General features: G+C 39.6%; 1 protein-coding gene across 1 annotated transcript; it reads right to left on the reverse strand.

Moving 5' to 3' along the window:
* Window positions 1-14070: 14070 nt before the first annotated feature.
* On the reverse strand, window positions 14071-59769 carry neurl1aa (neuralized E3 ubiquitin protein ligase 1Aa). Its single transcript, XM_086083144.1, has 6 exons — window positions 59478-59769; window positions 52846-53096; window positions 50469-50790; window positions 30879-31601; window positions 18452-18601; window positions 14071-16883 (listed from the first exon to the last, which is right to left on the reverse strand). The coding sequence occupies exons 1-6, from the start codon at window positions 59509-59511 to the stop codon at window positions 16642-16644; spliced, it is 1722 nt and encodes a 573-aa protein (XP_085939270.1). The 5' UTR covers window positions 59512-59769; the 3' UTR covers window positions 14071-16641.
* Between the last annotated feature and the right edge of the window lie 12320 nt (window positions 59770-72089).

Raw genomic sequence — 72089 nt, forward strand, 5'->3', positions numbered from 1 at the left:
CGGACTCTATCGGTAAAGGGAGCTGAGTCGAAAGGCGAACCTCTCAATTTACCGGTCGATCTACATTCCTACCCTCATTATGGAAACAACAAGATCCCGGATGCAAGCGGCCAAAATGAGTTTCCTCGGCAGGGTGTCCAGGTTTTAGGTGATGGTGTAAAAAAATAGATGTCAATATTGTCAACTTTACAATCAACTCTGATTTACAAAGTAGCTCACTGTAAGACGTCAAATGTGTTAAACGCAGCTCCTCTTGTGGCATGAAGTCATTTACTGTCTCACAAGTGTCCCATGAATGGCCGTTAATGCAAGATGTAGTCAAGTCAGTTGGGGTCGGCTCCAGCTTCCTGGTGAAAAGGATCGGGGTAAATGAATGCATAGATGGAGTTGTCAAAGAAGCATTCATGTACTGTCGAACCACAGAATAACTGAACAAATGGTTCTTGGATGTGAACAGCTTTTGTTCTCACATGGAAATAGCATTGCGGGTGTGGACATGATGAGACTGAAATGGATCAAAATTTGTTGGAGTCATTGTTGATGGTATTAGTATGAGGAATGAGTGTCATAGGTACAGTATGCATATGCAGCAGTTAAGACTAGAAAGATAGAACTGTTTGATGATTGACTATTGCATATTTTTGATTGTAGGCAGAGGGGCAAGTAAAGCTTTGGGGGGAAATTATCAAGCATGTGTGGCAGAAAGCCCACCATGTCTTGGAATTAGGCTGGCTGTCAAATTCCACAGTCGTATTCCAACATCAATCATCGTCCTATCACGGATAGTGTGGTGACCTTGTGCCTCTGGTACCATTAATAGCTCAGCTATATTTTGGTGTAAGAAGTGAGCTGTCAAATGTGACTTATATTGAGTGCTAGAAAGTGGAGAGGATTGATGCGTTTGTAGAAAAACTAAACTGCTAAAACGGATGACACATAACGTTTTATAAATTCTCGTCCATCTACCACCTCCCTTTGTGTTGGACTCATTGGTGCCTCTGTATTGTTTTTTTGTATTATTATTTTTTTTTTAGTTTGAAGCATAATTTCACAAGTACTTGGAAACTCCTCAGACTTTGGCTAAAGTCAAAATGTATTTGTCTGCAAATGTCAATAAATCATCCAGTAGTGAGTCATCAGGCGACAAAACAAAAAACTTGATCTGTCTTGTGAAAATCTTCTAACCTTGATCTAATGAGGACAAACATGAAAGGGAAACAAACAGTGGGCCCTTGCTATTAGAAAACGTTCTGCACTTGTGCAATCCTTTGGAAATGCCCTTTTCTTATCTACCATTTCAATTTGATAAGTCATTTGTCTTTTTGTATCTTGTACATGTTTACATTGTATCTTGCATTGCCCAAAAAAGATTAAATGTGTTATCTTGGTTGTTTCGTTCTTTATTTAGTTAGTCCTTGCACCTGCAGCCACATGTTCTAACAGATATGGAGGAACTAGCTTGTCTGCATGGTACATTCACATATTTGTGACAGCTCATTTGCATATTGGGACGACGTTTTTTCTATATTGCAGCGAGCTAGAGTCTATTTGTTATGTAGAAGATCAGATCAATACATACAGTTGTGATCATAAGTTTACATACCCTAGGTGTATGTAAACTTATCATCACAACTGTATATATCACCATGCACCTCTAGTTGACAGGCATACAGTTGTGCTCATGATTCACATAACCCTAGACTAGAGTATGTAAACGTCACAGCCCAACTGTAGTTACAGTCAAGAACCAGAAAATGTTCAGTGTGATGGTGCGTGTATATTCTAGGGGTGTCAGGCAATTAAAATTTTTAGTTGCAATTAATCGCATGACTTCAATAGTTAACCAACGATTAATTGCAACTGTTCTATCTGTTCTGAATGTACAATAAAATATTTTTTCTGTTTTCAAACTCTTCAAAGTGGAAACATTTTAAACTAATAAAAATATGGCTGCATCTTTTAGTCATTGATACAGTAGTTTCATAATAATTCCTAAAATTGAGTTAAAATAATTTTTTTACTGTACTAAATGAGTGATATTGATTTGTGTTGGTCATTTTTCTGCCATTAGATGGCATAGTTGCATTTGTAAAACATTGGTGACAGCTCTTTTTTTGTATTTTTCTTTTTATATTAAAAACTAATCTTTAACATGAAGTAACTTGTGAATTTCTGTAATTTTTTAAAATTGTAATATACCAACTTGACCCCAGTCTCCACAAATACAGGGAGTCTTCGAGTTAAGTTGTATGTGACCTACATCAATTCGACTTTACGGCGCCGGTGCCTCGTCCGTAGCACCTTATTTTCCGTTAAATTCCCACAGTAATTACGCCATTTTAAAGTTATTTAAAGTTGTGTTGTTGTTACCTCCAGCAACAGATGTCCATCATCAGCAGGTCGGCTCGCCATCAGGCGCGTCACATTTCCGTGTTTAAGTTTGAATTAGCTCCGCTCTGCCGTCCGTCAGCAATGAATGTCCGTGCAGAAACACAAAATATTGGTTTCGGGTCGCACAAATATGTTTCTAAAAATACAGTACAAAGTATTTTGATGTAATATCTACTTAAATGGTGAAATCCGACTTAAGTGGAAATTCGCGGTACATCGCCAGCGTAGGAACGTAACTCGGCCATAACTCGAGGACTCCCTGTAGATGCATTATTGTTAAACTTATAACTGCTACATTTTGACGTGGACGTGTCTGCTGCGTTGCGACTGGAATTCCCCCAGTACATGCTTTCCAAGTAAGGGCCGGTCATTAATCGTGCGTAAAAAAAAATTGTGGTGTGAAAGAAACTTTAAATTACCTCAAAATGAATGCACTAATTTTCACACCCATAGAATATTCACATGCTTTATAACCGAGAAATCATTGTTTATCAAACTATCCAGTTGGAAGTTTTCATGAAATAAAATGCACACATAGCCTATCCAGAACCAGAATCCAACACTCAAAATACAAGCAGGATCAAGCAAGTAAAAAAAACAACAATGTTTTGCTGGGCTTAATTTACTAGATAATGCCATTTTATTTGGTGTTGCTTTCACATAGTTATATCTCATGCACTGATTGTGTTAGCTAGTCAGAGTGATCAATTGTCAACGATAGCCAAAACCATTTGGTATACTGTGATTGATGGCTCAGTCATTTAAATCATATCCAAAAAGCACTACAACAAAAATATTTCAGGAAAGTCGCGGATCTAAAAAAAAAATCCCCTAGATGCCGGGTGGCCAGAGAACATGGCCAACGGGTTGCTTCATCCAGTACATACTGTACATGTAGAGCGCTGTGACAAAAGTGTTGCAATGAATGAATGAAGATGAACAATCTCTTGGAGTCCATAATTAAGGAAGTGATGCATGATTGTCACTCTAAACTTAACTTATGCAGGGAGATGTTATCATGTCTTGAAAGATAAGAGGGAAAATATGAAATAATCTACTGCATGTTCTAAAGTGGAAGCACTAATAATGGAGACATTCTATGCTTTTGTTTAAATGTAAAACAGTTGACAGGTGAGTCATAATATGTTTGTGACATGCTTTTGTCAAACAACCTCAAGGCAGACACACGTCCCCCCAACCACCGAGTCATCTACTCCAACCAATCGAGTGACGCTTATCAGAAACTAATTCAACAAAACGCTCCGCAGCTCTGCTTACTTTTTGGCTTTGATGTAGTCTTTTACTCCTGCATCCACACTGCCAAAAGAACCGTGGCTTAAAAAATAGGTAAGTGATCAGAAACATGGGGGACAAACTGCACTGCAGAATGTCAGGTCAAAGGCCTGTGGTGTTTTGTTTTGTTTGTGAGATGAAAAACATGATGTAACAATGGGGTCGCAAAATTTTTAAATGTCCATGCAAAAGTTATAAATCCTAAACATTTACAATACTTGGTAGCTTAGGTGTTAACTTGCAATTTGTATAGTCACTGTCGGTGGAAATTTCCCATGCTCAAATTTGACCGATTCCACATTTAACCCCCACAAATATAGACTATTGGGGACTATATCTAGTCCCCATGTGACTTTGTTATTTAGAAAAATTATTGACAAATATATATAATTACTTTCTTTGACACTAGAATGTTAATGGCTCGAAAAACATGCTGTTTTGGGGAGGCTTCCTGAAAAGTGGTGGTTTTGGAGACCCGAGGTTTCCGCCCGATGGTCAAGATATTCACATTGTTTTGTAGCCGTATTAGTCAAGTTACAAATGGCTATCACAGCACTGAGGCTAGGACAGAGAGCCAAATAAATGAAGCAAATTAAATTCTTAAATGTAATAATAATAATGAAAACTTTACTTTTGATGTCCAATAAATATGCAGTTACTGCATTCCACAAGAGTGCTAAGTCTGTTGTGAGTTTTCTTCTGTTAGATGTTCGATGAAACAATATCTAAATGGTGTTCCAGGCTATAAACTCAGAAGCAGCTTGGAGATGTAAAGCCTCATCAAACTTTGTTGGACTTAACTTTCTAGTCTAAATTTTTGCTTTCAAGCATTTTTCATGCTACCTGATCTGAACTGATATCTGTTAATGTGAATGGCTAATTGTGTATTAATGTAGCAATTGACTTAGTCAAAATTGGCTTCAAAGCTGCATTTGAGGTGCATCTTGACTGTTCTGTTAAACAGTTTCTTTTTAACATAAAAATATAAATGCAACACTTTTATTTCTGCTTCCATTTTTCATGAGCTGAATTCAAACATCTAAGACATTTTTTTACGTACATGTAACCCAGGCGTCTTTTAAAACTGAATCAAGATGGACAACCCACGCAAACGCAGCCAAAATCACGGGCTCTCTAGAGGGACAAAAAAAAAAAAAGGCCCTCGTGATATTAAATTAAACTGTGCACTTACTACCTTACAGCCACATAAAGTCCATTGTTCAAAAAGTTGGCTACATCTGTGCTAGTGAGCACTTCTGCATTGCCAAGATAATCAATCTCCTATCTCACAGGTGTGACATATTGGGATGCTGATTAGACAGCATAATCATTGCACACGTGCCGTGGATTGCTCACAATAAGAGGACACACTAAAATGAGCATCGGGGTGGGGAAATCATTTGTGATGGATGCTCGGGATCAGCATACCCAATAGTGTTCCAGATCTTGACACTGTTCAGCAACTCAATGCAGCACTATTACTACCACTATTTAGAGGAAAACATTTTTTTGTGCACATAGAAAAATATGTTTGACTGCAGCAATGAAAAATGAGAGCAAAAGCAAAGTGTTGCCTTGATATGTTTCGTCCGCGTCATTCAGAAGCAATCTCATTCCAAGTAACCTGCATGTCAACTGTTGTCCTGTAGATGTCTCTCTTGAACCAGTCTTGATTGTACAAACCTCCCGCTGACATGGCCTGAGCTTTTCATAGGAGTACGTCTCTATATCATAAATTTAACGGTTTAAAAATTGAATTTTCCAGGAGTCTTTGAGCACTTTTCTAGATTATTATTTTCACAGGTTTAATATTCATATTACTTAATTCCCGCACATAAGACTGTTGAAAATCGGTTCTTCATATTTAGTGTTAAGTGTTTAAGTCGGTCACTTGTACTTGTGAGCATATCTAATGACCTTCGACATTACAATTAAAATGACATTACTCTGACTTCCTCCTAACTTTGAACACATTCAGCAGAAGATACGTAATGCAATATAACACACAACTGTTATTAGGGCCCGAACAGCGACCACTGTCAAACCATGTTTGATCTCGGCCCTGAACGGGTCTGGGTCATCGAGGCTGAGTGGAGCATGTTCTGTGCCTCCATTGTCATAACCTATATGCAGTGCAAAGCCTCCATAGGGCCCGAAGTAAAATTAGATTTTGGCCCCCCCTATCAGCACCAACAATTGTGATTATTGGTCATTCATACTCCTATATAAACACATTTCATGTTCTACTCTTTCATTATGATTGCCCTTGTAAAGTTATATGTGGGACTTGTTGTTAGATTGCAACCCACATTGATGAATGCCATTAACAGTAGACAACTGGTTTGCAAACGTGCAGGCAAATCTTTGAAGTACGGCAATATTTGGCAAATTCAACAAACCCCACTACTGGCCACACAAAGCCACAGAGAGAAGCCTGTCATGTTTTAATTTCAAATGTTAGCAAATTGAGTAACACAATCTAAGACTGATTTACACTGGTACAGTACTAAGTGGGACCAGAGTTGAGAAATCCAGGTGCAGAAGGCAAAAAATCCTGGCACAGATTGGCTTCGATCACAGGTGCTTCTACTCAACTGGCAGGCAAACAAGGTCATCTCCACCTGCTGAATAGAAGCACCTGTGACTAAAGCCAAATAGTTTCAGGGTTTTGACTTTCTGGGCCTGGATTCCCCAACCCTGAATGGGACACTGAATGTCATCTTCACTCTAAAAACAGTTGGCAAAAGTAACCCAATTATGGATAAAAAATGGACCGATCCAATTTATGGATCAATTTGACCCAACTTTCTGGGTTGTTTTATACAGAACGACCCTTTTTTTTACCCAAGTAAAGGACATGACCAAAATGTATGAGTTGTTTGACGCTGAAAGACCCATTTCTTGACTCAAAGTTGGGTCAAATCGACCCAAGTAGAGGATCGGTCCATCTGACCCATAGTTGGGTTATTTTTTGACCTAACTGTTTTTAGAGTGCAGGCCGACTGTAAGTACCAAAATAATAGAATAAACCAATCAATTACGGTACACACAATTTGCTTCATTATTACTAATATTTTTGTTTTGAATAAAGTGCAACAGCAAATATACAAAAAATACAGTATTAAATAAAATGCATAAATAAATATCAAACACATACTAAAATATTGATGTTAATGAACAGAAATACCTGAAACAAGAAAATAATGTTATATTGACCATTTGCACCGACGTCACATGATCACGTGACTACCCTATGACGGACGGAAATGATTGTTTAATGGAAGTAGACGTGACCCGGAGCGGCTTAGTGACTTAGCGACTGTTATTTTACAAATTAAAAGTTATTATTGCCCATCAAGCCATGGAATCTAATACTTCAACCGAAGGTCGCCTGTCAGTCAAGGTTGCACATTTAGTCGGGACTCATAGAGCGCGATATTTACTTAAGTTGGAGATCGCTAGTTTGAAAACAGCCCCTTACCTTCTGTCGTCTGCTGTTTTTACCAAGTTAATCAAATCGCGGACTTTGCCGGAATTCACAGCGCACGACCTATATCATTATGTAGTCAATGCCCGTGTCGGCTCTCCTCCTTACACCGGATTTGATTTAATCGCTCGTCGCTGGTGGTTTCTGGGACGAGATGCTACGCTCGCACCGGGGGACAATATACCCCGTAATGCAAAGGTAAAACTTGTTGATCATGCTAACTGACTTATTTTGACACATTCCATTCTATATTGAAACGCTGTGATGATGTTATGTTGACCAGCATGGGGAAAAAAAGACTATCATAGTGGCAAGCTATGCAGTCATTTCATGAATATGATTACGGCTGGCTCCAGAGAGAAAAACTCCAAGCACAAAGATGAAATCCCCCATTATTAAACAGTCAAATTCACTTAATAGTTTTGAAGAAGGTGCATTTTAAAACTAAGCTGTGTGTTCGTGCAGTTGGAGTGGACGCTAACTATCTAGCTCAGGGGTGCTCAAGTTCGGTCCTCGAGAGCCCCTATCCAGCCTGATTTCCATGTTTCTCTTCACGTACACACCTGAATAATGATCAGGATCGTTATCAGGCTTCTGCAAAGCTTGCTGATTAGCTGTTCATTAGATTCAGCTGTGCTGCAGGGAGGAAACATGGAAAACAGGCTGGATAGGGGCTCTCGAGGACCGAACTTGAGCACCCCTGATCTAGCTCATTAATGTGATTTGAAACACGCAATTCGACACCTCTGTTGCAATCTTTGTTAGTGTTTGTTTACTAGTAAAATGTATAAACATTTATCTACTAACCTCGCAAAAAATGATCGCTACAAATCTTTGTATACTTTGTGGGCTGCCAGTCCTTTCTGTTGATTGTTGCTATCCATCAACGTCTTTTGTCTTCATTAGTGGGTATGCGATAAAAAAGCAATATTTGGTTTACTCCCTTGTCTATCTGTACAACCGACCGCACAGCAAGATATGACCATTTTATGAGATAATTGATTAGAGGAAGGACTTTACGCTGCACGAAATTCAATGGTTACAATACAGGCAAGTGGTTCTTTTGCCGTCCAGCGTCCTGTAGGGGGTGTTCCCATTAGAGCAGTAACGTCACGTGTGCAAAAGGTCAATACAATACAGGCCGAAAGTTTGGACACACTTTCTTATTCAATGCATTTGCTTTATTCTTACGTCTGGGAACTCCTTAAAAACTGTTGGAAAACCCTTTCAGGTGACTACCTTTTGAAGCTCATTGAGAGAATGTCAAGAATGTGCAAAAAAGTAATCAGATAAAATGGTGGCTATTAACTTATGTATTTATTTTATTATTTTTCACCATTTTCTGTTAATTACATAACTCCAAATGTTTTTGATAGTTGTCATAGTTGTCGTCATAGTTTTGATGCCTTCAGTGAGAATCTACAATGTACATAGTCATGAAAATAAAGCATAGTATTGAATGAGAAGCTGTGTCCAAACTTTTGGTCTGGACTGTAAATAAAATAGTTTTTTTTTTAAGAGTAATTTTGTCAGAAATTAAGTACCGGTCTATGTCAAAATGTGCAAAAGCTTTAATGAAAGTGGGTAGAAAACTCAATCCACAGCAATCCAAATATTTTCTCTATATTCAGGATATTTTTTTTCCTGTACGAGTGGTATGGGATGTCCCTCGACGGGAGTGAAAATCCACTCCTGTGTCTATGGTTGGCCGATGTGATCATACAACACATATCAGCGTTTATTTTGAAAAGCGCAGGATGCCGTGTCACCCTTAGCGAGAGTGAGAGTGAAAGCGCGGCAATAGTAAAGTATACTGTCAATTTTTTTTCTACAGAAACAAACACTTGACAGTTCTCTCTCTCTCTCTCTCTCTCTCTCTCTCTCTCTCTCTCTCTCTCTCTCTCTCTCTCTCTCTCTTCACAGCCGAGTGTAAAGCGGATTGGATGAATATCAGCTCCTCCAAATTTGAGACCACGGTCCTCAGTTGGAAAAGGGTGGAGTGTCCTCTCCAGGTTGGGGGCTAGATCCTGCCCCATGTGCAGGAGTATCTTGGGGTCTTGTTCACAAATAAGTGTAGGCTGGCAGACTTGGCAGATTGGTGAAACTCCTGCAGTGATGTTGGCTCTATAGCGGTCTGTCATGGTGAAGGACCTGAGACGAATTGTTGATTTCATACCTACCCTCTCACATCATTTTAGGGTTATTTACAGCTCACTAGTCCTCTATTTTCCTCTTATGGGCCACTGTGATGCCTCTAGTGAGGGCTGACATGGGCAAACTGTACAGGGGCAAATCCTTGTACCTCCACCTAAAAGTGGCGTACTTAATGAAAGACAGAACATTGTCAGTATGCTCTTGGAGGTCGTGACTGAAGAATAATTTCTACTGAGTTCTTCAGCACACCTGCAGGATATTCTGTCTATTAATGTGATAAGGAGCATATACAAAGATGTTCCGTGAGGTTGAGGGATCCATTGGGATCTATTTCACAAGGCAGGTTCAACAAACTCTGAGACTAACCCTGAACTGTGAGTTGACCTACCCTGAGATAGGAAATTCTGCGTTTTCGGTTCCAGGACAGCCGGTTTGAGTTAGTTTGATCAACGCAGAGTACTTTCACCTGAAGTTAAGCTCGTGCGCCACCGCTCTAAAAAGACTGCATCAATGGAGCCATTCAATAAGTCACCATCGCTTTTTTTTTTGTCCCCCTCTCGAACAGGAAATCTTAATACGATAGTATGGTGAATTTGAACATGTCTTTAGGAAAAAGCACCTGCAAAAGAGAGGGAGGCGGCGTGAGAGAACGTTACTGCTAGGGTCAATGCGTAAATTTAAATGTAGTCCTTACCAATCATAATATTACAGGGAAAACCAGAATTTATTTCATTTAGGTGCAATCCTGCGGGGGACAAGCACACTTGACATCAACTTGAAATATAATTGAATATGATTGTTTATAATATGACTGTTTTTCACCATCCGTCGGTAGCGCTTCACCAGTATGCAGCCACTGATTTCAAACTCTATTTTAATCCACACGGTCCACCACCTCCTGCTCTGCTCCATCACCCGGACATCCTCTACATGCCCCGGGTAAGATGCACTCACCGGGACTCACGCCGAAACTATCAATATGACAACTCCAGCTCCATCAGGTCGTTATGGTCCACCGCTCGCCGCCCTCAGAAGAACACCGGACGCCACACAGATCCCTCCGTGTTGACACGCGTCCCAAGGTCGGCTAGCGTGACTGTCGCTAACAGCTGCACTGCTGTCAACGTTGGCCTGCTGAACATCCGCTCCCTTACAAGTAAGGGCCAGTTCGTTCAAGATCTCCTGACAGACCGTGAGTTTGATATTTTGTGTCTAACTGAGATCTGGCAGCAATCTAACGACTATGGTACTCCCAATGAAGCTACTCCACCAGGCTTTGTTTACCATGCTGTACCTCACATAACTGGTAGAGGAGGTGGTCTTGTGATGATAATGTGCGAGGACTGGAAATTGGCGCCCGTAAATGTGCCTGCTTTTTTAGCATTTGAAGCTACAGTTCTACAGCTCTCTGGATCAATTCCCACACTGATTGTCACCATCTACCAACCAACAAAAGCAAACAAGGACTTTATCACGGACATTACTACATTCCTCTCATCTGTGTACACTCTCACCAAATGTGATTCTGCTGGGAGATTTTAATATCCACATGAACAATATCAATAACTCCCTCACCAAAGACTTTACCTCCTGGTTTGGTTTTCAAGAGTTTGTCAACTTTCCCCCACAGAATAAAGGACATATTTTGGACTTAATCTGCTGCAGAGGATTATCACCATCAAATTGCAAAACCGATTTCCTCCCATACACAGATCATCTACTGCTTTCATTCAGTGTTAACCTTTTTTTTTTTCAAATCCAGCCCACAACGCATTATACATTTTCGTAAAATCAAGAATATTAACCCAGACAATCTAGTATTACTTATCAACAACCTCCGCAGTACTGATAGTCTTTCTACAGCAGATACATTTCTGACACACAATTCAAACCTCCATAACATTCTCAATACCCTGGCACCAGGTAAAAATGCACGAACCTCCTCTCGCTGTTCATATTCAACAAGGAAACGGTGAGTAATTCTGAGAGAACATAATTAATTGCAGCATCCATTCTTCTATTAGGTTTGTTTGTTTCTCCCCGCCTTCGGCGCTTATTGGTTTCGTCCTGCCTAAACAACTGATTGGTTTGATCGAAAAAAGATCGGCTGCAAATGTATCAGTGGGAGCGGTACAAGATGTATTTTCCGGAGTTTGTGAACTCACAAATACCGCGACAATTCATCTTGCTGGCAAGGTTATCCGTTCCCTCCATAACTGCCCTCCTCAAAATATCCAATGACCTTCATCTCTCTGCTGACTCTGGTTCACTCGCCATCCTCCTCCTGCATGACCTCAGTGCAGCCTTTGACACCATCTCTCACTCCATCCTCCTGGAGACTCTCCTCCATCTGTATCACCAGCAGCCCCCTCTCCTGGTTCCGCTCCTATCTTTCTGACCGTACCTAGTTCATTCAGCTCAAATATTATTGATCTCGGCCCTTTCCCCTCACTTCAGGTGTTCCTCAGGGTTCTGTCCTTAGCCCCTTGCTGTTCCTAATCTACCTTCTCCCTCTTGGTCGCATCTTTAGGAAGCATCACATTCACTTTCACAGCTACGCGGATGACACCCAGCTCTACAGCTTCAGCAAACCAAACTCCACACTCCCACCATCCTCCTTAACCAACTGCCTCGAGGAATTAAAATCATGGTTCACCTCAAACTTCCTCAAACTAAACAGCAATAAAACTGAACTCCTCCTCATCGGCACCAAATCCACCCTAAATAAAATACAAAATGTCTCTATTTCCTTTGATGGCTCCTCCATCTCCCCCCTCCCCTCAGGTCAAGAGTCTGGTGTCATCCTTGATAGCACCCTCTCCTTCACCTCACACATCAACCACATCACTCGATCAGCCTACTTCCATCTCAGAAACATCCACTGGCTCTGCTCTTCTCTCACTCCACTGCCATCTTCGTCAAAAAACTCTCCATAAACTTCAACTGGTCCAAAACTCAGCCGCTCGCATCATCACACACACGCCCTCCATAAACCACATCACACCTGTCCTCCAACAGCTCCACTGGCTCCCCATCACACACCGTATCCAATATAAAATCCTGCTCCTCACATTCAAAGCCATCCACGACCTCGCCCCTGCATACCTGACCAACCTTATCCACATTAGCCACACCTGCCCGCTCTCTCCGTTCCTTCTCCTCTCTTCTCTTCTCACCCCCGCAACCGCTTCGTAACCATGGGGAGCAGAGCCTTTAGTTGCTCTGCTCCCCAGCTCTGGAACATTCTCCCCGCTGACCTCTGTAATATAGACTCACTAACACATTTCAAATCCAGCCTCAAAACTAATCTGCTTAGACAAGCCTACTCATAACTGCATCGTCTTTTTTATGTTTTATTTTATGTTGTTCCTAATATTGTATGTGTATGTTTTTAACTGTTGTTGTAAGGTGACCTTGAGTGTCCAGAAAGGCGCTTATAAATAAAATGTATTATTATTATTATTATAAAAACATTGTTCAAACAGGTAAGAAAAAATGGAGCGCAACACACAATATATGACTACGGCTGCCAGCTGGTAATGTTGCAAATGTAAGGACAGATTAATTTTGAATTAATTTAATTCAAGTTAATATATTAAGTTTTATGAATTTACACTTAATATATTCACTTTGGATTCATTTTTGGATGAACTTAATTCACGTGAATATATTAAGCTTTATGAACTCATAATTAATTAAACTTAATATATTCACTTTGGTTGAACTTAATTTAATTGTGTTACCAATTGAAGTAATTTTATCAAGTTGGTTAACAATTAAATTTGTAATCTTAATTTGGTGTGAGAGTTCGCCTTCATCAACGGGATCATTTGTCAAAAGGACATGCCATGTTTGCGGGAAAAAAAGTGGACTTTTAATATAGGCTATTGACTGATTTGTAATTATTATTTTTTAAATAACAGACGGCAGATATGTTACGCCAAAACTCGCCAGCTGAATGAATGAGCAAATCAAATGTGGTGTGTGGCTGGAAGGAGGCGGAGACAGAGAGAAACTCAAGGTTCATTATGATAAACCTGATACCAAGCAGGTTAGGTTCATAGAGTCTGTTACTACGGTAACTGACCGAGAGTTTAAATTACCTCTTTTTATTAAACAGGCTAGTTACCTCACTATCTGAAACGGAAAAAGCAGTGTTTCCCGCATTTCAGGGTTAACAGACTCAGGGTTCTCACTAAACCTGCCTTGTGAAATAGGACTCTGTGCAGGGAAGTCCAGTTCATCTCACATCCATGTCTTTAAGGACCTTTCACAGTTCCTTTCATCACTCCTTAGTGCAGTTCTCATTCAATGATTGAATGTAAGTGAGAATGATTGTTTATGTGCCTTGCAATGGAGTTTTTAGGCCAAAGTCAACTGGGATAGGCTCCTGCTGACCCATGACTCCGAAAGTTAACTTTTAAAATCAAATGATAATCACCAAAGAGCTGTTTAAAACATTTGCCCTTACATAATAAAGCTCAATTTTGAATGACAAGTTACTAATTTAACACTTATCGTTTGCATTGTTCTAGAACTGTTGTATGGTTGTTGTAGTATCAAATATTATGAACTCTATATGTGCTCCGTTTATATACCCCAATTTATGAGCACAACTGTATATGTACAAAAGCTAAACCTCTGAAAATATCACTTTAGTATTTTGGATTTTATGGGCATTACGCCTTTTTCTCATCATATTGAAATTCAACACCACATGAACAACTCTCCGGCAAACATTTTTCACAAACATATGTAAAGTTTATTGAACACAATCATCTGACTCACTGAATAGAGCTTACACGTGTGAAATGGAAAACAGTTTTAGCAAATACTTCAGCTCAACTATGGCAAAACTGAGGAATAAAGATGCACACACTCACGGGTGCTTGTCTACACTTGGTCCTGAACTTACATGAGGTAAACAGATCAGTGACACAAACTCTATATTGACAATCTATTCTGGTGTTGTAATGTACACACATACAAGTATAAACACACATATATTACTTATACAATAGCAATGAAAAATACTGCACACAAAACTAAATTAAGAAAAGCAAGTTCAGAGGATTCAGCCCGCCCATCAATGATGGGTAGTAACCACATTACAGGGTCAGCAACATTCAAGGAGCCATTTGAACATTTTAAATGCAAACGTAGTCAGCTAAAATGGTACCAAAAAGTTTCAATGTGATGATTTGAAAAATGACTGCAATGCAAGTGGGTGAAGTGTATATTTGGTCAGAGTGCGCAATATAAAACATGCCTTGACTGAACACAGGCCTGAACATTTCCAAATGTACAATCAATTGCTTAATAAAGTGACATTTATCACCACCATACAAAGTGATACACAGTGATGGCTTTCATACGATATTGTAAGAGCTCTATGTGGGATGGATGTAATATGAGTTTACACACTATCTGATCAATAAATCACAAGAGGAAAAACAAACTTCAATTCATGGATTGCAATGAGCCTAATAGTTTATGTCCTGCAACTCTGTGTACTACAATGCTGCAATGTACCACAAATCATTTGTACTATTACAAAACTAGAATACATTTAATTTTCATTTGAGATTAAGAAAACAAAGACTCTTATTGTAACTATTTATCCACACAATGACAGGAAAACAAAATTAATCCAAACAGTCCTACAAACAATGTTCTAAAATTCAACCACAACAATAAAAAATATTTAAATACATAAATTAACATTCAAATGTGATTCAACAATTCAAGCAGTAGCATAATGTTAATTATGGAGGGATGTGTGGACCATGCTAACTATTGTCTGCATTTATGAATATAGGACAGCTGGCAAATGCAATAGCAGCAAAGCTTTGAGCCCCATTTAAATTTGACGTGGAAATTGGAATGAAATTGTCATCACTCATATATTTGAATTGAGCATTTACACCCATGTGAGAGAACTTAATTTCTATAAAGGCTCTTTACTGCTGGTGAAAAAAGATTAGAAAACATGTTATTATAATATGGGAATTTTTGTGGATTTATAAAAATAATTATCATTGTGTGCTTCCCCCCCCCCCCTCCACTGAGTGAAAAATGTGAGAGCTTTGTGTCACACAAAGTATTTTTGGTTAATTTTCCTTCATGTAGATACATCATCTACTTGGAACAAATGCTGGTTAAGGCAGCTGTGTCATAACTGTACTGCCTTCAGATACCATGGCAACAAGCCCCCGACTTCACATGTTCTTACAGAGCTATTTCTGAGGAGCTGTGAATGTCAGGATTACTCATAGTGCACAAAGCATGGTTATGACCAGTTTGGGAAAATAGTCTTTACATCTTCAAAATAAAACTAAACAAAAATACTGGCCCTGAGAATCCATATATAATATATGAATATTTTTCATGAATTGGGAGCTGTTGATTGTTTAAACCCACGAGTGTCTAATGGTCTCATGGTTTTGGGGCATTTCCATGAAGATGCCGATTTCAGTGCAACATACCACATTGTAGAGCAAGCAGCTAGCTAGCTAGCTAGCACAACAACACACAGTACCTACCACTGACATTTGAAGTAGAATTACCATAAAAATACAGTAGATTAAACGCAAAGGTGGCAAATTCAGGTTCATAAAGTAAAAACCCTGCCACAGTTTGGCTTTAGCCATTGATGCTAGCTCCCTAGCAGATAAACGAGCACCATGGGAGCTAGATTGCTAGCACCTGGGGCTAAAGCCAAACTGTGGCAGGGTTTTTACTTTGACCTGGATTTACCACCTCTGTTAAACGAGTACAAGAGGTGTTACACCCTACTTAGTCAGCACCGTTTCTTAACATGACACTCACTGAATACCAGCACGATGGCATCACTCATTTCATCAGTACGTTGCTGGACTCGTCTTGTTTCCCAGTAGAGCGCAATCCATAAGAACGAGTTGTGACAGTGAGATGACTTACAATACATGTGAGTGTGCTTGTTTTCACTGGCATACTGTACATCTGGTTGACTGAGTTCTGTGCCACATCCTGTGAGAATTGTCGAAACATTCAGCCTCGGGGACGCTGTTTCCGCACAGTCCCTGAAACATGGCTCAACAAATGAAATATTTGATGAAATTCTTTTGGTGCTTCCCCTCTATTATGAAGTCTTCTGAGTGCTGAGGAAACACTTTCACTTCGCTGCCTCTGCATGAGACCATGTATGAGCAGCACTGTACCTGATTTAGTTAAGATGCAGATTCAACCAACACAAAATCTTGTACATTATCAAAGTATCAAGAATTTCCCTTAACACATCCCTCATCACTGGGAGTTTGCTGTCTCATCATATGCTTTTATGTACTTCTGTAGGTTTTGATAATGTCTTTAATCTGCCTTCTGCAGATGGGACAGCAGGCGTTGGACATTTTCTTGAGCTTCAGGCCACAGGTATAGCAAAGACACATGTGTCCACAGGCATAGATGACCGTGTCCACAGTGTTCTCATAACAGATCGAACACTCATCAGAGCGAGGCCCTCGGTCTGATGGGAATGTAGGCGACTTAGGCAGGCGGACCGGAGAATTCGGGGTTGTTCCTGAACAAAGGTAGAAATATGTTAAGATGCACACTGAACTTAATTCCAGTATACAAGTAATCCTCAAGTTGTCAAACTTATTTAGTAGGGGTGTCAAAATAAGTGTGTTAATTTTGAGTTAATTTAAAGTTCCTATAACGCCACTATTTATTTATATTTTTTTAACGCACGATGATGATAATGACCGCCCCTTACTTGGAAAGCCTGTACTGGGGGAATTCTACAATTTAAAATTTTAGCAGTAATTAATTTAATAATAATGCATATATTTGTGAAGACTGGGATCAAGTTGTATTTTACAATTAAATAATATGCTGAATTTTACAAATTACTTCATGTTAAAGATTAGATAGCTCTCAATATGAAAAGAAAAATGCAGAGCTGTCATCGTCTTACAAATTATTAAATAATTATGCCATCTAGTGGCAGAAAAATGACCTTAACACAAATCAAAATCCAACTCGTTTTTTTACAGTACAATACATATTTTTTTTAATTTTTAATCAATTTTATCAATTATTATGAAATAATAATATCAATGACTAAAAGATGCAGCCATATTTCTATTTTCTTTTTTCCACTTTGATGTTAACTCTTTTTGCCACTGACGAGAATTTAGACCACTTGATTGCAACAGTTGCATAAGAAGCATGTGTGCAGATCCTGCAATCTTCCTTTGCACACAGCAGAGTGCTTCACTCTTGTGCTTCACTCTTTACCACACACCCCAAAAAAATATTGGGTTTAAAAAAGACGTGCACACACACAAACACATTCCTGATAATTTGTCAAATGTTTTGTAATTAATTTACCAAATGTGAACATGTTTGTTGACACACATTTTCTGTAAATTGTTATGTTGCCATCAAAAACACATTCTCATCGTTTTGATTCTTGTTCAATGAAGGGAAGGACTGTTGAGATGTTTTGAGATGTCACAAAAGCAAAAAAATATTTGTGTCAAAGTCACTGTGCAGAAAACGCATCTTTTTATAAAAAGCTAATTTTCTCATTTTGTCAGATTGGTGAATTCAGTGAAACCAAGCTATTTTCAAATGGCGATTACTAAAGAACTGAATAAGGTAGAACCAAACTTTTTTTCCCCTTAATGAAATAGTCCAATCTTCCATATGGTACCCACCATGTATATTTAGTCATAACACACAATATTCTAGTCAGCCATGGAAATGAGTGAAAATGCTCGAAATCGGCTGGCACTTTAGGGGTTTTCTTTTAGGAAAACACTTGGCAATGAAAGAGTTACTTAGGAAAAAAAGTATTTTTTTTGTACATTTAGAACAGAATAATCATGCGAATAATTACAATTACACATTTTAATCGCTTGACACCCTAGTATTTTGTATATAACTGGAGTCTGGAGGTTACATATGTGTAAGTATTACGTGAAAGAAGAAAACACGCAACGTATATTGCGACATCAGGCAGCTGATAAAGCAGCAGAGGGTCTGTTAAGTGCATGACTTTGTTACACGACGTCATCCACTCTCACTATTTTCTAATGCATTCTGGTCCCCTCAGGGCCAACGTGGTCGTAAGGGTTGACCTACCCCCTGCTGAGCTGCAGTAAGCGGCCGAGCACATGCCACTGTTGAGGACGGGATCTGAGCTGCCGCTGCCCAGGGCACTTGGAGTGTGCGGTGATGAGGAGGGCGAACTGGGGTTTGACTCGGCCCGTGGATCTCCAAAACTAGTGGAGCCTACAGAAGATAAAAGGAACAGGATAAGACAGTGTCAGTGTTAGTAAAGTGTCCAGTTCCTAGTCGAATTACAAAAAGAAATGTGTCATATCATTTACGTTCCATTTCAGCGTCCGCGCTGACATGTTGCTGTAGGCAAAATGTATGATGTAATACAAAGGAGAGCCTTGGTACTCGGTAGGAGAATTGCTCTCCATTTTCTCCTCCAATGTGTCAAAAATGTCCTTTAGCATGACACTAAACCTTGAGTCAACCCCTAACAGACCATTAGCGCACTCCCGCTCATGTCAATGGATGAATGACAAGCGATATTGTGAGGCGACAAGAGACCAATGAAGGTCAGAAAGCATGCCAGCATTTTGTAATAAAATAGTCGGTTTAGAAAAAGGAAGTTGCCAATAGAAAACTGCTGCCAGATAGTAAAACTCCAGTGTGTTTTGCTGCTATCTTCAAACAGCAGGATAATAAGTGAGGATTTAGTCAGAACAACAGATTTAAATACTGTGTTTTGTTTTTCTTTTGGGGAAGGACATTCAGATCCCAAAAAGGGCAATTCTTCCAGCCCATCCAAGAAACATGAAAGCAAGAATGACAAACAGAGGAAGACAGAATGGTTAGCCTGGCGGGTCGCCAAAAACAAAATAGGAAGGGATGAGAGAAAAGGCTCAAGCTCAAAGGAGGGCACAGTATGAACCTGGAAACACATACAGCCACAGAATAAAACTAGCACGTGTTTTGACAAACCAGACACCCTGTCCAACAGTGCAGCCTTTTGCATCCGGTAAAAGGCGGTAATAATAGGATTGCGTATGCAAAGTATGATCATCAGTGTTGTCACTAACATGTTACTTAGGAGCGCGTTATTGTAATCTGATTACTTTCTTTCAATAATGAGCAATTTTTCCAAACCAGTAATCTGATTAAAGTTACTTTCCTAGCTGTACGTTACTATTTTTTTTTAATTATCTCATAATGTATGTAGAATGCAGAATTTTGTTGTCCATTTTTAAGAGAATTTTGAGGAGAAAATGTTTCTCTTACATTTAGGAGTGACGTTACATCGTATGTCACGTTTTCTCAGCGGAAGACGCAATGCCGGGTCACGGGTACCAACATGTGTGAGCGCTCAGTCTGGCCAAAACAATAGACACTACGACGTAAACAATGGAAGATGCAGGAGGAGCTCCACAAACGGGTGCATTACTTCACATTTTTGTCTAGTAAAGAGGATAAAAACCTCTCAGTGCGTTGCAAACTTTGCGCTGGCTTAAAAACACTGTTGACCGCTAAAAACTCCACATCTGCCCATTCTGCCAGGTCTTGAACAATTAGCCTTCTAGTAGACTAACACATGGTTGCTCCACAATGGAGTGTGCAACCATGTTATCACTGCACAGCGCGAAGCAAAACCGACAGGTAAGGAAACAGCCAGCAGTTCTACAGTTACTTCAGTCCCCCCAGCACGCAAACAGATGAAGCTGGATTTTAGTAAAGAACACCAGTAAGTGGGAGTGAGTTGAAAAAAGTTGGTCGGGCGATATGTTACAGAGGAAATGTGTCCATTGAGTACTGTTGACTCTTTCCGTGCAATAATAGTGTAACGTCTTGCAAAAACACCACCAGCAAACGGTTGGGATGTCACCCTTTTATTTTTTATCTTAATAAACGCTGCTGATGGCCGTAGCGGACTCCAGAAAATAGAAATACAACTCACGAGGGCTAGCAGAAAAGCCAAGAACAAACACACGCAACCATCAACCAACCCGCACGTAACGTCCCTCCTCTCCCGGGAGACCTGTGTTGCGTTTACCAACAGTCGGACATAAGAGTGCTAAACAGAAATGGCAACACCGGACACACAACACATTTCATTCATTACACTAGAAAAGATCCCTACTAGCAATCTTTTTCGTCATACCTCGAGAAAGACTATGCCAGAGCAAAAGAACAAAAACGCAGATCATGCAGATTTTTTTTGCATGACTGTAGTTTAGCTCTGGCACTTGAGAAAATAGAAAAATGTTAGTTAATTTGTAACCAGCCTGCAGGTGTAACGTGTTACACCAATTTCTGTATTGTAAAACCAGAGAAACAGAAGCAAAAAACATGTTCATGTTTCAAGTTTATGTACTTTCACAAGTATTATTTAAGTAATTGTCATTCTTATGTTGAAGGAGCAAAGGGCGGAAATTGGTAAAAAGTAACTGATACATTATTTTAAGTAATTTAGTCAATAATCACATTACTTTTTCAAGTAATCTGTGACAACACTGATGATCATACATGCATGCACAAGTCTTTGTCAAAATGTCCCAGTGTTTTCTCTTTCCTGGTAACCATGGCAATTGAGAAAATATCCTAATTTACCCAATGAGTCTTGACCAGAACACACCTGGGCTAGAATGGCTCAGGAAAAAGTGATTGTCTCTCATTCCTTCACCTGAAAAGTATTCTTGAACAATGATGCGGTGTTACCAGTGGAAGAATCGTGCAATCTGCAGCACTTGCTGCAAAGGGCACATTAATAAGATGGGAGACATGCAATTGGTTTTGTAAGAGATGATAAAGAGTGAATAATCTGAAGCAACTGTAACAAAAAGGTGTGTTGGCATGCAGCAGCATGTGGTGCGCTGCGAGGATCTGACTAACAACCTCTGAAACCCTCTTATCTACGTCACCACTTCACATGAGGCATAACATGTCATAAGGCCCTTGCAGTTTGAAAATTCTAATTGTCAGCCGTCCCAAACAGCTAAGAGTCCCATTCTTGTATTGGATATACAAATGAAACTTGGGACTTCACATTGTTGGTCCCGACCAAGGTTATTTTGGTTAACGAAAACTAACGATAACAATAAAAAATAAAAATACAATAAAAACAAAAATACTAACTAAAAACAAAATCTAACTGAAACTACATTTTACGTTTACAAAACTCACTAAAACGAACTATAATTACAGCGAAAATGTCCTTCATTTTAGTCTTTGGTAATTAATTTAATACGTAAGCCTTTGGGGATGATTTTTAATTTAATTTTAGTATATTTATTTAACCGGAATAAGGACGTTTCAAAGTGTGTCACACAGAAGTGAAGTAATCTAGCAGCAGCCATTAGAAAAGCACCTTTAGATGACGTCGCTCCTAGGCAACAATTTTGCATGCTTGAGTTTTGGCTCCTATGGCTCGGCTCTCCTGCTTTTTAATTTAACTCAGTCAAAATGCAACGCTAGGTAAGAAATTAGTTCCTTTTTATTTTATTTTGCCATGTTCATTATTAAATATTTCACAACTAATTAACTAAAAAACTAATTAAAGCTAAATTAAAAAAACAAAACTCCAAACGAAATTAAAACTAACTAAAATGAAAACTATAATAACCCTGGTCCCGACGGGCACTGAGAGATTTTTTTCAAAACCACAGCAGGCTAATATTGTCTATAACCTACATAGTTAACAAAAAAAAAGGCTCTCTTTTTCATTCACTGTCAATATGCATGTTATACATTCACAGCACACCACTTCAAGGCTGTAGAACCACATAGTAGCCACCAGTTAAATAAGTCACAAGTTATAAATATTATGCCTGAATTGTTAAACTGTACATCCATATCCATCCATCCATTATCTGACCCGCTTATCCTCACGAGGGTCGAGGGCATGCTGGAGCCTATCCCAGTGGTCTTCGGGCAGTAGGCGTGTACATATTTCAAAGAATGTATTTAGGGGGTAATGTCATGCAAGCCTCTCTCTGTTAAGTCTGTTACACCTTTTGCACACCCTCCTATTAATCTCACTGGCAATCAACTCCCATATAGTGCAGCTGAGCTCGAAGAAATCTGCTCGTGTGTGATCCCGCGTAGTAAGCGCCAAGATTAATCTGACCTGTGTAAACAACTAGGAAAGGCTTCTCTGAGTACAAAGCACTGACTTACTCCAGATTGAACCCAACAGTCGGGGCTGGTTGTTAATATAACTGCAAGAAATGTTCTTGGGCAACAAAACAGAAATGTTCTAGAAGGCCCAATTATTGTTTATATGCAAGTTTAGATTGGATGACAGCACATGGGCTCAGCAGGCAATACATCGGGGTCAGGACTTGGCCCTCTGAATCCTACTTTTTAAAAGCTTTGGTTGGGGAGGACAGAGAAACATTCCCCTGTTGTGTGAATTACTGGTCAAGTGAAGTGGGTGGGGTGCTGTCAGACACTTTTAAGTAAAGTCAGTCAGATGGTGGAATTTCAAGTCTTCCAGGCAGTATATAGTCATTTTAAAAAGTTTAATTAAGACAGTACAGACAGATGGATAATGTAAAGTATTATTATCATCATAATTATTATTATCAACATCTTATTATAAGACGGCATGGTGACCGAGTGATTAGCACATCTTCTTTGCTCACAGCTCTAAAGTTGATGCGTCAAATCAAAGATTTTCCGTGTGACGTTTGCATGTTCTTCCCATGCTTGCATGTGTTGTCTCGATACCAAGGTTACATCTTCTGGCCATTGAAGATGATATTGTCCTTAGGTGTGAATATGTGTGAATGGTTGTCTATGTCTATTCATAGGATTGGCTGGTGACCAGTACACTTTTTTTTCTTTTTTTTTACTGAATTTGTTGGCTGCCATCTGGTCCTTTACCTGGTATGCAGCCCCTTATCGTCAATGACTGTGGAAAGTTGCAAATTTTTTACAGGCAGTCATCTTCATAAATCCTATCCAACGGCACCAGGTGTTTAGGTGGCAAGCATGGCTTTTGTTTTAACATTTCTGAATGTAAATCCCACTTTTGCGAAAAATTGGCGTAAAAGAGAAGCAACAGTAATGCCCATATCATTAACGCAGAACATGACTTTACTTTGTCTTTAGTCTTTGGAATTAATTCTTAATATTGCCTTCCTAGAAGCATGTTTAACATCCCTCAATCTGGCTTCAGTTCAACTTTATTGAAATCTTGATTACTCTCTTGTCAACACAAGGCAATACATCAGCATCAGATGAGGGAAGTTACATGTTGGAATGTAAAGAATGTCGCAAGATTACACTTGAAGATTCCAGTTTGAAAGCTCGTAAGGTGATCTTTTGTATGCTTGTGCTGTTTCTCATTTGGTAATGTGCCATTATTTGGGGGGGATAAATGACTGATATGCACGTGGAAAGACCTGCTGCTATGGCCAAGTCAAAATGTTAAATTTAACGAAGCAAATATGTTGTCTGTGAGTGATTACGCCATTGACTACTATATTGTGACATTGTGATTGGACTTTGGTGGTTAAAAACAAACATGCACATAAAAATGCACACAAAAAAAAACTCAAAACGCAAGTACATGGCATAGATAGTAGATATCCTGAATGTATCATCACAGCAGTTTACAGTAGCGTTGCAGAAAGAAATCATAGTTTTTAAACATCAGGATTAAATAACCGCAGCCGTCGCCATTGACCGACCGCCTCCCCAACCCCAGGGCTCCTGTCCGATGCAGGGCGGGGAGCTCCCGCAAGCCCCCCCCCCCATCCACGGCCACCCGCTGGAGTAGGCCGAGACTTTCGAAGCTGCGGGGCCGCCATCTCCCAAGAAACGTATCTCGGCATACACATTATGGCTGCAAAATGCCTACATGTGTGGCGGTAAACTGCACAGATTCCCAGTTTAAAGGCTCTGGACGAACATTTCACCTGTAAGTATGGTGGAAATGGAAAGAAATTTAAAGATGAAAGAAAAAGATGGTACATACCGTCCACTTGTTAAACATAGTGCCCAGGTCCTATTTTAAGAATCTGTTGTATTCGTTTTAAAAGGCAGCAACTTTTTAAAACATTATTTATTTTTAAAAAAAAAAAAAAAATTTGTTTGTTTTTTTATTTTATTTTTTTTTCTTATTTTTTTATTTTTTTTTATTTTTATTATTTATTTTTTTTAAGAGCTCAGTATTGTTCATTCGGAAATGCCATCATCATTGCTCTTTTATTTTATTTATTTTTTTTTATATATTTTTTTTATTATTATTATTTTTTGTGTGTGTGTGTGGGTGAGCACGTGTATGTGCGTGCGTGTGTGCATGCGTGCGTGCGTGTATTTGTTAGCTCACCAGAAAACCTATTAGAAAAAATCTCATACACCAGGAGACCCGAGGGGACCAAAGAAAACCAAGGAAGGTGAAATCCAGCACCGACCAGACACCCCCCACCAGAACTCCTCCCCAGCCCAAGAAACATCCAGACCCCAACAAATCCAAAAAACATAAAATCAGGGAGGCCTCAAGAGACCAAAGGAGAGACCGAGAAAAGGAAGGAAGGACAGACGAAGCCGCGTGAGATCCGCAGACACCAGCCTCCACCGATTCAATAACCTGAGGAGGAAACAGATTGTGTCTGAGTTTCGGTAGATGCTGGTGTGGTGGATCTGGCATGCATGAAAATCTCCACCAAAGAGGGGAGCCGTCGACCCCCGCCGGAACAGAGCAAGCGCAACACCTCAGGGCCCCCCAGGCCGCGGCAGCGCCAAAGGACGACCCCCGGGCCCCGCCAGGGCCACCGGCCGGAGAGCAAACCCAGGAGCAGGAGCGCCCCTCGCCCCAACACGGCCCGCGCCCCCGGCCCAACGCAGCAGGACGGGGCACTGCAGGCCCACCAGGCACCCCACCGGCCCCCAACCCCCGCACCCCCCACGACCCCCCGCCCGCCATCCACCCCCGCCACCCACCCCAACCCAGCCCCAGCCGCCCCCACGTCCCCAATCCCCCAGACACCCCCCACCCCCAGCACCCCCCACCCCGCACCCCCCCCCCCAACAAAGCCGCCCCCCCCCCGACCCCACCCCGACACGGACAGGGAACCGCAGCACTGCTCTATACTGCGGCCCCCAACCGATGGCACCCCCACAAGCCCCCCCCCCCCACAAGTTGTGTGGTGTATTAAAATTGGAGGGGAGTTGTAGGGTGAAGACGGTGTTTCCACCCTACCCCACCCCCCAAAGTGTGTTATGTGCCCTATATGTCTATAAAAGTGTATTGTGCAAACCTAGTGTAGTGAGTTTATTGATGTTAAAATAAAAAAAATTCAAAGAATGCTGATGTGATTTTTTTTTTATGTCTACAGTAATAACCGTAAAAACTGTAAAACCGTTTTTTTCTCAGACAATAATAGTACACCAAAATCTGAAACTGTTGCACCCCTAGTTTACAGTACACTGATATTACCTTGACATTTAAATAGCTATAAGTGGGTCAAGCTAACTAAGGACAAAATTAGCTTGGGGTGAAATATTCATCATACAGAAGATATTTAGAGACACGGATAAGCAGAAGTTACAAGCTACATTTACTCCGTTAGTTACTCAAGTAACTCTAAAAAGTGTACTTAAGTAGTTTTTATGCAACAGTTTTTGAATTTACTTGAATATTTACTATTTATGGTATGTTAAGAAATTGTACTTTCACTTTGCTACATTGAGCAAGATTCTGCTTGCTGATTTTAAGGATCAATAAGTGCTTGTTGAGATCTCCTTGGAAGATAACGACTGATATTTGACTCAATTTCACCAATCAAACTGCATCAGGCAGTCACATGACCGTACAGTAAAGGGACGACTGAGTGGCGCGCAACTCGTGTTTACATTTCGTATTTCATGTGACCCTGCATTGCTTGTCTGTGTCTGCATTAACGTGGAAGTTTCAGCCTACTTGTAGTTGGAAGGCGGGGTGGGGGTGTACTTGGTGTAACATTGCAGTAAGTTATTTTGTTGTTGTTTTGGCTGTGCTTAGGCCATCATAATTAATTGTCAAACAAGCATATTTTCCTTTATTGCTTTAAAGGATATCTCCTTAAGATGCATCATCTTGGGGTAAATACTGTAGTGTTGTCTCTTGTCTCACACACGCACATTATGGCTGCTTTGCAAGTAACATAAAACTTAGCTACTAAAGACAGAGGTGGGCATTTTAATTTGTTTTGACAGCCCATCATTCATCATTAGTTGGCATCTAGCGCCCTCTTCCATCATCGTCAGTCTGCCATTTTTATTGTCATCGTTATGTCAGTCATTTTATTTCATCCACGCTTCCGTCATCACTTATTCACCGCTATTTTAGGACCGACCGACAACATTCCATCAGTATTGACGGATAGTCCATTACTCCGTCACTGGCGTCAGTAGTCCTTTAAGTTGAGAAAAAAACCCACTGCTACTGCCCTAGTGGACTTCACATTCACATGTAAAATGATTAAGCTAGTTAGCATACTAGTTGTAGCCAAAATAACAGCATACATGAGTACACCCCCTTTAAAAAATTTAAAGATTGTATTCAATGTCTGACTGAGCATAAGAAAAAATTCCAAAATGTTGACATTGAAATTGAATATGTGCTCCCAATACCCTCCAAGTCTAACTGTCTCTCTCTAAATGTGTTCAAAGTCACTTTTCTTTTCCAAAATACAAATTACTTTCCCATAGTTGCTGGTCATTAAGCTTGTCTGTATTGGTATGTTGTCACTGTAGCACTTAGCACCAAATCAATGCTAAATAAATGATGCAAACTCATGCTAACAAGTGGAAAGCATAGCCAAATGAATATCACTATTCCGATCCCTGGGCACATCGTGGAATCAGGGGGATGTTTTTTCAACACAGATTTCTCTTAATTTAAATGGAGAAATTGTCACAAGTTAAAGCATGGCATCAGAGAATAAAGGTGTCCTTTTCCTCTGGACTTTATAAAGCACAGTAAACATGAGTTTTTTAGCAAATAGCTGGAAATGAGCTTGAACTGAAAAAAAATTGACGGGTGAATTTGTGAATAGTTACACTCAACTATGCAGGGGATTACTCTACTTTAGTAAACATGGTCTATATAATGTAAAAATACCACATGGCTAGGTTTACTGGAAGTACTGGCCTCAAACATGCATTCGGGATTTTTGATTTTGAGTTATTGTTAAATAGGGATAAACAACAATGGAACATACCTAAGTGAGACAACAAAATCATATTGTATTTTCCTGAAAAGTTTTAATATCACTCTCTGGCAACAAATAGTCAATCTACCAAATTCAGTTTTCTTACTGTAAAGGAACTTACTGTCAAGTTTCTACTACTACTCCATCATCCCTCAAGGTGATATTTACTGTACCTCACACAGAGTTAAAAATTTTGTGTTGCACACCACGCAGAGGACCAGATCACACACATGCAAACATGCAAGGAGAGATTCAGAGTGAAAGTGGCATGCAAAGAGTGCTGCACCTTTTGAGCTGATTAGAGGGGATGATGCTTCACTCTCAGGAACGACACCTTGACAGTAGCTAGCAAGCAGACTAGAATCTCGCAAGCAATTGGTTGCAAATTAGATCTTTTTCGTCATCAGTGGGAGTCAAATTGTGGCTTTCTGGCTTAAAAAGCCAAGTCCTCAAAGATATCGCTGCCATTAGTTTAACTCTTTGACCGCCATAAACGTTATAAAACGTTTAGTATAAACCTACGGAAGGGCGCCGAGGACGTTAAAAGACGTTCACTATGTTTGTTTTTTTTTTTTTTTGGAATCGGGTGGATGAAAGCCTTGGGCAGCTGTGCTGAAAGTATCAGGCAGATCTAGTTAGTATAATGGCTCGTTTTGGCCCCTAGATGGCAGCGATGACTCTCTTTGCACAAGGGTGGGTGGCCCGCCCACCGTGGGCGTCAGTAGAAGACGTGAGGCGGAGCTAGAGTGTTGAGGAGACGATGGCTGATCATGCAACAATGGCTGATGAAGCAACCGGTTGCAAGCAGCTCACGCTTGAGCATTTTTTTCAAAGACGGAAAGCATCGATCAATACTAAAAAGCGCATTGATGTCGACGATGATGATTGACGCTTGACGCCAAAGTTGGAAGCCTTGACGCGACCGTTATGATCACGTAGTAAGCCTCACCGGCTAGCGCTGCTAACGCCGGAAAACGCGCAGCACAACCGACCGGGTACTTCTACACAAGCGGAGATTCGATCGGGCGAAGGAAGAGTTGTCGAAAAGCATCGACCAATGCACATTGATGATGATGATGATGATGATGGTGAATCCCGAGGTTGACGCCACAGTTGGACGCGGCCTTTATTCTCACGTCATAAAGCTTTACCGGCTAGCGCTGCTAACGCCGTAGCTGCACAAGCGGACATTTTGTCGGACAATGAAGAGTACCCCGAGTCCAATGCATATTCATCGGAGGAGCGGGTACAGTCTGATCACGGAGAAGACACTGGTTCTGGACTACGATGCCACCATGAATGGAGTGGATAAGATGGATCAGAACATCTCTTACCACCCGGTATAGCAACTGAAGGACATGAGGAAGCCAGACGTAACACCACCGTAACGTAACCGTAAAATGATCCTGATATTAGACTTTATGGCAACACACACTGCAGTATATACTTGCTATTCCCCGGAAAAAACGGCCTGCAAGAAAGTGTAGCTTCTGCACGCGAAGAGGCAATCGCAGTGATCTGTTGTGCAAATCATGTTGCGTCTCCTTGCACGCAGGGGAGTGTTTCACAAAAAGAAAAACTATCGTTGAAACATCCACATAATTGTAAATAGCACCACAGTTGCACACATTTGTAAATAGTTTGCCAAATTGTTGTCAAATTGTTACACTGTTGAATGTAAATAAACGTATTTTGCTATCAAAAAACACTTTTTCATTCTTGGTGGTAGTGTTTTATAGAAGTAAAGCACTATTTAGGTGTTTGTGGCATCATTCATGGACAAAAAGAAGTGTAAAATTCACTAGAGTGCATGAAATAATATCGTTTCACTAAAAGCTTGATTTCTCCGTATTTTGGTCCAAAACAAGTGAAATCGGGTGAAACTAACCATTTTCTATTGTTGATTACTAAAGAACGGAATAAGGTAGAAACAAACTTTTTTTTCTGATGAAAGATGAAAGTTCAATCTTTCATTTGGTAGTATGTGTGTTTCCATAGTCCATACAGAACATTTTCTGTGGACCTTGAAAGATCAGTCAAAATGCTTAAATCGGCTGGCACTGACGGCATCCCTTTTCTGAAAACGTCTGGCAGTCAAAGAGTTAAAGTCATTAACTGTCAGATAACAAAACCACTGCGGAGCAGCAGTTCACATCATTGTAAAAATTACACCCTCAGGTTACTAAAATATACATAGTATTCACATGACGTCACTGACCACCACCTATCGACTCGGCAGCCATTTTGTGGGTCAAAAAATTGCGGCCAGCGAGACAACGCAAGCAAATGCTGAGAAGCTCGTGTTGCTTACTACAAGCTACTTTGATTCATTCCTTTGTTTGTTCATTCCGGATTGTCACGAACCACTTCACAATGGTACCGTATGCCGTTCACGGGTGCAAAAATAGGGCGAACAAAGATGTAACTTGTGCCCCACATTGTGTGCCGTTCACGTGTCCATGTAATGTCGAATGGGAATGGACAGACAGTGTCCGGAATTGCAAAGATAAATTGAAAGGATTTCCAACCAACAAAGTCTACCAAAGTGTGTTCTGACAATTTTGATTAAGGTAAGTGTCATTGTAAGTTGATAAAAATGCTTTTACTACCATAATGCGACTGTGATATAGGGCTATGTGAGCCGCTAGCTGTGGCTAGCTCTGGCTAAAAATAGATCTGGTGGTCAAGATGTTCGATTTTGAAATTTCTCCAAATACCCTCCTTAAGGTCTCTTATTTTCCTTTCACAGCAACCCAAAAGTTGAAATTGTTGTTAAAGTGTCCGAAAATAAGTGATGAATCAACTATGTTATTGTTTTTGTTGTAACATGCTAGCGTTAGTAGCTAGCGCGGTCGGGGAACTAGCTAACTTTGACATTCTTCACCTCAAATTCACAAATGATAAATGCACATAGAAACCAATAAAAGCCGAAAGTACAGAAGACGCAAGAATGTCCGTGTTTTGGGAGCCATTCCACCTAGAGCATACATTGCCATGTAGTCCAGGCAGAAACATTGGCAAATGTTTGTAATCGATTGCACTAATCAGATTTTCAACGTGTTACGCTGCAAGGAATGTTGAGCTAAATCTTTCATATAAGTCTTGTTTACACAAGTAACGTTAGGAAGCTGGGGGTGAATAACAAGAACATTCAGTGTAAGCACAATAGAAACACAGCCGAGTCAGCTGGAAAGTTGACCCACCATGAGGGGCAGACTCACGATCCTGTGACGTCAGTGAATACTATCTACAGTTCTACACTATAGCCTAATCCCTGTCTACCCATAAGTCAAATATGATAACATGAGTTTCCTGCTTACCCAGAATTCTCAGTTGAGTGACAGCACCATGTAGTCCAAAGAACATCCAGAGTGGGCGCGAGTTGTCCACACAGACTTGCATGCCAACATTGGTGCCATTGTGGCTTAAGATGACCTCCCCTTCTTGGTTGACCAAGAAGCCTAGAATGTCACTGCTTTGTAGAGGAGTGGGCACACGGCACACTGCCCAAAACTCCTTTCTGTCCACTAGAGCCTCTGGATTATACGGCAGGTCACTGGGGCGCAGCACAGCCGGGTCACATGATGTCACACCATAGGACAAGGAGCCAGAGCGGGCGGGACTGGACTTGGTGATTTTGATGTACACACACTCCCCAGTTTGTAGGGGGCGGTTGGTAAAGACAAGAGTGCGCTCCTCGCGTGAATGCTCCGATCTCGCCACAGTCTGTTCATCTAAAGTCTTAATATGGGCACCACGCAACTGGTGAAAGTGGAGATCACTCTCCAGGATGGACGGCAGTAAGGATGATTGCTGTGAGTTGAGGGAGTTCTGCGGGATGGGACAGGTTGAGGAGGCTGACGCCAGGTGGAGCGTGTGATGTTGTGAGCGATTATGGGAGTTGAATGAATCTTCCTGCTGAAGGTTGAGGTCACACAGGCTGACGGAGAGACGGGAGTCGTCTGCCTCACGGCGGAGAGAGGAGGAGCGCACTGTTGTGAAAGAGCGTGGGCGCAGGCAGTCGGGAGGAACAATCTCACTGTCTGAAAAGAAATGTGAAAAAGCTATTTAGGTAATTTACAGTCTTGTAGTACTGTTTTTGTTCAGCAATTCAGTTTATTAGCTAAAGCCAAGATGATAAAAGAGTGCAACACCCCAAGTGTTTAGAATATGGTGACCACACGTTGGTTTGACCGGAACAGTCCCAGGTTTTGAGCCTTGGTTCCCGAGTCCTGGCAGATTTCGGCAATTGCCATTGTTTTGTCCCAATGTTATGTGCCTTCTATTTATTTATTTATTGTTTTTAAAGTGCTTTGTAAATAAAGTTGGATTGGAATGTTATGCAGGTCTCATCCCGGCGTCAGTTTTTTGCCATGTGTATGTCAACCAGAGTCACTTTTTGCTTGCTATTTACTTTCACATTAATGTTTGCCTTCTCATTCTCATACGCATCTAGTTTTATTTTTTATACTTCATTTTTCATAATTTTTTTTAATTTGTCTTCCTATTTGTCAAATTTTGACATTTTTGGTAATTTTATGGAGATATGGTAATTTTATGCCTCGATTTTTATTATTTTATTTTATTTTTTACATTTAATGGCTATTTTTGGACATTTTTTCCTGCCTTTTTTTCTATCAATTTTCTGACATTTTTTGGGGCAATTTAGTGGACATTTTATGGTAATTTTCTGCTTTTCATTTTTAAGGTATTTAAAAACCTTTTCGTCTACCTTTTGTTTGTTTTCTAACAACTTAAAAATTTGGACTGACATTTTTTAATATTTAGTCATTTTTAAAATTGTAATAATATTTTATTAATAAAATATATATGTATTTATTTATTTTATTGTATTTTTGGGAGATTTATTGAAAGCCAGAGAAGGACATAACAGTCAAATGTGGCTCCAGAGCTGCAGGTTGCAGACCCCTGTGCTCGTCAAAAACACAAAGCCTAATATTACAATATCAAATAGTGTGGCCAAAAACATCGGCACACGCAAGCGCACACACGCACGCACAGGCACTACTCCAAGAGTGATAGAACGTGATGATTACAAGTCTGTATGTGCCCTCCTCTACCTCCTGCCTAGTGGTGGAGTTAAAATTAGCCTGGTGTACATCGAAATAAAACTAGGCAAGACTTATTTATGTGCCGGAAGTGGTGACCTCTTCTCCCCCTCTATGCAGAAGGTTCGTGGATAAGAGGAGGGATCCTCTTTTGAGAGCAATTGAGGCAAGAAAAAAGGGCAGGAGGCCCATGTCTGTCTCTGGAGAGTTTCTCAGGACGGGTTGGGTCCGGGTGCCTCTATCTGACCCGGACCTAAGAGTCTGGCTCCAGATAAAGCTCTTGGCTTCAATTACCAGGGTTGTGGGGCCTGTAAACAGCTGCCGGGAAAAAAACACTAGCCCAATAATGCCACAGCCAAATGGGACATTTGAAGTAGTTAAGCCACATGGAATAATGAGCAAAATATTTTTATTTATTCAATGGGAATTTTTTAGATGAACTAGACACAAGTGGCAAAAGTGGAGATAAAGATAAAAGATAATACGATTAATTGTATATATATTTTTTTACATTACATTAATTGTCAAAAAGATCAATGTCAAAATATTGGTACCTTTTCTTATTAATACAGGCATAACCAATGTTAACAACATAGAACAGAACAGGAAAATACAGATTTTCTTCAAAGTTATAAAGGTGGCACAGTGGCTTTACACTCTTTGTTACCTTGGCTTCAGACCTTTTGCTGAACCTATGTATGGCTGAATATCTACTTACAGAATGGCTGAATATCTACTTACAGAAAATCAACAAAATTACCATCCCTGGTTTGCCAACAACTGAGCAAAAAATTAGCAAAAAGGTCCTGATACAAATCAAGGGTGAACATTAGAGTGAAGGGAACACCAGCTGAGACAATACAGAAATGATGCAAAATTAGTAACATTTTTGCTCAACGGGTAAATGTATCACCTCCTTAAGATTTTTTTTATTGATTGTGCATTTTTAAAAACAAATACAAAAATACTTCAAACCTATAGCATTTAGTGTTGTCGTAACACTATGACGAATTAAGTCATGCTACCGATGTAGCAGCCGTAGCAAACACTGACTTGCAGTAATGCCAGAAAGAGTAAGATGTCTACATGTAGATTCATGTTGAAAGGAGATGGGACAAGGCTGCAAATCATGTCGTTACGGTATTTGGCTGAATATAAGCAGTGTAATCCTTTCTGCAGTCACAATAAACAACAAAGGCCATAAAGAGTGTTTGACAGCTACTGTATACATACCCATGATAACCTTGTGTTCATGTTTGACATATGATGTAGTATGCTATGGATCTTGAGCTGTTCCTTACGCCATACTACGTCATTCCATTATTTTCATACATGTTGACTTTGGTTTCATTCGGATGAGTTTAAGCTTACATTCCTGTACCTGTATTGCTAACATCTCGTCTGTCTGCAGAGTTGCAAATGAAAATCTGTTCTCACTTGCCTCATGTGGATAAATAAAAGTGAGAAAAAAAAATCCCGCTCCTAAAACTCATTTCAGCTAAATTCTTCAATTCCCACGCCTAGTCCACAGTGGTAGTCAGATTGTGACCGTCCAGTTCCGAGGTAAATGTCCCTGCAGATGAGCTATGCAGACTTCAGGCAGCCACTGACTGGAAAGAAAGGATATTCATCTTCTTGTGGAAATTATTGCACTGATAATATACTAGTGAGCCCCTGAAAAAAATCTGCATGCAATGGCTGTGATTCCTGAATGATGAATGCTGTGTTTTTTTGTGAACCCTCATAAATTGAGGCAAAGCTGTAAAAGTCATGTGCAAGTATTAAAACATCACAAAACACTTCAAAATGTATGTGTTTGTTTGTTTTGTTATTTTGTGGCATCTCCAGCTGCTGCCCATCAATGGTGGTGCACCTGCCTTTTTAGTCAGTGCAATCTGATTGTCCTATTGGCCCTAGCCTCTTTTAAATTGCCCAATCACAGAGTTCCTATTGAAATTCAAGCTACAATTGTGCAACCATGACTGTGTGGAGAGGATGGATTTGGGTTGAAAAAGGTCACTTGAATCATCAATCACTATGAATTGAATTAAAAATAAATTATTGATAAATTCAATCAGGCTTTCTTTTAAGCAACAAGTAAACCATTTCATTGTAAAAAGTATTTAAAGCCAGTTGGCTTGTGATTTTTTTCCCTTCCCAGCAGAGCCTTTTTGATTAGAAGAATAAACCACCTGGCAGGCTAATCCATTGTAAGCACGACACATAGACACAAGGGCTGAAGGTTGACGGAGGAGAAATGCAGCATGTCTATTTTGGCCCAAACTGAATTTGGCTCACACAGTAAATGTTCTTGAATAGGGAATGGCAAGCTAATGCAGTACATGGAGACGTGGATCGAGGGAGGATGACTTTGTAGAGCTGCTCGCCAGGGCAGAGGAAACATGCCAGCAGTGTGAGCCAGTGTTGGAGCTGGGTGGGAGAGGGGATTTACTATGTCACGCGTTTGTGCCCGTACAATGGGGTTATCTTTATCCAGCGTCTCAGAAGGGTATTATGTCAGCAAAGGTGAAGACAGAGATGAAGAAGATAAAATGAAAGGGGAGATATTGGGAAATTTAAAATATGATAGGACAGATGGACAGACAACAACAGAGAGCCAATGTAAAGGAAATAGCCCAGATTCAGCTGCTGTGTAATAGAGATGAGAATGAAGTTTTTATACATTAAAGACAGCAACATTTAGTCCATTTACCAGGCCAGGCATTAAGTTCACATACAATGACCCACCAATGCGTGAGAGGAGGTGATATAAAATGACAGGAGGGGTACTCAGGGGAATTTGTCCTAGATGTTTGTGATGTTCTTCATTCTTGGCAAAGGCCAAGTACACATTCTCTCATCAGGCTACAAGGCTTTGAACTGTACGCTTTTGAACATCAGGCTTCTGACACATGGCCATAACAAAGAGCAATCCAGATACTCTGTCCCTTTCGTCATCATCAGAATTCAGCATCGCCAATGTTCTTTGCCAATGAAATGCCAGGACCTTAGTGATAATAACCTCGTAGATGAAAGTCCCTTGTTTTATTTTTGTATGCAGGCATGGTAAGCAAACAAACAGCAGTCACCATTAGGGAAGCACAGATATCCCTTTTTTTCATGTCTCGATCCCAATCACGTCATCGTTAATCGGACCCAATCATGTAATTTTCAGCTAATTGGAATTGGGGCGAGGAGGGGGGGTCCGTTTATATGATGGTTTCCAGGCTATATCAATGCAACCTTGAACCAACTTTTAGCATCCGTTACTCTTGATCAACCTTTACAAAACGAAAGGGTATATGTCCGACAACAGCAATTGGCGTTACCGCCAGGGGTGGGGGAAAAAATTATATTGCAATATATGGTTGTGCTCTCTGTTGCAATACTGACGGCAGTATCGATATGTTATGACAGCACACCAACGCGGTGCATTTACCCCGCCATTCAGACATGTCAATGAAGTTGGAAACATACTCAACGTAACACGCCACCTACGCTAAGACTGACTTGAAAAATAAAGCTTTACCAAATACATTGACTCCAATGCAATAGCGTTGGGTGAGCTTTTACTTTGAAGTCGGCCTGCGTGGTGAATAGGGTGGCCACTTCCATATGTCAAAAAGGAGGACATATTTCAAAAAATCAATAAATGTTCCCTCACTATAACGCAGTTTACTTTTCACGGCCTCGCTGTTTCACTGATTTTTTTGGTGCAATTTTGCATGCATTTTTTTTTTTACAGTAATGTGCCTTGTAACGTAATGTACATCAACTATCTTTGTTGATTGTGGCATTATTTCTATGAACTGAAGATCCTCTCTTGAAATCTCCAGCTGTCCATCTTGACCCGCCTCAGAGAAGTCATACTTGAATTGATAATTCCACAGTTCATCCAATGTGGTCACGGAAATCCAATTTGACATGACCTTTGTTATATCTTTACAGTTGCCTTCTCTCAATGGCACATTTACTGTCCATCCCAAGATTGTCTTTACAGCATATGGCCCATCGTCTATGCTGCTGATGTGCTCCCTTGGCTCCATAACCTTTGGAACATTGGTACCGATCAACAGATTTATATCCGCATCAATATGAGGAATCCGGACTCCTTTCAGATAGGACCGTCTGTCAATGTCCTTTTGGTTTGGAATGTTACTCTTGGTAACTGCGATAGCATTTAGTGTATGTACTTCAGGGAGCTCTATGAAGTTGCAACTTTCTAGGCAGCTCACTTCTATACCTGTTATGAGATTGCTGAGAATCTTACTTTGATGTCCTGTGATTGTAAGAAGGATATTTAATCGTCTGCCTTGTAAACCAAGATCATCCTTTAGGTGGTTGCTGTTTTTCTCTGCTTTTTATTTTACTTGACGTGATTTTGATCGACACGTAATTGCCTTGCGACGGTTTCTGTGACGTCACCCAAGCACGGCGCCGCAAAAATCAGAACGAGGAAAGAGAAAAACTTGTGGCGGTTGGTTTTTTTCTGCTTTTTTTTTTATTTACTTGGCGTGGATGGGTGGTTTGAGTGAGAGGAGACTCAAGAATTTGAAAAGGCTAGCAGTAGAGTGGAACGAAAATAGGCAAATGATTATTAAGAGAATTGTTTTGGTGGAGGAGACTTAAGCTGAGAATGGATCATCGTCGCGCATGAAGGTAAGATATCATTTTCTATACTAAATTATTTTTAGCAAATCAGCACGAAAGCCCGATCGGAAGTTTATCGGGCCGGCAGAGTACCTACTCTCGAGTAGGACCTCTGCTCGTCCCCGTAAATTCCTGTAAATGTTGGCCAGGCTCCTACAGTGGAAACGTGCACATACGGGGCTGGCCCCGTGAATTTACCCCGAAGTTCCTGCGGTGGAAATGTGGCTTTTGTTACCTTTCGTGGCCTTTACTTGGACAGGAACAATGGTAAGGATGGTGTCGCCAGCCCCAATATCATCATATGGTTCCATGAAGTTAATGAGTACAGATGGCTGTTGTTCCTCTGGAATAGATGTGTCTTTATCTTTTACATGCAGCAAACGTGGATGATTTAGTGAACATACTCCACATTTCATCTTTTCTTGACAAAACTTGCTCATGTGACCTTGTTTGAGTGGCTCGATGAAGATTTGGACTGCCATTTAGGATTGTCTCTAACATCACCATATTCTGGATCCACCACAGCATCAGCCAAGACATTGAAGTAACTGACCAGATCTTCGAAAGTGGGACTTCTTCCTTCTCGTCTGATCCTAACAACGACCAATTGCCACTCTGTTCTAATTTGAGAAGGGAGTTTATTAAGGATGGCCCATTTGTTCTCAATGCTATTCAACTGCTCCATGTGATACTTGTCTGGCATGGAATTGACACAGGTAGTGAGAAACATAGCAAAGCTATGTAGAGCTTCACTTTCTCCCATTTTATTAAAAGGCCAGTTCAAATCTTTATCAATGTATGCTCTAGCAATCTTGTAAGAATTCCCGTACTGTTCCGCCAGTAGCTTCACGGTATCCTTGTTCTGGTTTCATACGGGTGTAACCTCTCACCAGCTCTTTGGGTTTTCCACTCTTATACATAAATAGTGTACATGACTTTTATCTTTCGTTTTATCCTCCAATGCATATTGAAATGATGTAATAACGGGGCCGTATTCCATTGAATCTCCATCAACAATGTTCTGTGGTGGCAAAGTAGCAAGGATATGTTGTTTTATAAAGAGCTGCAAGGATTTTCCTATTTTGTTGCTTTTGTCACTTGACTCTCTCTCTCTCTTTACTGCTGCCCTTCACTTCCTCACGGGCGTCAGAACGTATTGTAGACTTGCTTGGATCACCCTCAACACTTAGTCTGTTCATATGGTGTCATAATTGAAGCTCTATAATTTTCATACTTATTCAATTTACTGTCCTTATATTCTCTTGGGTTTTTAAGATGCTCATTTGCCACCTTTTTGGCTGTTTCAATCTCATTCAATTTACTGTCCTTATATTCTCTTGGGGTTTTAAGATGCTCATTTGCCACCTTTTTGGCTGTTTCAATCTTATTTTCCCATTCCATTACTGTCGCTTTAAGTGTCTGTATTCTGTTCTCCCATTCCTCCGTTGTCTTAAGTCTAGCTTAGCTTAGCTTAGCTTCCTGTTCCATTGCTGCAATATTAGACAGATTTTAGTGCTTCAGTTTTGGTGTCTTTCTCTATTGCTGCAATTTTAGCCTTCATTAATTTAACTTCTTGTTCTATTAGTTACCTTTGAGCTTTTATGTGAGGAACTTAAGGAACGATGATAACTTGTCATGACCCTTTACTTCTAGATGATGTCATTGATACACTGTCACAAGGATTAACAGTTTCATTGACTTCTTTTGATTCCATCATACGTTTTTGTGCACGTTCTATCCAACTATTCACATGAGCAATATGGCGTTTGAATGTAACCATCTTTGTACTAAACAAATACTCCTGATCATCCTCTGTCTTTGTCTGACTTGACTTCTTTCAACAAGTCTTTAACAGATCTATTCAGCTAACAAAATTGTCGTATGTGCGCTCCAAATTCACCCAACTTTCTTTCAATCAAAGTCATATTAGTCTGTATCCATCCAGACGATCATTTCTTCCATCAATTCATACAGCCTGTCTGACTTAACCGCCCTTGCTGCATCATCTTTTCTAGGAAGACTACGTCCAGTTGAAATTCGTTGAATTCTATTACGTTAGAAGGTTGTACCTTTGGAGGTTTCGTTACAGATCTATCCATGGTTTCCTCTTCAAGTTTCACTTGTTGGGTTTCCATGGCTGATGTATCCACATAAGTCTTGGTGATGTACAAACCCAATTCCCCAAAAGTTGGGACACTATACAAATTGTGAATAAAAACTGAATGCAATTATGTGGAAGTGCCAAATTTTAATATTTTATTCGGAATAGAACATAGAGAACAGGTCAAAAGTTTAAAGTGAGAAAATAATTGTATATAATATATAATTTTAAGGGAAAACTATGATGATTTTAAATTTCATGGTGTCAACAAATCTCAAAAAAGTTGGGATCGAGGAGACAAGTTTATCAAGTTTAGAAATAGGAATGCTGTCCCATTCTTGTCTAACACGCGTCTCTCTAACTGTTCAACTGTCTTGGGCTTTCTTTGTTGCACCTTCCCCTTCATGATGCGCCAAATGTGCTCTAAAACTGAAAGAAGTGGACTGCAGGCTGACCATTTCAATACCCGGATCCTTTTCCTACGCAGCCATGATGTTGTAATTGGTGCTGCATGTGGTCTGGCATTACCGTGTTGACAAAGGCAAGATCTTCTCTGAAAGTGATGATGCCTGGATGGGAGCATATGTTGTTCTCAAATCTGAATATACCTTTCTGCATTGACGATGCCTTTCCAGATGTGCAAGCTACCCATGCCACACGCACTCATGCAACCCCATACGATCACAGATGCAGGCTTATAAACTGAGTGCTAATAACAACTTGGGTTGTCGTCGTCTTCAGTCAGTATGATATAGCGCCCCAGTTTTCCACAAAGAACTTCGAATCGTGATTCGTCTGACCACAAAACAGGTTTCCACTTTGCCACACTCCATTTTAAATAACCCCTGGCCCGGAGAAACGCCTGCGCTTCTTGGTCTGCTTTAGAAATGGCTTCTTTGTACTGTAGAGTTTCATCTGGCAACGGCGGCTGGCACGTGGATTGTGTTCACCCACAATGTTTTCTGAAAGTATTGCTGAGCCCTCTCTGTGATTTCCCTTACAGTAAGCATTCCTGTTTGCAGTGCAGTGCCGTTTAAGGGCCGAAGATCATGGGTATGATTTTTCGGCCTTGACCCTTACACACAGAGATTGTTCCAGATTCTCTGAAACTTTGGATGATGTTATGCACTGTAGATGAGGATTACTTCAGCCTTTTTGCAATTTTTCGCTGGTAAACACCTTTCTGATATTTCTCCAAAGTACTGAAAAGTAGTACTGTCCGCCTAAATCCGGATGTTTGTCCACTCTAGAAAGTGACCGCCAGCTTGGCTTCCCTTTTTGACCTGTTGGCTTACATATTGAAGTTTTTATTGAAATAACAAATTTTCTACCAACATTATCACAATGCCATCCCGAAAGTATATTTAATCGCTAATTTAGGACGCTAAGAAATCTCCTAAATATGGTGGTTAAGTAGGCAGAATCAGTGGCGAAGAACTGGAGTCTAGACACTGTTTGTGAAGAAGAACGGCAAGTTTTCACTGTCACTCACATAACTGAATATCGTGATAGATTGTTGAGAATATTTCTGACAATATATCAAATATTGTAGATATTGTGTATTGTGATATTATCATTATCGTGGGCCACATATCGTCACAGTATCGAATTGTGAGTTACCCGTATCGTCCCACCCCTAGTTGCCGCCCGAATGGAGTTTATCATCCATTTTGCAAAGCACAATTTGCAGTTAGAGATTATAATCACTGTGTAGTATCAGAGCATCTTTTTTCAGTCAGAGTACGAGTAAGGACTTCACTATCAATTAGAGCATCCCTAGTCGCCATCATGCATAAAGTCAGCGACTTGCTCTGTGTGAGTACAGGTGCTCGTCAAAAAATTTGAATATCCTCGAAAAGTTTAATTATTTCTGTAATTCCATTAAAAATGTCAAACTTTCATAGACTATAGATTCAGGGCCCACAATTTAAGTGATTTCAAGTATTCATTTGTTTATTTTTACATTATTTGGGCTTCCAGCTCATAAAACCCACTAAAACAGGATTTAAAAAAATTTGAATGTGAAGAAATCACCATGCATACTTCCAAGTGTTTTGCATGGGGGGGAAAAAGATGGATGGATGGATGGTATTTTCTATACAATATGTCAATCTTTTAATGGTTGGATTCCCTTTGCCTTAACCACTGCCTCGATGCTCCGTGCCATTGCCTCGGGGTCCTGGAAGCCCAGGCTTTTTTTTTATGCTTGCTGTCAGCTCTTTGTTTTGGGGTCTGGTGGCCCTCATTTTCCTCTTGGTAGTACTGTATTACAAGAGGAAAACAAGGGACACAATACAGTACTATTGAAGATTGATATATCGTTTTGAAAATACCATCCATCCATCCATCTTTTTTCTTCCATGCAAAACACTGGTAAGTATGCATGGTGATTTCTTGACTTTATTCAAAATTTTGGACATCCTGTTGTAATACTGCCAGTCACCCTCAATTTTTATTTTATTTTTGTCCAAGAAACTACCAAGTGTCTCGGACTTGGCGATCGTGCTTGTAGGCAGTGTAAAGAAGCCGGCACGCGTCCGCACGGTCAGACGGACACATCCCTTTTGTTTGTTGTTTTCATATTATTATTATTTTTTTGGTGTGCTCGCCCCACCTTGGCGACATCAACTTTCCCGTGACCGTCGGGGCCCAGCCACTACAGTTGAACGGATACGCGCTAGTCCAGTGCGTCCTGCCGCACCTGCTCTCCGACTTCCCATCGTGGCGAGAGCGGGTCCAATGGCTGATCTCTCTCGGGACGCGGACACGCTGCGAATTTTTTTCCTTTCCTCTTTCTTCAACCGATCGTTCCTCCGGCCGCTCGACCCACCTCATTCCAGTAAGTTGCACGTCTCATGACCAATTTGACATATCGCTGGTGCAACTTCCATTTCAAACATCTCACAGATTTGGCAAGTCAACCCTTTCCTTTCTAACTCGTTAAATTGTTCCTTTCTTGTTTCCATTCACTTTTATTATAATGTTTTTCACCGTATGATAGTTAGGTAGACAGTATTGTGATTCTGTATGTGTGACTGTAATGAATAAATGCATGTTTTTTAAAATCTATTTCAGTCTCAATCGTGCTTGTGTCCGAGTGGATTTGTGATTCTTTTAGTAATACCAAGAACCACAAACTTTGAATGTGGCGACTTCAGATTATGAATAAATAAACGAGAATTTGGATTTTATTGTCTGTATTTGCAACTGTTTATTGAGGGAGTTAATTTGAAGAGGAAATTAGGTTTCTGGAGTATCCAAAATGAGTACAGTACGTAATTGATATGCCGAAACACATTGAATGTAAACAAAGTAACCCAATCCTATTCGTTTTAAAAAGCTGATAATTTTTCTGTTATCTGGAATTGGAATTTTGGAAAGCTGAACCTACATTTCTGTGTAAAAAAAACAAAAACAAAAAAATGTCCTTGTCTTGAGATTTAAAAAGGATCCCCAATGTGTTATCTGGGAGGCAGAGTCCAGCCATGTTAAACATCAATGTCAGTCAGTAAGTGTTCACAATATCCAAATCATCATTGAAAGTTTCTCCCAGATGTCTCTCAGAGCTTAATAACATTAAAAAAACTGATGCCAGATAATTTCTTGCTACCCAAGCCAGTGGATTTAAGACAGAGCCAAGTTCAAAAACCCATGCACAGGCAATTACCAAAACTACAAAACCAGACTCATTTCAAGTCCAAGCACCAATTCAATATTAAAATTATATTATATCCGAAGTTGATTCTTTCTCTTTCTGATTTTTACTGGTACATTATTCAGACATTCTTTCAGATTAATCATTTTTCATCTGTGCATGGCCTTGGCATCTTTAAAGCAAGAGCACCAGCTCGATGAGTAAAAAATATTGCAAATGGTTCATGAAGGTTCATTTTCACATCACTAATTTACTGAGATAATAAAATGTGGTACTCTCACGTTACCTTAGTTTTTAGTACAGATGCTTTATTAAAACTGGCCAATTATAAACAATTTTGATTTGTGATAATGATTAAAATTTTTTGTTAATAGCAACACCTCAACTCCCGCTGGCCAATTGTTGCTGGTCCCCGAATGTTTGTCTTAGTCTGTGACACAAAAAAGGTTGCGGACAACTGGCTTAATCCAAATCTAACGTCATTGATGCCATTTATACCTGCCTGAAAGGGGGTGAAAGAATTGTCAAAGATGAGACAAAATGTAATTTCCTTTAAATATTTTTTATTTTCCATCTGATATACTTAGAAGGAATGGCCCTGGCTTTCAAGCTGTCAGCGATAAGATAGCTCTTCCGTCACCTTTGTGACAAGTGCAAACAAATAGTCAGGGACAGCTGTGTTTTCATCCATCAAATCTTAAAAGGGACAATCCAGCCGGGATGGCCCATTTTTCACTCTATGTATTTTGTTTATCAGGAAAATTATATTTTCTTGCATTTTCAATTTCATCAATTTGTTTTTGAGGGATCAGTAAATAACTCATTGTAAAACCCCCCTTAGTATTCGCCAGTGTAGCCAACTTACTCGCACTGTCTTTGTTCTTTGTTATTTGGGCTGAGAGCAAAATGTAATCCCAAAGCATTTTAATTTAGTCTTTATGTATTTAGGGTAATTAGTTTGTCAGCAACAGTAGAATAACGAGCAACATTGACCCAGAATGTTACACGCCCCCAGTGCAGGACTTCATTTGGTGTTGCTGTAAGAGATTTAACCATTATCCTGACTGGAAGGAGGTGTCCGCCAGACATTGTCTGGTTTGTTCCCTTTCCTAAACCCTAAAACAACTACGAAAAATGTCTGCGCTGGATGAAACTTTGTGGAAGACCACACGACCAGTTGAATCCCACCAAAATTACCAGAAAATACGTCTGCACTAAGGTAATGTTCTTCCATTGTTGTTTTTAGCCAAAGGCTAACGATAGCTCCGGGTACTTAACTGTTCACGCGTTTGTTGACTTACTATTTACTATTAATGCCAACAAAACATTGAAACTATGAGGTAATATAAATTCATTCTTACCCTGCTTGACAAGAACAATGTCCAAAAACTTCGGTTTTGCTGACAATCAGTCGAAATAAGTGAGGTGACTGTGTATTTCCTTTGTTTTTGGGCAAAATTGCATGGTGAGGGAGTGAAGATACTGTACCCTTCACTAAAGAAATTAAAGCCCCCTCTGCTTGCTTCGAAGAGAAATATCGGCGTCCTGAAAATACCTGCCCGAGAATTTTGCCATTACAGTGTATGCACTTTAACTCATCTTGAAAATGTCTAAGGGGGCTGCTCGTCGCATTTAGTGGGCGGGGACGGGCGTGCCACGGTAAGGTCAGTTCTTGAGTTCATTGGCAAGGTGGAAAACAAAATGGAGGTGTTGACGGCTCGTCTAAAAGAAATGGCCACACTTTCGGCTACTTGATGTCCATCAAGAAGTCCATAGAGACTTAAGGCTGACTGAAATTAAAGTCACGTGACAATGTCAGGACTCATGAGGTCGTCTCCACGGTATCAAATGAGATGTATTTAGGCGAGCAGGGGCAATGGGCAAAGGACACAGACTTAAGCCTGATTTGTACTTCTGCGTTTGCTCTTGCGAATAATGAGGCCTTTACACACACACACACTACACACAATGCAAAGCAGTAGACAACCTATCAATGCCTATTGTCAGTTACCCCTGCCCCTACCATTTCCTCTGTTGCAGTGTAGGTGTGCTAGGAGGTGGTGAGTGCCTATCTATGGCTGTGAACGTCTGCTGAATGTGTCTGGGCTGTAATGTTCCCCCGCCTAATACCCTCCTACCCAACTTCCACGTGTGCAAGTATTGAAGTTGCTGTTTGTTGTGTAGTCATGTGGCTCTCTGCTGAAAGCCATGAGAAAAGGTCTCAGATGTGAAAGTACTTCAGATGGTAATGGTAAAAGTTTGTGAAAGGGTGAAGGGATGCACAGAACAAAAAAAAAATGGAAACATGGCCACAATAACAAAAAAAGAAAAAAAAAGCTAAGTCTATGTAGTGTTGCACGGGATACCGATATCAGTACCGTACCTCGATGTTTTGGCGTCAAATACGGCTCGGTATAAAAAAAATTCTAGCACCGGTACTTAAAAAAATAAATACGAGACAGCCCGCCAACTCTGTTTTAAAGGCGGGTACACGCATGGCCGACTGTCTACCGATAAGCGGATCACGCCTCTTTTAGCTTGTGTGCGAGAGGGCGCAGGAAGATGGATTCACGCATTGAACACTGAAGTGCTCGCTGGCCATGCATTCCTCGTTGAGAAGCACAACGTGCTAATTAAGTGTAGCGCTCACTGGCCGTCCACTCCTCGTTGAGAAGTATGATGCGCAAAGTGTCATATGGAACTTTTTTCTTACATGGCCGACCGACATGACGTTTTGTAACGAGCAAATGTTTTTTCACGGAGAAGCAAAAGAAAAAGCAACAGGAGAAGCAGAAGAAAAAGCAACAATCAGTCCTGGCCCTGCAGTGGACTCAAGGTGCGTTCAATGAACAGGCACACAGTAGAAAATCACAGGTATGCTTAGAAAAAGCCCAGATGACTGACAGAGCGACAGGTTGTGACTTTTTTTTTTTTACACTTTGCTTAAAAATAAGTTGAGTGGGAATTATTTTGTTCCCAGTTTGTAGTATTTGATTACGCATTTGACTAATTGGGAGCGTAATAGAAAAGAGCAGAGACATACACGCACACTCAAGCAACGATACATGAGTCATGGGAGTGCCACTGTATTACCAATATTTAAAACGGATGACATCAAATTAAGTCAGATACAGTACTTCAAGAATATGGCATGCAATGTGAAAGCACATACAGTTAATACATAAATATATACAGTATTTACATAAATTAACATGTCTACATTTTGAATTAATGAAAAATATAAATAATTTTGTTGCTTTTTCTGACGTTTTAGATTTTTGTTGAAGTTCAGTTTCAGTACCGGTATCGAGGTATTTTATGCAGGTATAGTATCGGAGTCAAAATTTTGGTATCGTGACAACACTAAGTCTGTGTTTCTAGCCAAACCATCAATAGTGTCATTACCACACTAAATAGACCCCTGTTGGTAAGGAGTGATGTCAGCCAGCCCACAATGGAACATGAGACCATTCTTTCATGGCAGCCCTGCATATGACCCAAATGTAAATAGCGACAGGGACTTCTACTATGCTAAAGATTAACCCAGTGCTTGCTTGGAAAGATGTGGTAATCGAAGTTTATTTCCCTTCCATTGATGCAAATTTACCAGTAATTTTATTGCTAGTTCAAAATTACATCGAAGAGGTCAAAGGCACAAAATGATATTTATTAATTTGATTTAAGTATTTTCTCTGAGACTTAACAGAACCGTTAGGAGTGGAGCTTATCAATACTCCTGTTTTAAAAAAAATTGCGCCAGGGCTAGGTTAGTACCGAGACTCCGTACCCATCCGTAGAACTCCGGCACAAGAGGAAAAGAATCATACAGATTGTTATCAGCACAATGTGCAAAAGCCAGCATCTGTGATATGTTAGTTCCCATGGCACGGGTAACGTGCACATCTGTGAAGGCTTAAAAGCTCCATAAAGGCTTTGGGCATGCTGCCATCCAAGCAACGTCTTTTTCAGGGACATGACGATTTCAGCAAGGACAAAACCAATTACTTTTACTCCAATGCTAAATACTAGGCTTTACATGATCAGGATTCTTGGGGCCAACATGATCGCCGATCAGCGAGTAAAAACAAAAACAAAACAAAAACATTTCCGATTACCGATCCGATCATAACATAGAGCAATATGTCTATTTAAATAACTTGTTTATTTGGCTTTACGCGTTCAGGATTTTTGGGGCCAATCATTGAGTTTGTAAACAAAAAAAAACGATACTCAACCTCCAATTCAATCTAAGATGGAGAACTATATTTAGGGGTCAGTCTAACCCTTGCCTTAGCGCAAATCCACGTCTAATTGACACCCATTGAAATGCATTGTAGAAAAAAAAAGCAAGCTAAAAATTATATTAACAAAACTGCTGATAGAAAATAAACTTGTACTCATTAATGAAAAATATGCATGAACATCACCAGTCGTTCAGGTGGTCGGGGGTTTTCTTAAAGCTATTGCTATCTTGGTTCAACACACGACCATTACTTACCAGCTATGTGGCTTCACATTCTGTTGCTGCGGTCGAAGCTGGCTGTGTTTGTCCACTATTTATCTGCACAGGACTATAGTTAAATTTGGGTCAAAATTGTTGTACTTGAAAAAATAAAATCTTGAAACTGAAAATTCATGTTGGTCTTGACCTTCTCAAAATATAAAAATGTTATCAAAATAAAAATAAGTGTGAGAAACTTTTTTTTTTTTCAAATCAAATACAATTTTGATGCACTTTGGTCAGTCTTTTGAATAAATTATTTTCGCTTCCATACAATATTTTGACATTTTAGGTCTTATTCAGTTGCATGTATTGTCTTTTCAAATTCAGTTTTAACCCATTAATGCCGGGAGGGCATTACCACATTTCTACCACTAGAGCCGGGAGTGCTCTGGCGCTCTTCTATCTTTAAAGCCGGGAGCACGGATATGTCATTTTGTTTTGCTTTGACCAATTATTGGTCTCTTAGCTGATGAAATGCATCAGAATATACACAGGAGGGTGACGTGGGCCTCATAGCATGTATTGGAATTTTATTCGAGCATTCATGGCTGACGCAGATTCGCGGGAGTTGTAAAATAAATTATGCCGATTGACGATGGTGCGGAAGGACTTCGGAGCAGTGTAAACAGTCCACAGTGACATTGTTAACAAATATGTTTGTAGACAAAGAGGATGTTGAAAAATTCACGGCTTTGAAATGGAATTAACGACGAATAATTACCACTTGATTCCCCAAGGTTATTACAACTGCGATCCATTTTTTTAAGGTAAATATACCCGCAGATGCGACACAAGTTTGTTGATTTTTTTTAATCCACTAGGTTTATAATAATGAAGGTTTGGTTTGTGTGAACGCCACAGGTGTAAGGTCTGAAATGTTTTTGGAATTATGTTTCTATATGCTTCAGGAGCTGAGATATCAATTATTTACAATATTGTTGAATTTCGAGGAAAACTTCAGGTTTTCGGGAGTGATTCTAAAGTCACCCAAAGGTTTTAGAGGCATTTGGCAGGCACTTTAGGCCTTAATGGGTTTTATTTTATTTTTTTATTTTTTTCAGTTTCATATCTGTTTTTTGAGTTTGTGGGGGCGTGGTATCAACTGGTGTGAAATCATGAGTGACAGTTGGGGGAAAAAATGCTTGGAACCTCCCCCAGTGACCTGCCTTCAGGGACCGTAGAAAGAGGAACTAAAATAAATTGAATCTAACATTTACCTCAACAATATATAGCTTATCAGATTTTTGATGGAAGAAAAGCTGCAAGTTTAGAGCTCTTTGGCTCAGCTCCAAAAAGATGCTCTCCTGAACAGCTTGAGTTAGGATCTTTTGTAGCCATGACTTTGAGAAGATCAACTTATTTTGTTAATTTATTCTGTTGAAAAAAACAACCTCCTCTCATTTTAGCCAACAGATCATCTAGAACCAGTTAAAAACAGCAAAGGAAAAAAAAGACAATAAGCAGGAATTTCTGTAAATAATGAAGGATACATTTCCCTCCCCAAAAAATCTGTGTAGGCAAATTTGCGGATGCAACAATTAATACACTCGTATATCTCATTCACAAAACGTATGTGAGAAAGAGTGGGCACTCTCACCTGCACAAATTTTAAACATTAAGAACTATGAAAAGACATTCCACAGCAAGCATTGTTGGGTAAATTAAATCGCTTAACTTGAGACTAAGACGGCAAGAGTGGGCACTGCTCTATTGTTTTCCAACCAGGAGGACACACTGTAGAAGGTATGAGGAAATATTGAATCATTTCTTTACAAGTTAACAGGAAAATATTCGTAGTCAATCCATAAGCCTATCAATAAAATGGCATATACGCCACAATCACAAGAGTCACATGTCAACTCATGTGTCTCATTAAAACTCAGATGACTGATGAAAACTGCTGTAGTGGAATTTTATATTACTCTTACTTATGAAGTTTATTGTGGTAAATGTTTAAGAGATACATAAAAAAAGACAGGTTTGTTATTATTTAGATTTTTTTTATATTAAATGATTTTCATTTAATAATTCATTGTGTAATGCTGTACTTTTGGAGAACCATCAACATAAGACAAAAAGGTTGGAAACCACTGCGCTCTATGTGACGGTGTTCTTCCACTAGTTTGTTGTGCATTTTCATGATAAATCTCAAGAGTTCAACAAAACAAACGACCTTTTATTTTTGAGCATTGTGCACCTGTGGTCTGAAAACACATTTGTCAGAGTGGACAATTAATTATTGCAGTGTAGGTGCCAAATGTTAGGTTGAGTTTGAAAGCAATCAGCTCACTTGATAGCACCATCAAATGTGTGTGAGAAGTATTTTTACTTGTTGTGATGTGACCATATGCAAATGATCAACTGTTGTTCTTTTTATTAAAGATGATTTTTCTTTTTTACCTGTATGTCATTGTTAGTGACTTAATACATGCCAGTGGGGAAAACGGCCCTTCGTTGTACAAATCTCTATATATGTCACATGCGGCAGACGCAACACTCAGGCCCCACTCCCCAAGCGCAAGACAACAGAATTCCAAAGCTCTTTAGCATTTAAAATGTATTTATAAGTGATTGGCCTTAGGTACTTTATTGACAACCATTACATAATAACATCTATGAGATGGATTTTTTTTAATTTACCAAAATTAATAGTATCAGTTAAAAGTTTGAACACATTTCGGAGGTGTATTTAACTGTCGGATGATATGAATCCATGCAAAAGAAAAACACAATATTAATAACTGACATTTTTAAATGGGTTTTTAGGTGGGTCTAAATCCACCACAGGCGAGAAAAGTAGCACATACTTTTGAATGTTAAAAAATAAACAAGTAAATAAATAAATAAATACATAAATAAATACATAAATAAATGTGGCCTTTAGCAGGCAGAAGTATGTGTCTTTGTTTGTAACTGAATCAACCATCTTACCTAGCAGCTGCACTCCACGGGTCAAACCGTAGACATCAATAAGAGCCCAGAGGGGTTCGGTAGTTCGGACTCCGCTGAAGAACAGCATAGGGCTGGATTCGTTTATGCGGTAGAAAACACGGCCCTTCTTGTCAACCCAAAAGGCGATGATATTCCCCTCGTTAGCAAATTCTTCAGGTAGAGCCTTAGCCCAGAAACCACTCTGAGACACCAAGTCTGGGCAGGCGTACTTTGGCAAGTTGTCTGGGTTTATCCTGCAGGGATCTTTGGAGGTGAACCCCAGGCGCAGAGCTCCACTCCAACAACACTGTTTTTTTGTAATCTGTGGGGGGTGGGGTGGGGGTGGGGGTCAATGCGTTTTCAAGTTAGTAATTTTTTAAGTGGACCAATAAGTTAACCAACAGATTCAGTCAATACGATGAATGCCCATGAAAAAAAAACTGATATGGGACAATATCATGGGCTGCATGGGCCGCTACACTCTTAAAATGGTATTCAATGTTATTATGTACAGTGGTTGCACACACACACACACACACACAAATCTGGCTCAGACAAATTTTTTAAGTAAACTTTAAATTCACTTAAATATGTTTCTGGATCTAGATAATTTTATTGTGTGAAAACACTTGATGAAATAAATTTGAATAAATTCAACACACGAATTTTCACTTCAAACTGAAAAAGTCATTTCACAGTAGATGTTCGTACGATACCACCTTTTTTGTTTTGAGTATGAGCACTCAAATCTTTAGTACTCACAGATACCAAGTAACAGATACCACTAATGGGGTAGATGCCACGGACTTCCGACTTCTGGGGTTTACACATCAGTGCTGTTTCCGGCCACTGCTGGCCGCATTCCAACACTCGCACCCCCACCCCTGCGCCCCCCAACCGTGTGCTCCCGCTCATCGCCGGAAGGCATCTCGGCTATCGGAAATGCTCCGGACACTACACACTCGCAGCCTCGCACCCGTCGACGGGAACGCACAACCGAGGGAAGCGCAAGTACTGGGACGCGGCCCACATGTCGCAAACCGGAAACAGAAACAAAGTTGATGGGTGAAAAGTTGGAAGTCCCGCCTCCTCCGCGGCATATAGTCCATACTTTTGATACATGAATTTCCATTCAACCAATGATCATTTTAAAGACCTTTTGATTATTCTGACAAAAGACAGAACAGTCACTCACAATATAATTTCAAAACAAAACTAACTGATTTAAGATTAATTTGTAATAAATTAAAGTAAGACAAAGGACTTTTCAGTTTTCGTTGATGTTTCCCAAGAGGACCAGCACATAGCGTCGTGAAATCCTCATCTCCCAGCAGATTAGATTTGGATTGAAATACATTTCTGTCTGCAGTGGCTGTGTGAAGAATGTATAGCGATGAGCTAATTCATCTGTTTAAAATTTTTCTTTACACAGTATTGTAACGTTTCATAGCAGACGTTGGTATCTTACCTTCTTTATTGTAAACACACAAACGGCTGCTCTCCCCCTCCCTCCCCGCGATGCATTCACAAGCACTCGTAAATAAGAAAGCACCGAAACACAAACTAGTTTGTTACAGTACTTCTGAGTGTTGCGCTGCTGGTCGGATCAGTGTGGAACAGCCAACTATCAAGCTGATGGCTATTTATTGCTACCATGCAAATTTCCGCTAACATTACCATAATCATTTTGATTTGAGCCTGAAACGTCGCGCCCCGCAATGGCAGCATCGGTTGGAAATCCCCCTTGATTTCCCGAGACATACGGCTGAAAAATGTATCACAATGTTGTATTTCATATTAGCCAATATTAACTCAGCTGATACGAAATACTAACTTTTACTACCATGCGCATTGTTACAGCACCATAAAACAAATCCAAAATGGACAGTGCCATGTTGCACAGCGATGGCGTGGACTGGACAAAAATGTCCAATAACATCTTCCAATAAAGAAACGAAAAATAATCATTTTCATCCATTGTGTTTAAATAACAAAATTGTGATCAAAAATAGGACAGACCCGCTTGGGTCAATTTAACTCAAATTTCAGGTTACTTCGCGTGTTCTCAAATGTCTAAATCTAAATCTATGATCTAAATCTACATCTAAAATGTCGCAAAGATGTTGCAAAATGGCAGAGACGAGAACTTCATTGTTGGTGAATTCAACATTTACTACGTTCGGCAACGTTCGCCTCTCATTGGGATACAGCCTTTAGAGTTAATGTAATGTTTCTGTCAAAGTCACCGGTATCCCATGACTATTGATTCTACAATTGGTTTTATTGTATTGTACACATTGTGACAGAATCAACAGTACAGTGAAAATTAAACATTGTAAAACTGACTTATCATCAAGGCAAATATTGAATGGACTACCTTGAGGCGGACTTGCTCATACAGGGCTATGGGCCTGTTGCTGAAGGTGATGGCATTGCAGAAACTACCCTGCCTTTTGGCTATCTTCTGGGCAAGGTCCATGACAATTTGGGAACCCTTCGCATTAGGGTGGAAGAGAAGTGGGCTGGCTGGAAGGGGACCACCAACACCACCACACTGGATAGGCAGACATCTCTTGGGTTTGTGGTGACAGCGGTGGGATGTGGATGGCAAGGGGCCACCAAGAGAGTCTAGAGACAAAAGACAAAACACTAAATCTATGCAAAATACTTATATTATATGTAATAACAAATACGTCGTTCATATATATATATATAATATATGTATGTATGTGTGTGTGTGTGTGTGTGTGTGCGTGCGTGCGTGCGTGCGTGCGTGCGTGTGAGAAGCACAGTAAATTGAAGACAGAAAAGGGTACTTATTTGTATGTTGTGAAATCAAACCTTTAGTTTGCTCGAGTCATGTTACGTTGGCATTTGGCACTCTCTTTGTGTTTGTTAAAGAAGGTATGGGATGCATAGGAGAAATTACATTACTGGCAACTTTGATAACTAAATAGCCTGAATGTTCAGTCACAGATGTCATATATTGTCCTGATGACCATTAAATTGCTTGGCACTTTTTGGGATTCAGAATTTCTCCTCCCATTTGTATTTATTTAGTAAGGACCCTTACACTATTTCATCCTGCAAGGGTATCACTAAGCATTGATGTGGCCTTTTGTCTTAGGCCCAGTCACAGGAGAGCAATTGAATTTGGGGCACATGGTCCAAGGCAAATTGAGCTGAATGCATTACCGAGTTCTAAAGAGGAGCAGCTGCTGTGTGTAAATTCATGTTCCTTAGCAACCGCTTGTTTCTAGAGGACCTGTGCCGCATTGTACAGCAATCGGATCCAGTCGAAACATGCCTTTTATTTTACAGGCCACAAACAAGATATTTTTTTTCAACTTCTTAAATGGAAAAGAAACATCTTTGTTTTATCTTTGCGCTATTTTATTATTAGTCAAGCTTTATTTGTACGTCACTATACATGCATACTTTCGGAATGAATTCTAACTATGGCATACTCTTTTGACCATAGATGAGAGCAGCCTCATATCTTAAATGGATAAGTGAGAAAAATATTTCAGCAAGACATCAGGATGAAGCCATCACATTGATATCACGCAAGACAGGTAACGACAAACTTGTCCTGATCATCATTATCTTGAATTGGTATATGCGTAACCACCGCAAAAACATGCAAAAGCACTTCCTACTCGCCCAACTGAAGAATAGCCAAGTGTAACTAAAATGTCTACAATGTCTTTTTTTTAAGCAAGACGTCACCACTGTGCCACCAAAGATGACAATAGTTAATTTTTAGGCTACGTTCATGTTTACATGTATGATGTTGTATTTGTACGGTTACATTCATTTAACATTTGTCAAAAGACACCAACCATAAGAATAATATTATATCATAATCATAATATAATAATATAATATTAAGGTATCACTGATTGTCACGCCCATCTTAGTAGGGTGAAATTTGTTCTCCGCATTTGACCCATCCACTGAGGGAGGGGTGAGCAGCAGCAGGGGCTTGCGCTCGGGGATCATTTGGTAACCCTCCCCCAATTCCAACCCGTAATGCTGAGTGTCAAGCAGGGAGGCGAACGGGTCCCATTTTTATCGTCTTTGGTATGACCCGGCCGGGGATTGAAATCACGACCTCCCAGTCTCATGGCGGACACTCCACCACTAGGCCACCGAGCTAGTAATGTTCTAATATAATATATCATAATGTATATTAATAATAATATATTGTAATATATCATAATCATGATAATTAATCCATTGTCTTGCTCATTATGGCAGCATACATAGTCAATGATTGTGAAAACAAAGTCTTAAAACATACATTTTGCTTAATATCAATTTTGAAAGAATAAGAGTGCAACAACAAAACATGTTTTCTCTAACATGATCAATATATATATATATAAACAGGATCGTTATCTGGCTTATGCAGAGCTTGCTGATGAGCTGATCATACATCAGCTGTGTTGGAGAAGAGAAACATGCAAAACCTGCAGGACTCTGGCCCTCGGGAACGAGTTTGCCCATCCCTGTTATAGAGTATGGATGGATTGGATGGATCAGACAAATCTGTGTTTGGCAAAGTACAGCATATGCTTTTGTGCCATATGTTATGACTATACCACTGTAAATTGACTTAAATAATTGACACCATGATGATGTGGCAGGCAAAGGTGAGTCAGGGGAGTTGAGTGGCGCTCTCCTGCTGTTGGAGTATTCTCATCACTACTCGGATTATACATAATCAATAATGTATCACAAAGTAAAAAAACAAACAATGATGCTTTGTGCTCATTTGGGCAATGTGGATCAGTGGTAGAGTGGTTGTTTCGCAACCCTGAGGTTGTGGGTTCAGGTAGGTAATTGTGTGTATGGCCTGAGGTTCAGAATGACATAACTTTGCACAGATGTGTAACAACCAAAAAGAGTAAGAGTATGTGAGTGACTGTGCTATTTTTCACTGTATATAACGGTGTCCTGTGAGGGGATCCTCCTTTTACACATTTATGAAGTTGACATGCTGCCCAAGAACATGCTGTCAAAAGGCAGAAGTCACATTTGTATGACAGTGACACTTGCTCTTCACAGTGTCATCTGACCTTGAGACATATGTTTCTGTCACACCCAAGCAACTGTTGCATGCTGATTAAAGTTTTGTATTGCTTGCTCCTGCTCACATACTGTATGCAGGCATAGAAATGGATGAGAAACATGCATTTTGCAACAACAATAACCTAAGGCACGTCACAATGTCTTTTTACGAGGGTTATAAGTCCCAAAAATGCCATTAATAATAAAATAATAAAAATGCATCAGATTTATATAGCTTATATATTTTCTTTCTTGAAACTCAGACGCTTCACAATGGATACATTATTCATGCACTCAGACATTCACACTGTGGCGGCGGTAAGCTACTTAAGTAGCCAGAGCTAGGGCAGGGGCAGGGGCAGGGGCAGGCTGACTGACGGAAGCGATGCTGCCAGTATGCGCCTACGGCCCCTCCGACCACCACCAAACATTCGCACCTTCTATACACCAGTGTGAGTAGCACTGGAGGCAATGTGTGTGAAGTGCCTTGCCCAAGGACACAACGACACCACCCCATGACTACAGCCTGAGCCACGGCCACCACTATGATTGATAACTATTGATATTGTGATTTTGGCTTCTTACAATGATACAAACTATAATTGCAGGAAAACAATTGATGTGGGCTGGTAATAATGAATGCGCCCCCTGAATAAGCCTGTGTTTCTGCAGGAAGTTTGTGACGTATGTATATGGAGAACCAAAACTATATATATATATATATATATATATTTATATAGTTTTGGTTATAGCTGTTGTATTGAGAATGCAAGACAAGATGATCAGCGTCAACTCAACAACCAGCCATGTAACTACACACCTTAGGCATTACTGCCATCTCGGTGTTATTTTCACAACATTGTATGTTTGCAAACTTTAGTGGGGTTTCCATGCACCCATTTTTATTTGAATTTTCAAGAAATGTTAAAATAAAACTGAATAGAAATGCTAGAAATTCGAAAAAGGGCCCAACATTTGCAAAACAAGTTTTGAGGCTTTGAAGGAGTGGATTTTAAAGCATATCGAAAAAAGTAATGCGAATTTTGGCTATGGAAACATGTTTTGCAAATAAACGCTGACACGGTGCACATTTTGACCGAATATTACGTCACAAGTACGTTTGTAGTCACAAAGCAATGGCGGACGATAAAGTAAGGTATGTTTGGGGGGGGGACGAAACCGAAATATTTTTGGAATTAATTAAAATAACCGAATATTATTGCAATTTTAGATGGAAAACGGCAAAGAAACGCTACGCTTTATCAATAATTACAAAAGCAAACTCATACTACGTCATCGCAGTTGCTTCCTCTTCTTCTTCTTTTAAATTACTAGTGGATCACATCTCTGGCGTATACCGCCACCTACAGCGGCGCAGTGCCCTCCCAATATTCGCAAAAGAAAAACAAATGGAAACGAGCATAAGTCGTCCGTTTTGCGCATTTTCAGTAAATTAACTTTTAAAAAATTGAAACTACAGGATGGAAACCCCACTTGTGTCTTCAAGTACATTAACAAGTGTGCTTTAATTACTTTCAGTGTGTGTGTGTGTGTGCGTGCGTGCGTGCGTAATGGTTAAAACTATTGGTAAAAAGTTTCTAATATGGTATCTCTACGGTTTATCGCAAATATTCTCCTATTGTGAGTGGGTCTGGAACGTATCAATTACCAGAAGTGGGGGCTCAATGTACTGTATTATTTAATATCGCTATGTGTATTTTTGGTACTGGACTTTTACTAGTCTTTTTTATTTGGGGAGATTTGATGAAAGTCTTTATACAATAAAAATAAATCAAATTAAAAATATATATATTTTATGGGTGTCAAAATCGTCAGAGTGCTGTTCTGACTGTTACACAGGGCCATGTGGTGTTTAAGAGCAAATAATTGATATTCTTTTTTAATCCAATTATGTCAATGATTTCATCATTAAAATAGCTGAATTTGCCCATTTCCTGTTAAAAAACTGTCAGCGAAAGGGAAAGAGTGACTGCAAGAGACATTGCGCCTTAAGTGCCTCAAGTGACTACACACATTAATTGACACAGACAGTTGACATATGCCCTCACACATTTGTTTTCTTTTTATATTGCCAATATATGTTTTCATCACACATGTACTGCACATGCTGATGTTCACATCTTTCTAATATATTTTATGTACGTGTGTGACATATTTAGTCTTTTTGATCTGCCATAAAGGCAAGTGAAAATTCACCAGTGGAGTCCAGAAAATAGTGAATCATTAAATATGATTTAGTTTTTCTTGCTATCAAATTGTTAAACAGCTTGAGTTTTGGGATAGATTGATGTAAAAGCTTTGAAAACAAATGTTTCAATTCAGGTCAAGACTGAAACATAGGCTAATTTTACATATTGGGTTTATATTTGTTTTAATATCCAAAGGACTGACTACTTCAACAGTCTGCACGTCACTGCTGTGAATACATACAAATGAATAATTATTACAGAATCACTATTACATACACACACAAAAAGTACATTTAGATGTATAATATTTGTGAGTTATGTTTACATTTCAAATGAAATAAAAGCTGGAATTCTGAAGGTTTCTTCAGTACGACAAAAACAAAGGAAATGACCATGCTGTTCCAATACATTAAAAGGGACTGTATAACTAGTTTTGAAATGTCAATGTCGAGGTCAACACCTGTGCTATCGGTGATTGCACATATGAAATTAATTTAGAACATACTAACTAGTGATGGGCAAATGAAACTTCATGAACAACTTGGAATATTTTTTATTTCTCTAGTCCAGATGGTGCTCTTGGTGAGTTAGTGCAATGTAAATTGATTAAATTTCCACTGCATCTTTAAACCAAGATCACCGTCTAGAGAGTAAAAAAACAAAACCCACTTGGTTCATGAAGCTTCATTTCCCCATCACGAGAAGGTCATTTTCCTGAACCGCTTATTACTCACTTTAATTCATTTTAAACACAGGAGGGAAGTTATATTCTTCTCCAAAACAAACTTAATAACTGTTTACACTAGAATTGAGTAAGTCAGTACTCGCATACTAAGACAGGATTTCCCTCACGTGCTTGACCTTGATCCCAGTGAGAAGGAGCTATATCCTCCTTGGTCTTAGTCTGTCCTTTAACTAATTGGATTAATGTTGGGGCTTTAATTAGAATGATCAGGTGGTGTAAATGTACACAAGCTGCAAGAGGTTGACTAAAATGGAGCTGATTATTGTTACAGTAATTATTTAAGAATTTGATGCGTGACAGCAATAGTGTGTTACCTTTGTTTCTATTGATTGGTTTTGGGTCAAATAATAAGGGGGATGTGAAGGCTGGGAGGTTGCAAAACAAAAGAATGTTCTTGTTTTATACAACATATTAGCTTACAATGGTCAAGAACCTTATTGTTGGCTTTGATAGTTAGTCTGTCCTACTTTTGGGGAAGTGATCCCTACAAAAATGTAAAAAGGAAAAAAAAAACGACACTGTCTCATATAACACATGATACATTATAAAAAAAATTAAAAAATACTTCTGCTTTTACGCCCACCTAATGTTTTGCAATAGGACCAGCCGAGTTGATTGCCATCATGTGGGGAAAATGGATGTTCCCACCTCACTGTTAGCACTGGATAACGTCATATACTCTTGAACAAATCAAAATATTGACGTCCCAGAGCACAGCTGCCCTTTGTTTTTTAATGAGGGGAAACCACAACCCATCACAAAGCAAGGGGAACCACCACAACTTCCCCGTGGCCTCACTAGACAAACACTTTAAATCACCTTTAATGTAACCATTAATAGTCGAGGGGAATCTCAGCTGCAAGAGTCCCATTTTTAGCATTATCTTTACAGTGTCAGCGCGCTACCTCACAACACCCTTGTAAAATCGCTTCATATAGTAACATGTTATCAAGAAACCGGCATTAAACAACGATTCCTTACCGTACAAAGCATTTCGCGTTATCTGCCCACCCATTTCTGTATGTCTCGGAATCGCTTATCGCCGACGTGTATTATTGGTCTGATGCTCTCGTGGCAAGGCCGGGCGCTCGTGACATGTTTGCATCCAAAAGGTACCTTTCGCCTCCCTCACTCGAACAGATGCAAACACAGCTAGGACAGAGCGACCCACACCTCCTTCTTGAGAGCGTCGCTACACGTCCATGACGACAACTCCCCCTCATTCAACGAGACCTTTCCCCGCCTTGAGTCGCATCTGTCACACGTATTTACATAAAAGGTGGAGACTCCACACTTAACACTGTCACTGCCGCAACCGTGACCGTGACGCCTTCGCAAAGCACGCGCAGTGGAACCTCGTCAGGAAGAACATTATGTGTCAAATTATTTATCTAAGCGTTCTTATTGTAGGCGATATCACGTCATGTCTTGTGTCTTTTTCTAATTACAGTCGTCTTAATGACACAACGGTCACTTGACTCCTGCATAGTTGTACGATCGTCATTTCAGAAGTTTGGGGCGCGAGATATTTGTAACAGCTCTGAAGAGCAAATCTCTGGGATGCAGATATTGCTCTCGGTTGTGTCTAAATAAACTTAATATAAGAACGCAACTGTGGTTTTGTTAAAACACATTAGGAGTCACTCATAAGCCAAATAATTGACCAATGACATCACTGAAAACAAAAATTCACTGAAACATCTGTCATTATTATAGCAAAAGGTATTTGCATTTTGCAAAATGGAAAGTAAGTAAAAGGTTTTGGAATTTTATCATATTTGTTTCACTTATTACTATTACTACTTTTACAGCGCTTCTCATTGTGTTTACATCGAACCAAATATTATTTTGTTATTGATAAAGTCATCCTCATCTTATGGAGCAGACTCAAGGAGGCAAACACTCAGGCAGGAGTCAGGACAGACACTTGTTTTTTATTCTGTGATGCAGCAAGGGAAAAGCAAAGGCACATTCAGAGGCAACAGCGAGGTCTCTCCCCTGCAGTGAATAGATCATGTGTAGATGAAGCCAAAACTCATACGACATTTAACATAGTTTAGTGTCACTTTTAGCAACCAAAACCAACTCTAAATATCAGTTACAGATTTGTTATAAATCTACATTACATTTCTATGCAGTTTAGGAGAGTTTAATGAACTTTTGCAACTCCCTAGCTCAAAACTATGGAGAGAGCATTGCAACACGTCTTACACATACAGAAGCAGTCTCTGCTCTGCCGGTGTCGGTACCAGATGTGATCGGCCTGCCAGATCGTATCGGGGTCACCTAACGAACACGTCACGCTACAGGATTGGCTAGAAATTATCCAATTGATGACAAACATGGGAAAGAAAATATTAAAGACGTAATTTAAATAACAAAATGTACGGGCTGAAATTGTAAAAACGTAAATAAACCTAAAAATATAAAAGCAAGATTTATTAAATAAAAAAATAAAAAAAGATTAAATAAATGATAAATTTGCCTGAGATGTGACAAATATTGTCAGTTTAGATTGTTAATGTGGTCCATCCATCCATCTTCTTAACCGCTTGTCCTCACAAGGGTCGCGGGGGGGGGGGGGGGGGGGGGTATTGAGTCTATCCCAGCTGGCTTCGGGCAGTAGGCGGGGTACACCCTGAACTGGTTGCCAGCCAATCGCAGGGCACACAGAGACGAACAACCATCTACACTCACAACCACAATCACACCTATGGAGAATTTGGAGTGTTCAATTAACCTGCCATGCATGTCTTTAGAATGTGGGAGGAAACCGGAGTACCCGGAGAAAACCCACACAAGCACAGGGAGAACATGCAAACTCCACCCAGGTAGGCCAATGCCCGGACTCGATCTCACGTCCTCTGCACTGGGAGGCGGACGTGCTAACCAGTCAGCCACCGTGGTATTGTGATTTGTGAACTGCTAAAAAAGAAACCAAACCGAAGTGAACACGTCTGAATCGGGCACTTTGTTAGTGCTGCTGTACTGACGTTATCGGCAAGCTTGACGGCGCTTCAATCTATTATTTTTTTTATTTCTTAAATCTTCAAGTATCCTGCTTTTATATTCTTAGGTTTATTTACGTTTTGACAATTTCAGTCCATACATTATGTTATTTAAATGATATATTTAATATTTTCTTTCCAATGTTTTGACGCCATTTTCATTCCGTTTAGTCATTCGGTTTCAAGGTCATTTGGAATACAAGGCTCCATGTAAACTCAGCTACTGTATGTGAAATTTGTTTGATGTTGCTTGTTGTCAGTAACGTTTGTTGACTGGCTAACCATAAAAAAAATGCCTTGTTTCCACCGCAGAACGTTCGGGTATGGGAAGGGGGTAGGGACTTTCACAGGAACCGTCCTCTCAGCCGGCCCGCTTGTGGCTGTGTCTTCACTGCGGAGTACAACCCATTTCGCGACGTCACAAGTTTCGATCGACACGTAAACGCCATGCGACGGTTTCTCTCGTGACGTCACCCAAGCACCGAGCAACGAAAATCACGAGAGGAAAACTTTAGGTGGTTGCTGTTTTTCCCTGCTTTTTATTTTATGTACTAGGCGTGGATGGATGGTTTGAGTGAGAGAAGACGGCGTTTAGATGAAGAATTTGAAAAGGCTGACTCGCAAGTCATGAGTTTCGATCGACCGCCTTGCGACGGTTTCTGTGACGTCACCCAAGCACGGCGCCGCAAAAATCAGAACAACGAGGAAAGAGAAAAACTTGTGGCAGTTGCTGTTTTTTGTGTGCTTTTTTTCTGTACTTGGCCCGATCGGGAGTTTATCGGGCCGGCGGAGTAACTACCCTCGAGTAGGACCTCCGCTCGTCCACGTAAGTTCCTGTAAATGTGGCCCGGTTGGGAAGGCTCCTGCAGTGGAGACGCGCACATACGGGGCTGGCCGAAGTTCTTGCGATGGAAACGCGGCTAATATGGGTTGGCTATTTACTGGATATATCCACTGACTGTCCTACATGGACACTTTTTAGAAAGAGTGGGAGAACCTTTGCTGGTAGCAATCACTAACAAAGCGTCACCAGCAAGTCAGTTGAGGAAGGAAGACTTAAGATACAACAGTTTATGTTCATTTATTTATTACCACACCCATACAATTTTGTGCGGGGAAAACATCAGCGCCTGTTTACTGCATGTCATTTAGCCTTGCAGATGCACTCAGGAGGAAAAGCCTGAAGTAAACTGTGCTTCCTGCTGTTGTCTGCCTTAATGTCAGTGTCCCCAACTAGCCACTTGAACATCCTTATTTTTTACAGTACCTTTTGCTTCCTGTTTTAGTAACTCCACCATTGAATTTTGGCCTTAACCTTTATATTAAAGAACCCTCTTTGGCCTGCAGCCCTCCCTGCAATAGACGGAGACTCATCCCTCAGATAGCGTACATAGAATTCTCTTACATAACAACACAAAGTGCTTTGCAGATCAAGGTTCATTGCACTTCAAATGAATGTACCAGGACTTTCAGAACAGCTTAGTTTGATTTTTATTACAAGGCGGGTCAAGGAAGACTAATTTATGTTTTGATGAATAATCTAGATAAAAGGTAAAGATAACTGTCACTTTGCATTAGTCTGATACACACACTCAAAATATTGTTTAAGACCCCACACACGAAGATTGAAAAAAAACCTCTGTGTCTGTTAATATCAACACAAAGCACCTCACACATTAAGATTCTCCCCCACCTCTAATGTCCATACAGTCCTTCGAGAAACAAAATCTCATATAACTTCAGAAAAACTAAGAGGAACAGAAACTCTTGGATATGGGCTGATGTTACCTGAGTTTTTCTGAAGAGGAACGGAGGAAACACAATATAGTGTAAATAAAGCGGTATGTCAGAAATATGCCTAAAATGAAAAGTTCTTGCCAAAATTCATTTTAATGTGTCTATGGCAAGTTTAGTGGTCAAATAAGCCTGAAATATCGGAGCTCAATTTTATAAAATGTTTGTTAGTTGTAAGCAAATGAATCTCTAAAGGACAAATCAAGAACAGAGAGGGTGGACATCATCAGAACATGACACTTGACATGACCTTGAAAGATCTACTGCCATCCTCAGCCAAATGCAAAAAGCAACAAAAGCAAACTTGACCAACTTTGTTTCTGAACGTCTGTTGGAGGATTTCCCTTCATTCAACCGTGTGGTGGTGTATGTAATTACAATCAAGGGCCATGAATTGGCAGCTGAAAATTGGCATGATAAGCATTTGCATGACAAGTGTACTCCTTGTCTGGTACAACAGCAATTCCAACTTTGTGGTGGGTACTCTTCAGGCACAAAAATCTTTAAGGAGATACCACACCTAATGAGGGCCAGCTACGTCACAATGAGAGACAAGACCTACCCTTTCACCAATTTCTGTTTTTATTTACCCAAATACTGCATTTTTAAAAAGGACATTTTAGAGTTGTAATTTTAATACTGTGATACCGTGACACAGCAATAGTTTTGCTCACTGTTATCATACCATCAGATTGTGATATCGGCACATGCCTATATATAGTGACAACTCAGAAGTTAGAACCACAGTCAGTACATTTTTTATATTCTGCTTCATAAATATATAACAAACATTATGCGACTAAGATGCAAATTCCCACATTAAGAGTCTCCTTTCACCTCAATTATTGCTGTTTTTGAAAAGGAGGCAACTGTCAAACATGGCAACACACCATGCTCCCGTCGGTGTTGCAGCTTATTGTAGTGTCCGGAGATTTTATCTATATTGTCACTAAAGTGGCTCACCACTTAACTTTTGCTAATGTGGCTCTTGTGCAGAAACACATTAGGGTTGTATTTTGTTTCCCAATTTGTGTTGAAGAAACAATAACAGAATATCAGATAAGGACTCAATTTCTGTTTTTTAATTTCCCGTTTTTAAACGAGACGACTCGTTCCTGCTCAGTGAATACAGCCACACTGCCTTCTTGCGGACGGAGGAGGGATGGCCTTTCAGCACATTAATTTTTAGAACTGCCCTGCATGTGAATAAATATCTTGAAACAGTGTAATGTTTGTCTAAAAAATAAATGTCTCTAAGCTGGCTTGGGAAAGCCTTGGGATCCCCTCCGGAGGTGCTAGACGAATTGGCTGTGGAGAGGCAAAGCCTAGGCTTCCCTGCTAAAGCTGTTGACCCCCGTAACCTCACCCCAGATAAGCGATGGATGGATGGATAGATGGATGGATGGATATTGTATTAATTGGACTTCACACCGACCTGATTGATATTTTGCATTTTAAGCCCATTTTATGATCGTTCGTAATATATTTAATTTAAGGTTCGACGGCATCCTTGATTGGCTTTCAAAATAAGACATTATAGCTGCAATGTATCACACATACACATTTACATGTGGTGGGAGTCACAAACAAACATATTTTTTTCCCTTCACAAAATCTAGATCACCCGTTACTTAAATTCAGGGAGTGTCATTTGCCGGCAAGTTGGACTAAATCCCATCCCATCCGATACATTCACTTTTGGGTGCATTTTGTGTCATAATGTGTATTATTCCTTCTTTTGATGGGTCAATCTGGTTTGTCAATTTGTTTTGCAAGTATTAAAGGACAAAGGAGGATTGTGGACTATTTTTTTACTCGTGACTGCAACCTCTGGCCTAAAGCGTAACTGCAGCCTCTGGGTAAAGCTTTGTGACTGTTCACACTACAAAAGAGTCATCCACATTCAATCTGGATGGGCTAAAATTCGGATTTTGGCTGCCAGTCTGAACAAGGCCTTTATACTCATCCGGGCACTAGTAGAGCATGCATGCTGTAGAAAGAGCTTTAACATTCTCAATCTCTGCAATGCAGCTTTAATATTGGACTCATTATCAGGAGTGCAATGTGGCCAATGGTGATCAATCCTGTTAGCCAATTGCTTATTAGTGCTGAGAGGGCTTGACGCCCCTTTTCAGGTTTCACCCACCTTTCTTTCAGTCTGTCTATAATGCTTTCTGATTTTGCTCCACAAACAACTCTGCTGCAATATTTACACTTGTCCTGAATATAAAGCAAGTCCTGAAAACAGAAGGGGAAGTCAAGTAAAAAAAGAAGAAGCCTATAATATACAAATTCCTATGCCCCCTACTAGTCCAAATACGGCATTCTGATTAATATTGTGTTTGTGGAATATGAATTAAGCAGCAAAATGCACCAGTTTTTATCAATTCTGTGGGTGGCCATTTTGCCACTTGCTGTCAACTGAAAATGACCTCACAGTGCCCAAGGGCTTAATTACAAATATCACATGACCAAACCTAGAAAGCTATGGAGGACCAAAACGGCCAAAATAAAAAATAAATAAATGACTAAAAGTTAAAATCTCTCTCTCTCTCTCTCCCTCTCTCTCTCTCTCTCTCTCTCTGTATATGTATATATATATATTTGTGGTGCAACGGATCATCATTGATTCTGACATGTCAAGGAAGCTGAAACATACTCAACGTAACACGCTAATTTTAACTTCAAAATAAAGTTGACCAAATACAGTAATACATTGACGGCAATGCAAATAGCCTACACGCTAATTTTAACTTAAAAATAAAGTTGACCAAATACAGTAATACATTGACGGCAATGCAAATAGCCTTAGTAGACTTTTACTTTGAAGTTCGCCCACGTCGTGGCGTGATTGGCTAGCATGACTTCCCTTTTAGACGTTTCTGTATCGTAGTTGATTTATATTGTAGTTGCGACCATCATTAACACAATGCTACCCCTAACTCATGTTCAATCGCAAATTTAGGACGCTACGAAACAGCTAATTAATTACGCTTTTTATACGGCAGAAGTCTCCGACGAAGTGGCTAGCGACTACCAGTTAGCATGACCACCGAGTGCCTTTAAGTTGGAATTACAAAAAACATAATTGGTCTGAGGTCTATTCAAATGATGATCCCAACATCACCTACAGTGCATTTCAGTCTACCATTATTTTTCTATACAATAAACATTGTTCATTAATAAAGGTCACAAGAAAGTATAAAGGCCTAAATAAGGCACGGATGACAAAGGGGATAGAGAATGCATGTAAAAAGAAAAACATTTTATACAAAAGATTTATTCAATTAAGAACTATGGAAGCTGAAATAAAGTATAAAACCTACAAAATAAATGAATATTATACGAACAAGTAAGAAAGATTATTACTATGCATTACTAGAGCAGAATAAAAGCAACACACAAGAAATATGGAAAATACAAAATCATGTAATTAAAAAAACCTAAAAAAAACCAAAACGATTATCCAGAATATTTTATCCATCCATCCATCCATCTTCTACCGCTTATCCGAGGTCGGGTCGCGGGGGCAGCAGCTTTAGGAGGGATGCCCAGACTTCCCTCTCCCCAGCCACTTTAACCAGCTCCTCCGGCGGGATCTCAAGACGTTCCCGGGCCAGCCGAGAGACATAGTCTCTCCAGCATGTCCTGGGTCGTCCTCAGGGCCTCCCGCTGGTGGGTCATGCCCAGAACACGTCTCAAGGGAGGCGTCCAGGAGGCATCCGAACCAGATGCCCGAGCTGGCTCCTCTCAACGCTGAGGAGTAGCGGCTCGACCCTGAGCCCCTCCCGGATGACCAAGCTTCTCACTCTAGAATATTTTATAAAAGATACAAATATTGTTATTGAAAAAAATTCTGAAATAGCTAATGATTTTAATTAGTATTTTGTTAATGTTGGCAGTAATTTGGCAAAAGAAATCCCTGAGCTAAGAAACAAACATGAAATAGATAAGCATATAAAAATCCATCCACTATGTGGCTTAATGCTGTTAATGATACAGAAGTATTAAATGTTGTTAAAATATTAAAAAAAAAAAAAAAGGAAAAACTTCAATATGACTGCTTCAATATTGATATGACATTAGTAAAAAGCATTATAGAATATGTTGTGCAACCTTTCACATATATATAAATATATAATTTGTCGTTTAAAGCTGGTATCTTTCCATCAAAAATTTAAATAGCAAAAGTTATTCCTATTCATAAAAATGGAGAAAGACATATTAACTAATTATAGACCAATATCACTGCTGCCACAGTTCTAAAAAATTCTAGCAAAATTATTTTCATATAGACAATATATATATAGACAATTTTATTGAAAAACAAAAGCTTTTAAGTGAAAATCAATATGGGTTTAGAGAAAAACGGACCACCTCAATCAATGGCAGTCATGGAACTCGTAGAAGCAATATCTACTAACATAGATAATAAAAAATTTACTGTTGGGATTTTTATAGATTTAAAAAAAAGCATTTGATACTATAGATCATTCTATCCCAATGAATACGTTAGAAAGATATGGCATAAGAGGTTTGCAATATAAATGGATGAAAAGTTATTTGGTTAATAGATATCAGTACTTATAGTTTAACAATATACAATCAAAACACTTGAAAATTACTCATGGAGTCCCCCAAGGGTCTGTGCTCGGCCCCAAATTATTTATATTGTATATAAATGATATCTGTTGTCTCAAAAATATTCAAAAGTGTCTTATTCGCCGATGACACAACTCTCTACTGTTCAGGAGAGAACCTGAAGCAGCTTCTGACTACTGTGGAGAATGAATTGAACATATTAAAAAACTGGTTTGACTTAAACAAATTATCATTTAACTTAAACAAAACAAGTTTATATTTTTTTGGTACTAGACAAACCACACAACAGGTAAAAATTATGTTAATTCAATTGAAACAGAAAGAGTGTATGTAAATACATTTCTTGGAGTAGTTATTGATGAAAAATTATGTTGGAAGTCACACATAGATAATGTCAAAAGGAAACGTAAAAAATGATAGGGATACTCTCTAAAACTAAGGATTTCCTGAATAAGAAATCATTATAGACATTATATTGTTCATTATTATTACCATATCTGACCTATTGTGTGGAAATCTGGGGAAACGCATATAAAACAAATACCGATCCTGTTTTCAAACTGCAAAAAAGAGCCATAAGAATGATAAATCGATCAAACTATACAGAGCCAACTCATTCTCTATTTAATAAATCAAATACAATGAAATTCTATGACTTTGTTGAATTTAAAATAGCACAAATAATGTATAAAGTACACAACAATCTACTCTGCCAAAGTACTCAGAAGCAGTTTGAAATTAGAGAGAGTCCTTATAACATAAGGGGTACAAGTGCCTACAAAAAAATTGAAACAAGAACAAATATTAAGCAAAGGTATGTTTCTGTAAAAGGTGTTAATTTGTGGAATGATTTTGGAACTGACCTGAAAAGATGTCAGTCACTTGCTGAATTAAAAAAAAAAGTTTAAAAGCAAAGTTAAAAAATAAAATACTTACATCAGTCATGAGCTGTTAAAAATGTACATATGCTCAATTTCTTAGGATGTATCGGTATGAGTGTAATGAAAATTTTGAGTATGAGGATGTGATTTATATATGTATTATGGTATGTGTCTGTTGATTTCGTGTGCATATGTCGCTGGCAAATGCAAATGTTAAAGTGCACTTGTATATATGATTGGGTATATATGATTAGGTTTATACATTTCCTTTTGTTGAAATACATTACCTTATTATTTTATTAACATAAAACAAATAAGGGGTAGGACGAGATACGTTTTTATCTTCCTCTTACCCCTTTTGAACATATAAACTCTTTTCTTTCTTCCTATTCTTGTTTTCTTTTTTACTTCAATTTATATTTTAGACTTGTAATGTGTTTTATTTGTGTTGTGAACCAAATCAATCAATCTGGCTGCCGGCTGTTACAACGATGAAAAGATGATTTGACGAGAGCGCGACCGTGGGGCCAACTTCAGCATCGTGGTGGACGGTAAATGTGACAGCTGGTACCTGGCTTAATATTCTGGACCAAGGCTACTTTGCAATTCACTCTCCATGTTTAAAGGAAGGGAATGTGCCTTAAATTGCCTTAAATATATATATATATATATATATATATATATATATATATATATATATATATATATATATATATATATATATATATAAAGATAAATAGAACTTTGTCTTCATTTATTTTATGAAACATTTTTTTTCCCATTAAAAAAGAAAAACATTCAACTCAAAATGTCAAATTTAGCTGTTTAGATGAGAGAAACACAACTTTAAGCCATTAATACCTTGTTATTTTGCACATAAGAATGTTTCTGCCTCATGTTGCACTTAAAGTTGTGCTCCTAAATCCTACATGGCTATATTAGACATTTTGAATATATTTTTTTTAAATGGAAAAACCGCTTTACAAAATAAATGAAAACAAAGTACTATTTAGCTTTTTTTTCTTTTTTTTTTGCTCTTCCAAAAAACGATTCATTCTGTGACTCAAATCCGTGATCCGATCCGAATTGTGACTTTAGTGAGCCGTTGCATCACACACACACACATACACACACTCCCACGCACGCACACACAAGCACACACTTACAGTATATATATATATATATATATATATATATATATATATATATATATATATATATATATATATATATATATATATATATATATATATATATATGCCCATAAATAAATAAAACAAATACAAAAATCTAAACATATTAATAAATAAAAATAAATAAATAAAATGAAAAATAAATGTCGAAATAAATACAAAAATAAATATATAAATATAAATAAATATCAAGCAATAAATAAAAATGCTCTGGTCTCACATTTATTTCATGGCGCAGACGCTCTGCCAGGACAAAATGTTATTCAAATGAAGGGGCGGTCCTAAGTTTGTCTTGGGTTGGATTCCGCCACAACTTACGACTTGAGTTGCTCGAAAACTAGTCGAAGTGATAGTGGACAAGATAGTCGTCCAGTGCTGGAGCTCTCCAATACAAGCCGGCGAGACTTCCTTGTTCACTTTCCTGCTCATTTTACCAATGAAATCCAATTTGCAATGGTGGAGTCCAACCCAAAAAAGTTATACAACAAAAGTTATATCTTATCATCCAGATGTTCTCCAGTTCCAGATTTGCCATTTCCACAAATATAGCAATTACTATAGTTACAGATTACCAAACACTCTTCCAGGATGCTTCTGTCTTTTATAACAGGAACAATTATAACAATAATGAATAAACCCCAGTTTAAAGTCTCCTTTAATTAAATGAGATAAAAGGGTTAGAAACAGTGGCATGCAGTTACGAAACAGCAAGCAGCAGTTAAATGATAAAAATAGCAAATTTAGGTGTAAACAGTGTACAAGTATAAATGAACAGAGCAAGCAGCAGTTAAATGATAAAATAGCAAATTAAGGTGTAAACAGTGTACAAGTATACAAATCCACAAAGGCAACATAACATACTCAATAAGGTCTGGTCATTCTGATATGATTTGTGTTGAAGTAAAAGACAATCTGTCAGCAGCTGCTGGATAGAAGCAGGGTAACAACTAGTGTTGTTCTGATGCCGTTTTTTGTCCCCCGATACCGATACCCAGCTTTGCAATATCGGTCGATGGCGATACCATACCGATACCTGTTTTTTTTTTCTCAACATAAAAAAGCTGTCCTGCGGGGCCCGGGGGTTGTCCCTTGGCGCTGCCGTGGCCTGGGGGGCCCTGGGGTGATGCGCTTGCTCTGTCCTGGCGGGGGTCGGCAGATCCCCTCTTTGGTGGGGGTTTTCATGCATGCCGGATCCACCGCGCCAGCATCTATTGAGGCTCGGGCGCGGTCTGCTTCTTCCTCTGGTCGTTGAATCGGTGGAGAGTGGTGTCTGTGGATCTCACTCTGCTTCGTCTGTCCTTCCTTCCTTTCCTCTGTCTCTCCTTTGGTCTCTTGGGGTCTTCCAGATTTGTTGGAGTTTGGATGTTTCTGGGGTTGGTGGGGGACTCTGGTTGGTGGCCCGGTGGGTGGTGTCTGGTCGGTGCTGGATTTCACTTTCCTTTCTTTTCTTTGATCCTTCCTCGGGTCTCCTGGCGGCTCTGTCTGGGTTCTGGGGTATTCGGTTTGGGTGAGCGGTGTGGGATTTTTGATAGGTTTTGAGTGGACTGGTGGATGCACGCTCGGGCGCGCACACGCACACATACACACACGCACACGCACACGCACACATACACACACATACTCACCCACATACAAAATAAAAAGTAAAAAAAAAAAAAAGAGAGCAATGATGATGACATGTCAAATCTGTAAAATTACCGAATGAACAATACTGAGCTCTCTAGAAAAAAAAAGAAAAAAAAGCTGTCCTGCTATTGGTTCAGGGCATTCAAGGGCCAATAGGATATCTTAGCTCGGTATGCAGTCAACATGTCACATCAGTGAAAGTCGTGTATGAGCAAGACACAAGATGCTGCATTCAAAGTCCTATATTAGTGTCAGAATTAATGGTATCGGCATGTTACTTGTTAGTACTCACCGATACTGGTACCACTGTTTTAATGCAGTATCGGGGCCTCTGCCGATACCAGTATCGGTATCGGAACAACACTAGGAACAACAATAGGTTTCCTGGGGTTGGTGTTGTCTTGACAGTGCCGCTTGGCACATGTGTGCATACAAAATCAATTTAGTGTAGTTCCAAAATCCCAAAAGCATGTGGCCATTTGCAAGATA

Source organism: Leptonotus elevatus, chromosome 8 (assembly GCF_054856555.1).
Source record: "Leptonotus elevatus isolate MCC_2025b chromosome 8, RoL_Lele_1.0, whole genome shotgun sequence".
In the NCBI taxonomy this organism is placed as follows: domain Eukaryota; kingdom Metazoa; phylum Chordata; class Actinopteri; order Syngnathiformes; family Syngnathidae; genus Leptonotus; species Leptonotus elevatus.

Excerpts from the sequence above, each read along its gene's own strand:
- neurl1aa (XM_086083144.1), bottom strand. The coding sequence starts at position 59,511 with ATGGGTGGGCAGATAACGCGAAATGCTTTGTACG. Across the intron at positions 31,602-50,468 it reads CCGTGGAGTGCAGCTGCTAG|ACAGTGAGATTGTTCCTCCC; the intron begins GTAAGATGGTTG and ends ATTTCTTTTCAG. Across the intron at positions 16,884-18,451 it reads TTACTGCAGCTCAGCAGGGG|GAACAACCCCGAATTCTCCG; the intron begins GTAGGTCAACCC and ends ACCTTTGTTCAG.